Here is a 72,089-nt window from a genome sequence, read left to right on the forward strand (position 1 = left end):
AATAAAAACCCAAGTTATTTCAAATGTTTAACTTTTATAGAAAAAGAACGAAAACCTCATCGAAGCTTAGTACTTTGATGAAAATTCAAATTTATGCTGAACGACGATAGTGATACAGTAAACAAGAATTTTTTTTATTTATGCTTTTAAAATCATAGAAATAATGTTACGATCAAAGATGTAAAGGAAATACAGCTTGAATTTGTGAATATGAAACTGTGAATTTGTTGCATGCATTTATGTTATAAAAACGTAACCTCTCAAAAAAGTTTTGAATAATATTTAATTTTTGCTACAGTGTTTAAATATTATAGTAAAACATCACAGAAAAATACGCTAGAGATGAATTGCTGAAATATTTGTTATTGTATAATAAATATTCTATTGTATTAATTTGGAGTTGGGTAAATTTTACCTGACACTAAAGCTGCATTTACTCTGGGACAATCGCTAGTCATATTAGTAAATCCAATTCATGTCCGGAATCCTACATTATGGAGATTACTTACATTTGCAAAGAACTAAGGGACAATGAAGAGTGAAAATGTGATTTGGACGACGAAGTGCAACTGGCCCTTCTGTTTCCTTTTCAGCACATGCATGGGTTATTTATACAAAATTGTTGATATTTGTCACGTGATTGTGTTGTTGTATTTCGAGCAGCGATTAAATTTATATGAAAATACTTTTAGCTACAATTTATAAAAGTAAACCTGGAATCTATGCGATAGTAATTGATTACCGATTTCCTACAGACAACGAACTATTAACGTTTTGTTAAATCTTGAGTTCCAGTAAAGCAACATGAATATTAAAAATAAAGTAATTTACCTAAAATCATATGAAATAGCAAATTCCGCATAAAAAGAGAATCAATGATAAAGAATTTCTTCAGACACTATTGAGAAGAAAATCGATTAATATACAAAATTAGCCATTGTCGGTTTTTGTCTGAAGATCAAACCGTTATAAAAAAACACTACTTTTGTGAGAATTAGATAAATTCTCTTAGAAATCCAGCATATAAAATTCAGAGAGTAAAAAATAGAACACCTCCAAAAAATACAAAAAAAAATCTTTAAGTTGGTGAAAAGTTGATAGTACTAAAGAATCCCCCGGAGAAAAATTTGACTGAAAAAATCCCCAGAAGGACTTAAAAAACTAAATAAAACAATCCATTTCAAAAGAATGGCCATTTTGCAGAATCGAAACTTTTTTTGAAAAATCTGCTGGAATAAAAGTCTTTCTAACTCTATCGATTATGAGTTGATTTTTCTTTGTTATTGTTTTCAGAAAGGAAACACTCCAACTGTTTTTCTTTAGTTTTCTCATTCATTTATTTATTACCTTCCTTTCACTCGCTTCAAGAAATAGCGAGAACTAATTTCATTCATTTGCAATTATGTATTTTTTTTTGTATTGATGAATAAATGAGAATCGGCTGCTATGGACTTCCTGCTCATCGGATGAAAAACATTTCTTCTTCGAATTGAAGTTCACAGGTTTTACTTTGAATTGTCACCACTATTCATTAGAAGTTCTGTATAATGAGCTATCGGGTAGATAGATGAGGATAGATTATACTTTGTAATTAGTTGTAATTTGGTATTCTTTTTATCGTGAACGTGTATAGTCCAGGAAAAAAAACAATAGAAGCGAATTCCTCATTTGCTAAAAAACGTACAGTTTAAAAGGAATTAGCATACTGCAAAAGTTTTTATGTAGTCAACATATGGAACTAAGAACCAAAATTCACCAAAATTTTCAAAACGTCGACCTATTTCAAAATGACACCAAAAGTTATCTTTAGAAATTAAATTTCATCATTCTAAAAGGTGTCCCAAAATTAACGCAAGATTTCAGTTTGCAACCATTCATTCTATAAAATGGTGGCAACCGTATTATAAAAGCCATTTGACAGCTGACAGTTTAAGGTTAGTTAAAACGGAGCGTTACATGATAGTACAACGAGATTTCATCGTTGAGCAATATTTCGAAAATAATGAAAGTCAGGTGGCCACTGTTCAGAAATTTGAGAGTTGGCCCCCTAGATCGAGGGATTTAACACTATTGGATTCTTTATGGGGTTATTTGAAAGAAAAGGCCTATGACAACAAGTCTGCTTACTTGGAAGGAGGAAATTCAATGTTGCATCAACGAAATTAAGCCACATTTAAGCAAAGTAGTCATGGAAATTTCGGCAAATAAATGCGTATGTGATAATAAAGCAGTGGGAGCCATTTGCCCTATATGTTATAGTATATTATTTTATGCTTTGATTAGCAACCAAAATTAGTAATTGTGATTTGAGTGAAATTATGTATACGTTACGGTAAAATCAATCACATTTACCATAATATTTATATTGTTTGAATGAAAGAAATATATGTGTTTTAAGCCTAAAGTATGCATGGACTATAATGTTCTCAGTAGCGGAGCTGTTACATATGAATAAGGAATAACATTGTCTATGAACATTAAAATGTAAATAAAATCAGAAGAAATTAACATATATATATATTTTACAATGAATGTAAAAAAAAAACATTTTATATTTCACAATGCATTTTGAAATACAAAATTTCTGAAAATAGTTTTCATTTTGAAAGATTTGATTTCATTTTCATTTGATACAGTTTAAAAAAAATCTAAATATAAATTTGTTTGAAAGTTCCATGCTTCGAGTGAAGAAACATTTAATTGTTTCATTAAGATACAATTCATAAATAAACCCAAATAGAAGTGCACGAAAAATTTTAAAATTTACAATCGGCAACCAGATATCATCGAAAAGATTCAAGATTAAATAAAATTTGATGCAAGAGACGCAATTAAACTGATATAAAAATTTGTATACAAATCCCATAATTCTAAGAGGAATAAATCTGATTTAATTATTTTCGACTTTAAATAAAATTTATATTTTCTTATTAATGTAGCTAAGTATCTGTATTGTTTATTCGCATAACAATGAATTAACTTACTATCGACATTTAAAAATTAAAGCTTTCTCAAACCCTTTACCGAAATGTTTTTGTTAGAAATAATAGCTATTGTTAATGCAGGATATAAATAATGGTAAGAAAAAATATCATTATTTATCTATTATTATTTATAGGAATTAAAGAACATAATCTCTTGAATCTGAAGTTAATAGATAATATTTCAGCACCGTGAAATTCAATGCCATACTTTTTAAATAAATATTTATAAATTGTCATCTAATGCAACCAGTATTATAAACTCCATTCTTACTGTAGCTTAATGTTATTTGCTAAATGTCTTTCAATCTTTTTATTAAAGTGCTTAAATTCTTTAAAACAAGAAATTCGATTCTTAAAGCAGCCCAAATTCATCAGTTATGGAATATATTTTCAATTCAAAGTAAGTTTAAAAGTTTAAAGTTTCCCTTTCAGAATTTATAAATTCTAAAGTTCTCTTGTCAAATAAAATGCAATTGTTTCGAAATCTAGTTCCGATTTGTAATTTGATGCATGAAGTAAGAAAACTAGAAAAATGATTATGTTTAGAACTAATAGGTTGCCACATAATCGGCCTGTTATTAGACACTCTATTAGAGTTGAAAAATAGCTTACCCATTGTTTTTGCATCACTTAAATGTTCTGATGCAAAGAATTTACATTACTATTCATGAAACAAGTCAAAGTTAACTCTCTATTATCTAATGCATTATTATAATCATTATTTAATGCATTATTATCAAAATTATCATCATTTAATGTATTTTTATCATAATTATTGTTATTTAATACATTATTATCATAAGAAAGATAATTCATGTTTGCTAATACAAGATTCCATATTAAGAGAAAATAATCTTTTGGCAAATCATTAAATTATTTAAAAAAAGTATCTTATTTGTTTCAATTATGCTGATTTTAAATCTGTCTTTTGTCATCATTATTTTAATGCTTTGCAGTAATTGTGTGTTTCCATTCTTTTATAAATCAAAATGAGTAGATTCACAATGAATGAATTCACGATCCGATGACACACATTTAAAGCATTTTGCCAACGGAATTTGCAAGCCATTGTGCATCTTTTATTTGTTGTATGCATCATAAAACAACTTAATATAACTTTAAAGGGTTTATATATTTACTTTTGTCACGTGACCTTAGTGTCATGTGATTTGACTCCATTCTGATTGTTTCTGAGATTTCATTTTTGTAAATCTCGCTGATATTTTTTGTTGAAAAAACTAGTGAAAAATGCAAGTTTTCTTTTATGAAAAACAAAATTTTTCTTTATTTATAAGGCGTCTGTGTTCCTAGATTTCATTATAAGATTTTTTTTTCCATTATCCCAAACATAGCCCGAAGATTAAGTTTTAACATTATTCCAGAAATTAATTTTTTTTTCTGTCTGAAATATAAAATTGCAAGTACTGGGTGACAAATTTTCAGTATCCTGAATCTAAACTGCTTAGTGATTCATGTTTGAATCAATTATTTTTTGCCTTTTAAAATTTAGTTTTATATATATTAATTAAAAAAATATTTTCTATTATTTATTATTAGATGTAGAGAAATTAGATGCAGCAAAGAAACTTTAACAATTTACTTTATAATTTGTTAATTTTAATTAAAATGTTAAGTTTGAAATAATTTTTAAATAATTTTCTTGTGTTGTTTATATTTTCCTTTATAAATTATACTTACTATTGCTAAAATTTAGGTATCCTGAAATATGTTAAGCCAGAAATAAGTTCCACTTTTTTGTTTGATTATTACAGTTTTTCATTTAATTCATTCGCCATGTATTAGTATTTTATTTACGATACCATTTACAATATTTTGCACCCCTAATCAGAGTACAAGGCGCAGTATTTACAAAAAAAAAATTAAAGATGTTTTGTATAAAATGCTTTTAAAGCAGAATAGTCTTTTGTAGTGCAAAGATGTTAAAAGAAACTGTTGTACTCTCACCTTTTCGGTGCAATAACTTTTTCAACATTCATTACTAGTGATTGCATTACTTACAGAGAAATTAATTAGGAAATATTTTGATTTTAGATTATTCAATTACGCAAATATTTTTCTTTTTTCTTTTTAATTTGCAGCATTCAGTGTCAGTTGTATGAAGAGTATGAGAGTTTTCCGTGTCAAACAATGTTTGCAACATATGGCACAATTTTTTTTCTGGATTGCTGAAAGTTACGAGATTTATATAAATGAAATTCCGAGGAAATTTAAGGGAGTGTTAAAATGTTTTTGAAAGTATAATATTATCTCAAGTAAATTTTACATCTTAGAAGGAAAATCACTTTCAGTAGAATCATGTTTAGTAAAGTTATACCTTTCATTTAGAAAAAGAATGCCACAATATGAAATTTCCCGAATTTTTTTCTAGCCAGATTTATCAAGCTGTTTGTATTTATCTAGAAGTTACTTTTATTTCTTTCACATTTAATGTTGAAATTTTTATTTCAGGGTTACCGATGGAGCCAGTAGTGGAGTTTAAAATATGCATAGCACCCTTTAATCCTAAAGCAAAAGGCTAAGTAAACAATTTTAAATTATTTTCTTATGAAATTCTAATTTTTGTATTATGGTAGGTTTCTCCCATGCAAACATAAAACAATTGCAATGACACCGAAAAAAATTTCGATTTCTGGACTTTTCTAAGATATGTTTTAAATGTTTCATAATAATTATTTTCTAATGAATATATAGTAATGTGTCTTAAAGATGCTTTAATAAAATGAATTGGGAAAGCTCATACGTTTGTTCTTTAATTTACAAGAAGACAAATTATATTAGATGCAATGAATAAAATATTACTGAAGGATGATTATTGTTTCTCTACCATAGAAAAACAGAAGATCGGAAAATACGAACCCTTCCATTCTTCTCTAGATAATATTCCAAAATTGTCTTTTGTTTGTGTGATTTGAGGGCTCTTGAGTCTGATTTCTTTCTTTCTTACACTACACAATAGCTTTCCCGAGGCAAGAAATGTGATCCGTTCTGTAAATATTTTCCCACAGATGAGAAAGGCTGGCAAATAACAATTACGATTATTATTATTTTTACCTTCGATCGTTTCCCCATTTCCCAATTATTTTCATTTCCATAACGATATGTAAGAGTCCCATTAGATAGGATATTAATTCTGTGCTTTTGATTTGTTCTGCTTTCAACTTTGGTTAACCAGTCATAAATTTGTAGTAAGAAGTATTTGGAAAAAGATACATTTTAACCCTGCATGAAAACTGAATAGTCAAAACAAGCAGTTGTAAACTTTTGATTAAAAAAAATCGCATTTAATGTTATTACTTTCACACATTTGACTTTATGATCTTTTATATTAGATATTAGTAATTCATTTTTCACTATCGATTTTTTTGTTTACTCTATTAATATATACTTAACTATAACTGAATTTAAGAATAGTATATAAGATTAATTGTTAGGAGACTAATTTATCGCTCTATAAAATCATCAGATCAGAAAATATCATATCTACATACATTCCATATATACACAGGGTGGTTATAATTAAACTTCCCTTAAACAACATTATACAAAGCAAACGGATTGCAGCGAAATTTGGTATATAGATTATATACACGAGATGCACTCACGAAATTTGGAAATTTTTTTTTAAGTTCCAAAATGTCCACCAGAGGGCACCTTTCCGGTAAAACATTAAATCTAACACAATAAACACCCAAAACGGAATGCAGAAACAATATTAACAATCCAGAATAAGAATTATGAGTAATGAAATGTAAAACTGGGAAAAGCCACCAATTCTAGGAAAAAAATGACAAGATTTGCATGCTTACGAAGAAGAGGAAACTTTATGCAAAACAGGTTAAGGTAAGAAAAGTTTATAGTCGCTGTCATGTCTTATGTCGATGTTTCGGCTGCAATGACGACGGTATCTTGTTGCGACTTTGAATGGTTTAAAGAACTCCATCGCGCTTCATGTGCGAAACAATATTACTGATTATTTACGATCTGCTGTTGAACACACTGTCCGTCGACTTGAAATTTTGCAGGAGAATGAGGGTGGTCACATGGAACACCTTTTCCTACATCATCCTGGACATGATTAACAACTGCTTCTCTTGTTCCATTTCCTCTTAATCTGCTCTCATTTCTGCAAACTGAACTGTTTTTCTCAAACAGCGTACTCTTATTTTTCCCCCTTACCTTTACTTAATATGCTTCGATATTAGTCAATAAATGTTAATATTGCTTTAGTATTCCGTTTTGGTCATTTATTATGTTAAAATGAATGCTTACTCGGAAAAGGGCTTCTCTGATGAACATTTTAGATCTAAATTTTTTTTTTCGAAATTCCGTGAGTGCATCCCATGTATAGCCTATATACCAAATTTCGCTGCCATCCGATCACCCGTTTGCGTTGTGTGATGCTGTTTATAGGGAAAGTTCAATTATAACCACCCTGTATGTCCGCCTGTCTATGACGTCCTTCACTGGAATCCAAACTTCTCCAAAACATTGTAGCATGATAATATTTTGAGATTGAATCTTTTGTCGTGTCTTAGTTAACAACAGTCAAAGCACGTGTAGTGTTTTTTTTATCCATTCATGAAAATAAAAACTTTAAGGAAACGGACAAAATAATTATTATTTTAAAAATACTTTTTTTGACTTTTTGCTTACTAAAATCCTTTTTGTATTCTATCAGGAAAAGTGAAGTTTTTTTTTCCTTCTGAAAACCATTCTAATGAATGACTAATGATGCCGCAAATAAATATGTCGGTAAGTTCCGTGTTTATTAGCATCGATTTGTTAAGATAATTAGTAAGAAAGATTAATAGCATATGAAACAGATATAGCAAGTGAAGTGTAAGATAAGTCACGTACAAACAATACAGAAAAAAAATATTTCTCGATGTTACACGATTAAAATTCAATTCTACAAATAATATCACAATTTCGGCGTTACTGGAATATTCTGGAAGCTGATGTTGTAAAATCCAAGGAAAATAACACAACTCTGTTTTAAAATTTCATTTTAATATTTACAACATATTTACCGATTCGTGGAAAAGCACTTACAGTTTGTAAGAGTGCGATTCAACTCTTCAAATTGAGGCTGCAAAATATATAAAAATTCATTAAAAACATAAGTTGTGTATTACAATGAATGCGATACTTAAAACATGTTTGAAGACATCAAACGATATTCTCGCGTCTGTTTCTGGCACGAGATTAATTAATTAAAAGTAAGACACCAAACGATAAATGAGTAGCACCATCTGAGGATGACGTTAATTTACAGAATTGCCGAACACAGTCCGTAGTTAATAATAACCCATTTGAGTGAATAACTTTTGTAGTACAATTTTCATGTTTTCAGATATGTACACAATTATTTCTGAATCGTTACAGCTATTAGTTTCGATTACTAATGTATTTAATTAACCAAAATGAATTTATTTAATTAAACAATGAAGGGTTGAATTAACCTATTCATTCATTAATGGCATTTAATTAAGTTCCACAAGCCCATATAATCACATAAGTTCCTTCCCATTACGCATAAAGATTTGCATGTTGTTAGAACTGATAGTTTTTGCAAAATGTATCGTCATTTCCTATATTTTTGTTGTTAAAAGATTAATATTGTTAAAGTATGACATATTTAAATTATTTTCTAGAAGGCGGAATCTTGAAGCATGAAATATAATTAAAATTTTATTTTGAACCATCTTTACTGGAACAGCTTGGAATACCTTAACTAATTTCTTAGAAAATTCTTTAAAAAAAATAATGCTGGGATCTGAATACGTACAGCTTTGCAGAATGTAAAATGTTTTGCGTTGAGATTTAAAAGTAGTGACTGCATTAAAGGCAGAAATGTGGAAAACTCTATTATTCACTCTGAAAATACTGCTTTGAATTCTTTTCTCTGAGCGAATGAAGAAAAAGAAAGAAAAACGCCATATAAATTTTATGTGGTTGAAAAGGAAAGCAAACGATTTTCCCCCCACTAAATTTTTCTAAATTTCTACTAAAACTTTCAACCCCTCCACGCAACAGTTACCATGGAGACGTTAACCGGATCTTTTCGCGTAACTTCCTTTTACTTTCCACTCAAATGTCTGTAGGCAGTTTTTCTAATCTTCGAAGTCAAGGAAAAATTTGTAAATTAAGTATTAAAATTTAGTTCTCGACATAAAATAAAACTTAGATTTTTTGTGGATTGCGTCTAAGGGTTGTTTGTGTTCCAAAATAAGTTTTCAAGTTTTTCTCTTAAGGCCTTCTGAAGAAGAAAAATATCGATGCTGATCATAAACAGAATCTAGCTAAAAATATAAAGTCTTAGTGTCTACTGCTTTTCTTCTTGGAGCAAATGATAAATACACTTAATTAAAAATTAATAAAATATGACAAAGCAAAATGAGTACATAAATTAAATTAAATAGTGTCTGAGTAGTTGATAGAGCTGTAGAAAACATTTTCTTTTGATCTCCAATTAACTAGTTTTCAGAATTTTTTTTATTTTTGTGCATTTATAATTACATTTTACTTATTTAGTGTCTACTGTGTCATGAAGATAATTTTTATAACGTTATTAAGAGACCCAGTCAGCCAAGAATGGAAATGTATTTATTTACTTATAATATACATTAGAATTTGATATTGTATTTATTTAAGTATTTCCAATTTTTGAATTGTGTGTGCTTGCTTCATTGTGTTTTCCCACTTCAAACGTTAGTTAGAAATTATTTTTTCAAATCAACCTTAGAATTATTTATGCTTTCTTCAGAAGAGTCATTGGCGAGCCATATAATTTATTTTTCAATTTTGATTTAAAAAAAGACCTCCTAAAAAGTCACATGGAGCTAAATCCGGATTACACGGTGGATATTGCACAGATTAAATATTTTACCTGGCCAATTATCGTGCAACAAATGTATAAACATGAAGTCGTCTATCAGCCTGATGGATGCAGCTGAAAGCGTATTTTAGGATATTGCTCATTAAATTTTTTTTATCATTTTAACTTCATAATGATCAGTAGTAAGTTGCCTTTGAAACTATTTCTTTATGATAAATGATATAATGTTAGCAGAAGAATGATAATGTTACAAATTTTCCAGCTGATCGAATAACTTTGACCTTTTTTGGATCCCACTTACGGGCACCTCAAAATTGAGGAGGAGAAGCTTCCGGTTTGGTGGTTGGTTCTCCCAGCCCTTGTGGTTACAGAAAGAGATGGGGGTTGGCTATCTCATATCGATGACTGAATGTACTTCCCTAGGGAGGGGTTGTGCCGTGGATGGTGATGACCCTTAGGACTCAACCACAATTCCTACTAGTGTTGCTGTTGCGATGGTTCGGTCATTCAATTTTATCCGTGTGTATACGGGCGAGTCGGAGTATTCAGTTACTGAGTTTGACCTTCATTGGTATCGGAGAAACTATGATCCTCAAATTGATGCCACTTACTGCTTTATGCAGTGCAGAGGTGGTGGCAATTCAAAGATAATGATATATTTAGTTAAAATTGATCATGCTCTGTAGTATTACTTTGAAATTCGTAAGCATTTCTATGCGAATTTTTTATTTCTCAGGAAATAGAAAGTTTTACACTCATTATATATAGACGCATCTCATTTTTAAAGCATTTGAAAGACAGTGAAGCCTCTACTTGTTAAAAGATTTTTAATGATAATGCTTTATAATTTTTTTTGTGCATATAAATTTTATTTTTAAAAATTTACTCTTTATTATAGCAACAATAACATTCACACAAAAAAAATGTTCTAAATATTATCTGAACGCTTATATGCATAAATCAAGTAATGAAAACGAAGAAAAGTGCCGTTATAAAATATACGGAGAGAGTTTCTATGTATTTAGTGCAATTTCGTTGCCATTTAATTAATATTTGAAATGCAAAGACTATTTTTTAAAATTTTCTATCTGATTGCTTTTCCTAAATAATAAATTTGCATTGTGATTGCCATAATAGATTGACTTTTCGTAAAACTTCCAGAAATACTGATTTTCCTTAGTCTTCTACTATTTATTCTTCTTTCTGGAATCCATATATCGTGAAGGGTTTGCGCTGAGAGAGAACTCTTTTCAACCAAATAAAAGTACAATAGTCCATAGATGATCAGAGGAATATGCAGCAATATGTAGAAAAGGTATATATGAAGTATCTGTGTCATTCTTCTTCTTCTTCTTTTTTTTCAAAGAATGCAATGATAATTTTTGAAGCTTGACTTGCAACATTGTTTTGATGAAATTTCACTCTGTAAGACTCAATCACATAAAGGAATGGAATTTCTTCTTTAAATATCGGACTTAAAACTTTCTCTTGATAATGCTTTGAGTTGAGTTTAATATACTTTTCTCTTTCGCTTTCTTTTTAATTTCCCTAGTGTAGGAGAACTTTGTGGTATTCGTAAACCCCTTACTGAAACTTTCTTTGCAACGAAAAAAAAAAAAAATTATAAATTTCTCCTTTTTATTTTTCGATTGTAAATATACCTGTTTTTATTGCATTCCTTTATGTAGCATCCTGTTTCGTCAACAGTCACTATGTACTTCCATTGATCCCCTGTTACATAGTTTTGATATACAATTCTATACACTGTTCTGTGTCGAGCCATATGCCTCGACAAATGCTAGCGAATATTTATACATTGTAAATCTTGATTTATTATTTCATTGCATTTAATTCCTGAGTCAGTACACTTTCTCTGGCTATAAGCGATTGAACTTTAACAATATTTGATGGAGTAGTACTTTTTTCGGACATTCCTTTGGGGTTTTCTTTTCATGTGGAAGTAATATCGATATTTTTTCACTTTCATATTAATAAAGTTACCTATTTTTTTACTTAGAAATTATAATACCATGGATTTCATAACATATATTCTTCAATCCTTAATTTATTTATAAGTGACATTTTGAAGAAAGAATAAATTTTTAAATAGCAAGCAATATTTCTCATTTTAAATAATAAGCTTTCGCCAGAAGATTTATTTCAAAACATCTGTTTTTTAAAAAAATTCTTTATCAAAATAGTTCCAGAAATGTGTAAACTATACCAGTCGACGATCTTGGGCTTCATAGATTAATGGAGCAAAATTTAAACTTGAAATTTTCATAAACATATACTGTTTCAGAAGCCTTACACTATTCTGTTTATCATTATGCATTTCTCATATGCCGATTTTACTTATTTCCATATATGATCTAGGTTTCAATATAAAACACGATTTTAATAAACGTTTTTAAATCTGATTGTAATGGCCATTAAGGTTCAATTTATTACTAACCTTAACTTCAGAATCAAGAAATGGTCATTTTTTAAGAGCATCTGTTTTCAAATATTGTTGAATTTTTTTAATGATATAATTGGATATATAAATATCCAATCGTCAGTTAATGAAAGTAACCAAATTAAAGAAATTTTTTTCAAAGATCATCAAGAAAATATTTAGTATGAAACCCAGAGCGATGGGAATGAATTGTAATACCACTACGCCCTGCTATATAAGCTGAATTATAATAAAAAACATTAATATAATTAATTTAATGAATAAAAGATTTTTACAGTGCTTTTTTATGTTACTGACATTCAATGCTTTCTAACTTAATCATTCTAAACTTAACAGAAAATGAAATATTTTAAGTGACAGATTTCATTTTGAAGTTATTACACATTGCAAGACTTCCATTCATTTATAAATCGCTTGTCATGTTGGATTGATCTTAACTTTGAACTAAATTACTCCTGACTCGGTTTTATTCCTCAGAAAGTTTTTCATTCATACATTCTTTAATATAATGTTCCGTTTCTTTCGCTTTTTTTGTTTTAAAAAGTAAAGTATAGAATGAAAATTCTCAAATTTAATTAATGTCTCCCTTTTAACTCCCGACAATTGTTATTTCATCGTTACAATACTTAAAATTGATATTTTATATTTTTTTATGCAGTTGAAAGATTTTCAAGGAAGCAAAAGGTTTTCAAGTAATTTTACTTTATTCTTTGGGTGGAATATCTTTAAATTACATTTCAATTTTAAGTTGGAAAAGAGCTTCAGCTTTTAAATTAAAAATAGATAATTTTAGATTAAATATATTTTGTTCTAAAAATATTTAATAATATCCCTCTATTCGTCTGTTTCTCAGTGTTCAATTTGAAGAAAATAAATATATTTGGTAGTTACTCATTTAAACTCAGAATAGTCTGAGAAATGATAAGGCAAATTTGGGCAATAAGTTTTGAAATTTAACTGAAGAATAACATTTCAAGTTACTGCAATTATTTTCAAGGAAAATGGTGAAGATTGAAGTAGTTAAACTATTAGAATTTATTTTTGACCGTAGAGTACATACTTTGTATAATATATGTGGGTTTTAATGCATCAGTCCACTTGTATTAACTTAATCGTTTTATTTCTTGATTAACAAAGGATGGTTAAGATGCCTTTTACAAGTGGGAATTCAATGATGAAGAAGGAATTTATGGAAGATGGAAGGAATTATGGTTGATGTTGTTCAAAATGATCCTTCCCACCTACGAGTGGTACACTAGGCTTTTGTAGATGAATTCTTCTATGCAAGAATTTCAGTTTCGGCCTTTTCAGCGGTTCATGTCCTTTCGAGTTCCTGTCCAACCCTTCTAGGCTGACGTCTCTCTCCCTTCTGGCTGCTGGCTATCATCAGAAGAATGCAGAGCTCCCTCACGTGGAGTTAATTTACCACATATATTTACAAAATTTTGCATTTTTTAGTAATTTATCCTTCTATTAGTTTTAAGCACAGAATGGCCTGAATAAATAAACCTTCTTTATGTTTAACCTGTTTTAATTTTTTTTCATTAATAATGATCATAAGTAATCGCAGATATTATTCAATCAAAATGAGTTTACTTAAGAAGATAAAAACATAATGGAATTGGAATATTTACTGATTAATGTTGCTTTATGCAACAGTAGGCGCTGTATGAAAATGGTACAATGGCTTAATAATCCTCGTTTAGAAAAAATCGGGTGAGTTGAATGACCGGGTCACCACGATAGTAAGACGATCACCGTTTTTAGTAACAAATTGGAAGCAATCTGCCCGCAGTAACCTTCAGATGAAAGTACAGCCCGTCGTAGAAGATATCGCTGCTTGAAATGAACAGTGGCATATCTGCAAAAATCGATTTTTTTTATTACATCAAAAAATTCATTTTTTTTAACTCTTTCTTGTGGTAATGTCGGCATATCTCTAGTTTCAAAATATCACGCAGCAATCGCTAGTGTCGTTGTGCATAGTTGGTATTTTGGCGCGCTTCTCCTAGTAAACAACGACACAGCCGCCATTGCGTCAGTTCTGAAGAAGTGCTTGGAGGAGGAACATCTATGTCTCTGTAAGTTGATTAGGCTAAAGTACCCTTAATACCATTTTACTTCTATGTTTCACTATGTATTATGAAAATAAAATCGGCATTTCGGCTGATGTGCCGGTGTTACATCGAGTGGGAGACTAACTACTGATCTCTCACTCAAAGTAAAACTGTCACTTGAGCTGATATGCCGGTGTTTCTTCAATGTAAGAATCCGCTAACTGTAGTTTTTTAAAAAAAATACTGGAGTATTGGTTGATGTTCTGGTGTTTCCCTCATTTTGGAGAAAACCAGATCAAAATACTTCAAAATAAGTGTGTTGTTTTCTGCATTATTTTAAAGACTTTACTGATTTCAAAGCTTTTTTGCTTCATCCAATTGACTATTGTCCAGACTTCTGCATGCAGTTGTTTAATTTTATTGTTATTTGTTTGTTGTAGTTCTTCATGAATCATGAAACGGCGGACAGCGTTAATTCTTCAGATGGCGAGAAAGCGCCAAATGATAGAAAAAGGCGTTACTGAAGCACCAGGCCCATCACACAGGGATGAATGGCGAATTGTGTCACCAGATCCATCACCAAGGGATGAATGGCGAATTGTGCCACCAGTGTCACCAACAGCGATAGGTTCTACATCAACGGTTTTAGGTACACAAGAATGGGTAAACAACCTGCCGGACCCCGATTATTTTTAACTAAAACCAGTACAACCAATACAGTACAGATGCAATGATAGCAATGAGATGCAAGACTTTTGTGAAGATGCCGGAATAATTAATACTGATGGCACTTTAAATTATATTAAGACTGTAAATAATGGAGTTAACGAAATGAATGAGACTGATGGAGTTTCTAAAAAGACTGAGACTGGAATTCCTGAAACCAGTGAGACTGGAGTTACCAAAGTTAATAAGACTGGTACTAGTATTACCAAGATAAATGGGAATAAAATTTCCGAAGAAAATGAGTCTAGTGTTACCAAAATAAATGAAAATGAAGTTACCGAAGAAAATGAGACTGCTGTTACCAAAATGAATGAGAATGGAGTTAATGAATTGGATAAGACTGGTAGAGATTCTGATGGGGCACCAGACCCCTTTGCAGCGTCTGACGGCGAAGATAATGATCCGTCATACAACTCTGACAATGAAATGAGCAATAATAATATTTTATCCCTACCAGATGCCAAAAAACCGAAGCTTTTGACCAAGAAACCCAAGAAAGAGAATCAGAGGAAAACAAGAAAACATTTGAGACAATTGGGTAAAGAATACATCGGTCGCACTGACAAGCTTGTTGCCGCTAAAAAGCTGTTACCGCCATGTCAAAATTGTAAGTTAAACTGCAAGGAGAAAATTGACGAGAGCCAAAGACAAGAAATGTTTACAACCTTTTGGGCCAGCGTCAACGTCAATACGTCAAAGATTGTATGCAAACAGTAGCGCCAAAAGTAGAAAAGGTCACTTTGAATGCGACACGTATTAGAGGTAAAAACCAAGGATATTATGTGATCCATAAAGGTGAAAGATTCAGAGTCTGTAAGTATTTCTTCAAAAACACATTCAACATAACAGACAGGTTCATCAGAACAGTCATTGAAAAAATAGACAACGAAACAAATATTCTAAAAACAGATCAAAGGGGGAAACACCAGAAGGATAACAAAATAGAAGTTACTTTGGTGGAAAGTGTTCATAAACACATCAATTCCATCCCAAAAATCCCTAGCCACTACTGCCGACAAAACACTTCACGAGTTTACATCGAAGGGGGAAAGTCTATCGCAGATAGAGACTACAAGAAGGAACGAGAAATAGAAGGAAAAAAATGTGCTACTTACGACCAATATTTCCAAATATTTAAGACGTATAATATTAGCTTTTTTCAACCAAAAAAAGACCAATGTTCACTTTGCCGACAATACGAAAACTCTCCAAAATCGGATGCATTAACTGAGAAGTATGAGCAGCATATCATAGAGAAAGATCTTTCTCGAATGGAGAAGCAGGCAGACAAAGAAAACTCGGACGCTGAAACTGCTGTTGCTGTGTATGATTTACAAGCTGTTCTTTCGGTTCCGAACTGTTTGGTGTCAGACTTTCATTACCTGTCTAAGGTGGCTTCATACAACTTTACTATATTTAACATTAAAAAAGATGAAGTGTTCTCTTACTTCTGGAACGAAACACAGGGACACCGTGGCCCAGTAGAAATCGGAACGTCCGTCTGGAAGTATCTCTCTTACCTTGATGCACAGGGGTCAGTGAAAAATGTCATCTTTTACAGCGACAACTGTTCTGGACAACAAAAAAACCAATACTTAATGTCTATGTATCTCCAAGCAATTAATAAAATGAACTTCGATTCAATCACACACAAATATCTTGTCACAGGGCATACTCAAAATGAAGGTGATAACGTACATAGCCAAATTGAAAAATCGGTCAATCACTTTTTGCGTGGACAACCCGGCATATTTTCACCAGTTCAATACTCAACAATAATCAGTATGACAAAAAAAAGGAAAGCCATACAAACTTGTTGAGATGATGTACTCCGATTTCCTAAATATTAGGGATACGGGCATCCCTATCCCAGCAATTTCAGAAATGAGCGTCATTATGTTTAAAAAGAGTGAGCCCTTGAAGATTTATGGAAAAAGGTCTTACGGGGATGCGCAGTTCCAAATCGTAGTAGATTTAGAAATGAAGAAAACTCGAAAGTCTGGGAGTCCAACATTTCCTGATTATGAGCAGGCATACCCAACTCCATTCAAGGTGGCAAAAAAACCCAAGGAGAAGCTACTGGGTGTGTTAAAAAATGGCCTTATTCCTCGACAGTTTTCCGATTTTTATAACAGTTTGTAACTAGTTTGTACCTACTTTATTTCCATATTAAAACGTTTCAAATGAATTATTTTTATTTTATTTCCAATTAATTAAATAATAACTTACCTTATTGTTGCCTAGAATTATCTTCAGTATTTAATAATAATACTTACGTAACAACGGCATATCTTCATTTCTTTCTTAAATAGTAATATTTTAGGCATTTTTTCTTTGCCTGTATAAGTAGTTCGGTAAAAAACAATTATTTTACCACCAAAATATTTCGCTGTGGCTAATAATATATTCGGGAATAATTTATTCGATTGTGCAAAAACTTTGAAACGCTCTCCTGAAAAGTAGTGTTTTGCAAATATGCCACTGTTCATTTCAAGCAGCGATATGGGAAAAAAGCAGCATTCCCTCTACTTTACCTATGAAGCAGTGAGATTATATTTACTTGTTCAGGCACTTTTCTTCCTCAATCTTATAGTGTAATTATAATCAACCCACCCGCCCCCACCCTAAGAGGCTGAACATTTATGCAAGAAACACCTTGCTAACATGAAATATAAGTGTGAAAATCGATACTAATATTTAAAATTAAACTGGCCGTCAGAATTATAACAATTTTGTGCTAAGAAGTGAAGAAATGGAAGTGTAAAAAATAATGAAAATAAAATGGCACCGAATGAATAGTAGCAGAGACCCCTCCTAAATTTGCACAGTTGAAAAAAAGTAATTTCAATTCCGCATATTCTTATATTGTGTATTTCAACACATATTACTATCATTTTTTTAATCCTCCTAATTGGTGAAGAAATTTTCAAATATATTTAATTAATCTATTGCGAGAATGTCTTACAGATTCTTTTTCTTCGGTTCTTTTGTTGAAGTCCTTTGTTTCTGACAAATAGTTTATTTGAGTAAAATTTCTATAAATTTGATTTTTTTTTCTTTTTCCTCTTCTTTTCATAGCTCGATGAATGACATCTCCTTTGGATGATTGTATTAGATTTTAATATCCAAAAGATAAAAAATAGTGATTTTTCAAAATGTTTTTTAAACATTTAAATACTTGATATCAGTAAAAATTTTTGAAAATTAAGAGTTCGAAGTTTGACAATAGCTGAATAAAATTCTTCCTATATTGAATTCTGTCTTTATGTATGTGACATTTTTAGATATTCTACAGACATTTTTCTTTTCCTTTTTTCATAATCACTAAAATATTTCAGAAATCTATCTCAGAATTTTTTCAGTCGAATAATCATATTTTTAACAAGTTTAAAGCCTTATAAGTTTTCAGAGTTTAAAATGTAAAGTATATCAATGAAATGAATGAAATCTTAACCTTATCTTTATGTCAACCTTACTTATCTTAGATATAATTCCCGTTTTCGACTTTAAAATTTTTTCTTTCAATAATATTTTGCATTCTTATTTTTATTGTAAGATTAAAAAGAAAATGTTTCCTTTCTTGACCGTGTAAAATTTAAATCATCTTCCTTGCGAAAAATAACACCTTCTTTGTACGACTGTCTGTGCCACTTTTGCTAAAATACAACTAACATCCTTCTTCTGTTACACTTCTGAATTCTCATTCAATCCAATATTTTTATAAAATAAAAGACATATCTTTTAGAAAAATCATGAAAATGGATAGCTTTCTGCAAGATGTTTTCAATACTAAAACTTCTTAAATGTACGCAGCACGCTCTGTTATGTAACAATCAGATACCCTTCTGCAGCAAATACCCTTGTTTCTTGACTGAGAAATATGCAAATCAATTTGCAGAACCCTCTCTTCTCAATGGGAAACCTATTTCATCTCCTTTCACCCTCGAAGGCTTTATTTCATTGCCTTCATTTTCCCAAAAGCACGATCTTTTGTTCGAAGAAGAAGCCAAAGTTAAACAGTGGCACGGCGAGTTTAAGAGGCTTATGAGTTTAAGAGAGATTCTCGAGCGTGCTATTTTTAAATGTGGATATTGGGCTCATTTGCAGTGGAAGCGGCTTCTAACAAGTTCTATAGATTTCTGCGATCATTTAAGCTTTAAGATCTCAGATAAAACTTGGTGCTTGACTCTTATATCCCACAATATTTTAGCTTTAGGCAACACTGGTTGTCTTATCAGTTGGATGCTTAAACTTCAATAAAGTCCGAACAATTGTTTACAGGAATGGAACTTTAAATACCCCTACAAGAAGTAATCTTTTATATATTTAATGACTAAACTCAACTTTTGTAGAATAAAAGAAGCAAATTTAGCTCTAAAACTTGAAATTGAGCTCAAGTAAGAGAAAATTCGGCTAATCCCAGATACTTCGTTTTAAGAAGAATTTAATAGTCGTTTTGACACATATGAAATTAAAATTATTTGCTACATTCAATTTGAGATATTTTCTGAAGTTTGCATTTCATGTATAATTAGAAAAGAAAGTTTCATCCAATTTTCGACCTTCTCAAGTTATTGAAAATATTACGAATTTCTCTTTTGAAATGAAAAGAGAAAGTATTCGATGGCTCTTTATATTTTAGATCTCCCTCAATCCAAATTTTTTTAGATGGTCTGTTAGTAAATAAAGCACAAGAAAAATAAGTAGAAGTTTGAAATTTGGTATTTGGATTTTTCACTGAAAATGCTTATTAGTCTAATAAAGTAATTTTTTCTGCTTGTACTTCTGTGTGCAATACTCATCACATTTTTTCTCTGAAATTCTGTTCGGACCTCTTTACAAAAAATTTGCCATTCGGTAACAGTCATTCACTTAATACTTTCTATACTTTTTTATTTTCTCGTATACGATTATAGAAAAAGTGCTGAAACCGCCAAAAAATCTGAAATCATTTTAACGAATCTGCACATTTTAAACCTCATTGAGGAAAAACAACAACAACACATTTTTGGAAAATGTCTGTCTATTCTGCTGTGACAAAGATAACTCAAATATGCTTTGAGTTAGAGGAATGAAATTCGGTATACGATCTTCATACTAAATTTGTAAATTTCTGACAAATTTTAAGCAACATCCATTCGCTCGAAATTTGTCTGTCTGTTTATGTTAGACATTTAAAGAAAAACCATGCGAAAGTTATTTTCGGATCCGAATTTTATGGTCCTTGTGTTGTTTTTCCAATTCCGTTCCATGATCGCAATAAAAGTAAACAAACCGATGATTCGAACCCGACCTTTTTTGCGAGTTTTGTGGTTGGCAACAATCGCAATGCAAATCGCGCGACTATTTTAATTTCGGCTCGTGTCGTAGTTTTTTAAGAGAAGAGAAGAGGGATATGGAATATGAGAAATGTGTTTAGCTATGCAACTGTATGTTGCTTCAACATTTTAACTATGCCGATTAGTTATTTTAGACGGTTCGAATCTGAGGTCTGGTAATGTTGATTTAAGTTTTTATTATTCAACTTATTATTTTGATTGCTCCAGTGACGAGCACATTCACTTTATTCTTGATTTTTAATAAAAGTCATTTTTTAAGAAACTGCTTTCATCTTTATGTCATTCTTGACACAAAAATTTCACTGCTTGCTTTACTAAAGTTTGGGTTAGTTTACCCTAAAGTATAACGGAGTTGATTATGAGACTGAAGGATAACAGTTGGTTATAGGCCCAGAAGTTTAACAGTTTATTCGAATATACAATTACGCGAAACTAACTCAAATCAAAGACGATGATAATGACAATGCATTAACCGCCAAAATATGAAAAAAGATGTAAAATTGAAGTCTGAATATTTTTAACAAGTAATACAGAGGTCCAAACAATTTGTTTTTGAATAGAACGATCTAAACAGAGAAATGTACATTACCATCTGGGGAATGGAAAATCCCCCTCAGCTTATAAATAAGACGAAAAAGTTAAGGCGAATTAATAAATAAATGATACAGTTTCTTAGGTCGAATCATCCCCCCCCCCTTGTCAAGTCACATTCTTGACAAACTTGGATTTTAACTAATTTCACAATTCATTGTGTAAATAACCATATAGCGTTTTTTTCACAATTGTCATTCGTACAACACCGTCCTTTGCTGGTAACACAATTTTGCCCTGCCCCCAAGGGGGCACCTCGAAATGAGGATGAGATGCTTCCGGTATGGTGGTTAGATCTCGCCACCTTTGTGGGTACATAAATAGGGTTGGGGATCTGACTCCTCCCATCGATGACGGGACGTTCTTCCTCCGGGAAGGGTTGTACCGTGGCCGGTGATGGCCCTTAGGACTCAACCACAGTTCCCGCCAATGTTGCTGTTGCGGCGGTCCGGTCATTCAGTATTCTTTATCCGTGTGCTTTAGGGTGGGTCAGAGAGTCAGTGATATGACTAACCCCCTGGAGGCACATTGCCTTCCCGGTTTAGATCCAGGTCTCCAACTCTCAAGTTGATCACCGGTTCTTCGGCGTAAGCTGAAGGTTGTAAACTCGTTAGACAGATCTGGTTTCAGGATTTCCAAGATCCACATCTTTTGGCCTAGGATAGTTTCCATCTGAATGAAAGAGGCATGTAGACAGAAACAATGCCATTTGGTGTACTGATCAGCGCATTACCAATGACGAAGTGGAATGCAGTAAGAACCTGAGGATCCCCATCGCAGCGTTCACTATCTGTGGCCGAGAGAGTATATAGTAAAATTTCAAAATATTTGTTAATTGCCAGCTTCTCTAAGTGTTGAAATGTATTATTTAACTCTTTGTGCAGTTTCGGAGCCAAGCTGAAAAAAGTTTCAATTGGTTTAAAAGCTTATGTATTAATCTAATTTTACAAGGTGCCGCCTCATTACCTAGGTTTCCATCATCTGCTTTCACTTAGGATAAACAGATGATGTGACCTGCGAAAGAAATAACTTTTTTAATATTTAGAAGGAAATTTGATATAGAATTAGGTTATTTACAGCTTGAAGGGATCAAAACCTATGCATAAAAATGTCCACTTTATACTTTTCTTCAAAATACACCCACTAAAGTAGATTGACAAGAGTTCAGCCTGAGAAGTAGTATTATAAGAGCTAAGATTAAAGCAATCAATCGGTTGTTAAATGTTTTTTTAAATGCACACGAACTTCAAAATCAGGATTCCCCATTTTTTTTGTGTCATTAGATTATTTTTTAATCTGCTGCAATTCTCCGTAAGAAGACAATTAAAATTAAACAATTTGAATCAAAATATAAATAAAAATAGAGCCAAACTATCCAGAACGTTTATCCCAAGTGTTAGTTTTTTTTATAAAAATGTCAATACAGCTAAAGTTGCGTCAAATGTATATTGGGCAAATGCTTTTGATATCAAAATTGTGGATGTACATCAGAGTTCAAATCTATTCCATCAAAACGCACTCTAAATTATGCACTCAATTCGATCATTATATAAAGAAGTTAAATAATAAACGCGCATTGTTTAAGAAATGCACGAGAAAATCGAGAACAAAATACTCCGATTTGTTTCCCATATAAAACAGAATGCGTTTATAAAAAACATACATGCAGTTTATTATGCAAATTATAAGTTGGAAATTTTTTCTAATTTGAGCTAAGTTGTGAAAGACCAATACGGGAAACATACTTTGAAATTATTTTTTTGGTATTACTTTACTTTTTTTCCCCTTCTTTATTTTTTGCACTCAGACGTCTTCTCTTAGGTACCAATCAAGAAAATGTAGGTTCATTTTAGGGGAAATTAAACTTAAAACCATTATATATAGTTATTTTCTGAAACAATAAATAAGACCCTGTATTAATGATGAATGCAAGGCACCATGGTTTCACATGACATGAATAACTTTGCACAGAATTACTTTTCCGAGTGCAAAGGGTTAAAAATTTTACCAAGGCAATAATACTATAATGGTGCTTCGTTTTTATAATTTTGGCGATAATATGATTTTGTCGTTCCGATATTATAAATGTATCAAATCTAAAGAATGTATTATAATTACTTTTCATCATTTAAATAAAAATAATAACGTTTCTGTGGTCTTATTAAATTTTTAATATTTATGCTTCATTTTAAAGCGATGATATTATTTTATCGATCAGAGTAACGGAATCGCCCATGGCGTGATTCCTATAAATGGAAGTAAAATCTAATGCAAATGAATCCCATGCATTTGATAATCTAACTATGAGCAGACATTTAGGGATTGTCCCGTAAGCTGATTATCTGTTTCAAACCGAGGGAATCAATATTTCAGGAATTACGTGATTGCTCAGAATTTATCACCCTCATATCCAATGAGCCGAAAGCAATGAATTCGCGTCAAATCATAAATATTAATCAAGTTTAAATAAGAATCTCAAACGCATTAAATAGAATATGCAATTTAAAATTCCATATATTTTTTTGACGAATTATTTTTGATTATTCTGTAGATTGAATCTTACAGATTAGGGCACACTTTTTACAATAAACTTTGAAAATCATCTTTTGAACACTGTTTTATGGAGTTATATCTGAAAGTCCGAGCTTCGGCTCGGCAGATTTTTTTTTCATTTTTTTTAGGTGAAAATATTTAGATACGAATCACATACTCATGGCATATGAATATTTTTCAATCATACCTACATATGTACTGGTCATTTAAATAAAAAAAATTATGAACGCACTTACTTTAACATGTTATTCGAGACAATCTGCTATATTAAAGTATTCAATTTACAGTTTGTCATAACTTATATATTTGAGGTTGCACTCAGTTTTTCGCATGGTGAAATTGGGTCTTAGATGGCGCTATATGACGTTGTCAGTATGAGAGGCGATAGAAAAAGTGTCTATTAGTTAGTTATAAAATTTTTTTTGTGTGTAAAATCACGTTTTTTTCAGGAAAGTCACCTAAATAGATAAACTTAAAAAGCAAGAATATTATATATAAATACATACGCAAAAAAAAAGCAACAGGCGCGACTCGAACCGTTGTCCCACAACAGACGCGTCACGCAAGTTGTTCTGACCGTTATACAGCACTGCCCGTGCTTCCAGCTGAGAGTTGAATATACTCATTCTAATAGTTAGTCATAAAAAAAAAAATTGTTTTTGTGAAATCGTCTTTTCTGGGTCTGTATAGATAATCTATATAGATAAATATATAAAGCCCAGCTTTATATAAATATTAAATTTGATCCGAATCTTTTGAGCCATTTCCGAGTTGCGCAAAATAAATTTACATATATGTACAAGAATAGCTCCTTTCAAGTTATAATATTAAAAATAAAAATACCCATATATTCTATTTAATTTAACTGATTTGTTTTTTTTAAACATAATAACGTTAAAGTAAGGTATATTATGTAAAAAGTGAGATATCCATGATGACATAAACGATTAAAATGCCATGTAGAGATAAATAGTTAGACTTCGAGCAACAAACTTTTACACATAGTTTTTCTTCACAAACTTCAGGGCATATTATTGCACAAAACTCTGTTATACAACAACGAAATTCACAAAATAGGCTTTCAAATATATAAGTTTCTTTTGTTCGATTTTTCTTTCATTTTAATTCATTCTTTCACAATATTTTTAAATGTATTTTACAATTATTTAATATATGCTTTGCTTTTACGCGGCTCTCAGGGATCAAATAATTTAACTTCAGGAATTGGCAACCTCTGTAGTAATTAGTAGATCAAATAATTTTATTTTTCTAAAGTAAGCAGCAAATAATGTATAATTTAAATCTTTTTTACGAAAAAGAAACGAATTAAAAAATGATTTCGACATGCAATTGAAGCAATCAAAGATAATTCTATAAGGCATTCTAAAAAAAGGAGAAACGAATTTTCTCAGAGTGTTCACATTGCTTGCATCATTAAAGTAAAGCTACAATATCAGCCAAATGAGGGATCAGCAAAAATATAGTATAGTCCTACCATTAAACTCATGGGATTAGCGAACAGTCACTAATTAACTAGTTTTTCCATACCTTTCCGTACATAAGTGCTCGACAATCACCAATTACGTAATTATTCTAAACCTTTTTGTACATAAGTGCTCGACAGTAATTTTATTTTTTTTCATAATCAAGATAATTCTTTTTATTACAGGGCTTTCTTCCCGTAGTTATCATTGAAGATACAGTCTCACAGAGCCTTCCATTTGAAAAAGTGTCTTGTACCCAGATACGAATAAAATATTTGAAGTTCCATCTCCGGAAGGTTTTATCTGTGCTATCAGATTTCAAAGTACATTTTTTTTCTTAAGGCATGATATGCCATTTGATAATATTTCCACAAACGCGCATCCACATCAGCTTCGAGGCAAGAAAACGTCAAATCAACTTATGAGCTATCAACGTCATCTTTTTTGACGAAATGAACTGAAATTGTATAGAATGGTAAATATGGTGCTTAAAACCGATTTAAAATGAATTTATTTCGGAATTCTGGAAGCAAGGAAATGATTCATAACTGAGCTGTTACATGACACTTGCTATGAAACGTTAACAATCACAAATTTGTGAGCAATTTTGTTCCAATTGTTTGATTCGATGCATGTACAGATCCTAAAAGATAAACATGCTCTTATCAATAAGGCGCTACTGAAGGAAGTCAAAATTAAACATAAAAATCAGTTTTAATAAATCATTGAATAGCAATGAAAATTTTAGGAAAACATTCGAATTTTACGTGAATGTTTTACCAAATAATAAAACAATGTTAAACTCTAATCTAATTATTTTCTAATAATATAAAATCGGTTCGTTTAATAATCATCTTTTTTATATTTGTATTGATATTAACTTTTTCATTTTAATACATCAATCTTGAATTCTAAAAAAACTCTTCTTATCAACGTGTATCAAAAGAATTCAGCATTTGAAGAAAAACAATTCAAATAATTTGAAAAATTCTCGAAGAAAACTTTTTCCGTGCTGCTAACAGAAAATTCCAACTTAATCTTCTAATCTCGAAAACTGCGCACTTTTTTTTTTCAAAACAGGAAGCAATGAAAACAAAATAAAATGAAAAAAAAAATACACAAGCGATTTGGGATTAGAGCGAACTGCTTACAAAAAAAATAACAAATTGTCCTCGCTTTAATTGCTTCTGAAACGCTCATTTTCTTCACTAGTAACTGCAAGAAAGAAAACAGGTAATCGCCCACACAAGAAATGCTTTAGAAAGCAAGAAAACTTGCCTTTTCTTTAGGTGTTTTCCAAACGTTCATGTTGAAGTTTAGGGGTGCTTGTCTTAGGGATCAGGACTTCCTTTGGGACGAATTAAAGGATCAGTTAGTGATTAAATTCAAGAAACATTTCTCCGATTTGCTCGAAATAACTATTTCGATGTGTTTCAATGTTAAGAGAAAGAAAATGTATCCTTATAATGCCAGAAGTATGAAACTCATAATTACTTTACAAAACTCTTTCACAGATTGATAATAAGAGTAGAAACAGACGATTGTAATAAGTATGAAACATTTTATATTTATTACAATTGATTAAGTTTTAGATCACATTTTTCGAGTAAGCACAGAAAAAAAAAACTAATATAGGAGATGGTGCAAAAATACTTAAAAAGAAAAGAAATATTTTAGAAAATATTAGCCATTTTTAGTGACCAATTATCTAGCCAAGACTGGGAAGCATCTCGCCATCTTTATAAATGTTATATTAAATAAAAGCCTGTTAAAGTTTTTGCCTGTTTCTCGAACGGATATTTGTTTTAATATTTTTATAATCAAAATTTCAACCGACAATGAAATTAAATCATGTATTTGCTAAGTAACCAATAATGAATAGAAAAATGCACTAAGTTTAGATACATTTTTCTAACAATCGAAAGAAAGTGCACATTTTCTTTTAAATGGGACGTTAAGCAGTAGTGCCGAAGTTCAATTAAGAAAAACCGATTTTAATAAAAAAAAGTTGTTGTTTATGTTGTTTTGTTATTAAGTTGTTTAAGTTGCGAATCAATGCTGTTAGAATTCTAAGACATGATCTTATTTTATCAATTTTTTTTAACGTGATTATTCTACAAACTAGATATCTCAAATTGTATATTGAGATATGCACCATAGATGGTACAACATTAATGCTAGGCGATCTATAAAGTAGGACCATTATTCATGTAGTAGATACCATATTTACCATGTAGTTATTTCTTGTGTAATAGGAACAAGCTTTCTTCTAAAGAGTTTTTTAAGATTTTAATTAAAAATGAATCCGAATTCTAATTTTTACTCAACAACTTCGAAACGTATTAACGAAAAATAAACGTTTATATACGACTTTAAGGTTCAAATAATTAGTTTTTAGAGCTCCAATTTCATTTTTCACCAGTATTATTTTCACTCTAAATCTGTCAAATTCTTAAAATTTTGTAAACACAGAAAATGGTGATACATTCTTAGAAAAATTTTGATTAAAAAAAACTTTAAAAAATGTCTTAGAATAAGAACTTTTGTCAACGGCTTATCATTTGAAATAAGAACTATTGTCTGCTATTATTACCTTTCTTCTTTTTTCTTTCAAAACTTTTCATGTAAATAAGCTGTGGATTGAATGATACGCTTTTACCTTTTTCGAAGATAAATATTCCTTTCCATAATTCAAAAAGGTTGTAAAATACATAGTAATAAAATTTCTAATAATAAAATAATAAAAATAACAACCAATAAAAATAACAAAATAAACAGCATTATTAACCGAAAAGCGAAAAATCGCTAATCAATACTTCTACAAGGAAAGAAGATTCCAATGAAATGGTATGTACTTTTTCAGATATTTCTAAGGTGAAATCACGGAGAACTTGAAAAATCCATCGGTGTAGGAATTTATCGCAAAGTTTTTAAATTCATATGTAACAACAATAAAAAAATAATAATCCAAAATTTACAATTTAAAAAAAAGCTTGAAAATATAATGTTCGCTAGCTTTCGTCGAGGCATGTGGTTCAACGCAGAACAATTTGTAGAACTCTATATAAATACTATTTAAGAATAAAATAATAATAAGATAAATAAAAAATGGAATAAAAATGAGAATGCAATGGAATGGGAGATGCATGGAAATGCATTGTGACATAATGGAAGCATGATTTTATATAAATGACTGCAATAAAAACAGGTCCATTTACAATCGAAAAATGAAAAGAAGAAATTCTCAAACCTTTTTCCATCAATGCAAAGAAAGTTTCAGTAAGGGTTTTGTAAATGTCGCAGGGTGCTCCTACAATAGAAAATTAAAAATAAAAGATAACGGGGAAAAATGTTAAAAGAATTGAAAGTATAAGCAAAAGGGAGTTTTATGTCCGACAGTTTACAGAAGAGATATTACTTTTCTGCATCAATGCAAAGAAAGATTCATTAAGCGGTTTATGAATGTTGCAGGATGCTCCTACAATGGGAAATTAAAAATAGATGGAAAGTGGAAAAAAATGTTAAACTAAATTATTCAAAGTATTAGAGAAAGTTTTATGGATATTCTATTTCTTTATCTCAATGACTTTTAAAAATTAAAAATTCATCAAGACAAAGCTAAAAATCATAGTTCAAAATGACCGCTGCATTCCTCAAAATAAATAAATGAAGAGTGATACAAATATATTGCATATATCCCTTTTCAATATATTCCTGTGAAGTTTCATGATATTTCACCTGTGGGCTATTGTACATATGATATACTGAAGAGAGTTTTGTCTAATAACAAACCAATGATGATTTCTGGAATCTAAAAAATAGCAAAAGATGAAAAGATATTAATATCAGGAAATGTTACAAAAGGACCTTCTATCATGGAAAATACGACGCAGGATTATGATCTAGAAACACTGGCTATAAGTTTGAACATTAAAAAATAGACTTTACATTAATTCTCGAAATACGTATAAAAATGTGTAAACAACCTTTGTAAATAAGTAAATGGAAAGGGGAAATAATTTCCTAAAATTAAAAAAAAACTATTTATTTAAATATTTAAATAATGATATTCTTAATTCATTACTCAGCATTGAGATACTGACACAACGAAAAGAATAGCCGAAATAATTTTGAAACTTATTACAGAAATTTTTTTAAACAAAAAATTATATCTGATTTTAGTTTCAACAATGGAAAGCACATAAACATCAAAACTAAAAAAAAGTTTATAAAATATGTTTATTCTGCAGCCACTGATATGAATGCCCACCTCAGTCCTCATCTTCTCTATAGGTCTGTTTGCCCTTTGATGTATGGAGAGATTTCGGTGTGTCTGGAGCTGGATATGCAGATTAATAAGAGTCATATGAGCGAACAACAGGTTCATGCTGTTACTCTATTTACCATTGAAAACAGATATCTTATAGACACATGGTTACTTGCCTACACATAACATAACATAACGCCATCCTGTGCCTCCGGTGCCTATAACACTAAGTTATCTAACCAGTTGGATGAGCACAAGATGGAAGGAAAAAAGGAAAGGAAGAAAGAAATTGTTGGTTGAAAGAAAAAAACGTCAGACCATCCAGGGCTCTCCAGAGAGAATCCCATCGATGTCAAATCCTACACGACTGTATTTAATTTTTGGTGAAGTAATAACTGGATGGAGGGGACTAGAATACTTAAACAAATGGTCACTATGGGTTGAACTTACAGGGAGACGAGATTACCAACTGAAAAAATTGATAAATTACAGATGGATCAATGTTTAACGATGAAGACGGAGCGGGAGCCGGTGTGTGTTGTGATCTTTTTTCATGCTATGCACCAATAGGTGTTCATTCCACCCTTTACGATGACGAAATAGAGGCTATTTATTACGCATTGAAGCAAGTGGCTATCCGCCCTCGTCAATCTTCAGAGGGGTTATTTTGTCAGACTCCCTGTCTGCTCTTCAGTCTCTTGCATATAGACAATACACAGGTAATACCCGAATACTGAAATGCTGAAAGCTCTCGAAGGCAATCTCTGTTTCTTTCCAGTGGATCCTGGTTCACTGCGGGATTCCTGGAGACGAGGCTGCCGATGTTTGGTCAAAAGTAGTGCAAGAGTCCGGCAGAGACCTTTGAAAAGTCTCTCATTTCATTCAGTCAAACTCCTGATAAAAAGAAGATATGCCACCAGGATAAAACAGAGAGCACTGTGTGACTCTGCCGGTAAGCCATGGCCTTCACTGCTTGAGGATACACAGTTGGTCCCGGTTTTTCTTAGAAGTGCAGCTTTGGCACCTTTCCGCTTTATCACAGGCTTATGACTGTTTGACCGCATATTTGTACTGGCCCGGGCTTTGTGACTCTTCATTATGCCCACCGTGCAGACAACTTAAAATTTTTGATGCTACTCATCTTGACTCATGCTCTGCACTTGTGTTTTTAAACTTTAAAGTTCAGAAATATTGGAAGAATAGAGATCCAATGGCGTCATAGCCAACCTTCTGGGCATTTGTAATAAATAAAAGCCTGACTTTATGAAACTTCGGTTTTGATGTACATCGATATAGAATTAAATATATTTATAATTATGAAAATGTCAGTCATTTGTAATAAATAAATAAATAAACGTCTGATTTTATGAAACATCGGATATGATGTATAGCTATATAGAATTAACATATTTGTAATTATAAAAATTTCAGGATTTGGTATAAAATAATTATTTATTGTAATAAAGCCTCTCGTAATGATTTTGTTACCATAAAGCCTCATAACATGGCATATCATATTAAACCAGGATAACGAAATGATAAAGATGTAAAAACGAATAAAAAAACTTAATTCTTCTCTCTAAAAATATTCTATGTTTTATAATACTTCCTGAAAAAGAAAAAAGAATAACTAGTTTTTTCTACCGTTCAATTTACCGAAATGGTTCACTATCAAATATAAAATTTAAAATATTTCCCCAACCATTTGGGCTGCTTGTGGTTTGCGATTTTCTTAAAGTGAACGAGAATGAAATAGAGTTTGCGCCGGTATGAAACGAAATTGCATCCAACAGATTATACACAAGGGAAGAGAAAAAAAAAGGATTGAGATTGTGATTCGCGTTTATTTAGATATGTAAAAAATAAGATCCAGGTTTATATTGAGATGGTATAGATATTAAATACACATACACATCTCGAGTGATAAATGATGGCACCATTTTAAAAAGAAATGTTACTTTCTTTTCCGCTTAAACTCCCTTCCACCTATCTGTGCGGAAAGTACATGGAATGGAAGGTGGCATTCAAGAGCTTATAAAATAAGAAAAGAAATGAAATTTTGATTAACTTAAAGAAGTTCTGAATGAGAAATTAATTATGATAAGCAATTAAAAATGTTAGTTCGTATAAATGTTGGTAATGGAGAAACGAAAGCAGATTTTGGAAGGATTTCGTTATCTTTCAAGTTCATAAATGTAAGCTCTTAAGCTTGAAAATATCATAAAGAATTTAGTTTAAGAATGAATTAAAATTAGTTTATATTAATAATTTTAATATCATTTGAGGCAAAAAAACCTATTTATGATCTGCGTTTGGCATATTCAGATGTTCAGAGACAGGGTACATTTGTGGGTGGGATAGCTTTATTTAATTTTTTGGTGGAACATCACGCGTTTCAAGGCAATAATTGAAACCAGCCGAAATGATCTGCCCAGATATTTCTCGTATACTCTTTGATGGAAATGAACTTGAGATTTAGACCTGTTTTTTATCAATTTGACACAAAACTTAAATTGCAGTTAAAAAAATCACAAGTCAAATGTATGCATTTAAGTCATTGCGTTTCTGAAATTATCATGTTTTACTGCTTTTGAAAATACAGACCGACAGACGTTCAATCCCTTGATGAATTTAGTTCAAAATCTGACAGATATCTATAAAAAGGATGTTAAATCCGTCTGGCCCTCATCATTTTATAGTTATCGTGTATTCGAAGAACCAGAGAGGCAGATTTCCTCTAAATGGATTTTGCTTAAGATTTGATCCGTCTGGCTCAAAGCGTTTTTGAGTTTGGTTTGTTACGTAGAGATGGACGGACAGACAGAGATAGACATTTTTCGAACTGAGGAAGTTCTAAAACATGGTGATTTGTCAAAATTTTGTGTTCGAATTTTTTGATGATTACAGTACATTGTCTGTGCTTCATCTAAGCTAAAGTAAAAAGGCATCTTTGGTTTTGATTGCTGTGTTGACATCTGATTTTAAAGCTTCACAAGATTTGTTTTTTCAACATTTTAGAACGAGAATAAGTTTTTCTGACTGTAGCACATATATATGTACGAATGCATACGCACAAGAAAGCACGTATTCTCGCACCCACGCGGTAAATCTCCTATTTTTCTTAAAGATTTCATAACCCAAGAATCGACTCATGCAGTTTCTGGTTCTTATGTATGCCAAAGAAGCAAAGAAAACCGAGGTGAAATGGAAAACATTCTTCAAAAGTGTAATAGGGAAGTAAATTACAAAGGTTGTGCTTGCCAAATTGAAGTAAAAGTGTGAGAGAAACATTGGGGTAAATGCGAATTGTATAAAGTCTTATATTCAAAATTAAAACTGAAAAATAAAGCTCATTAAAGCTTTAAATAATTCTTATATTAAACATTGAAGCAGAAAGTTTTTATTCAAATTCAAATTTTAACCCTACAACGACGGATCGGTCAGTTTTGAGAGATTAGATGTATATCATTGAACGGCGAGAAAAGCAAGTCGGCTTTAAAGGAATGAATTTATATTTGTATACGAAGGAACAAAAAAAATTTGTGTCGATTATTTTATGAAGCATCACGTGTATTCTCTTCAAAGGGAAACTGTTTTTTGGTCGATGAAAACTGACCACTATAGAAGTGACCACGAAGTGGACCTGTTGTTTTCTTCATCACGCAGAAATCGTTTGTATCGATGCATCGGTCTTTGAACCGAATAACCAGTAATATTTACGCAGCTTCTGTTTCTCAAGGGCAAATATTTCTCCTCTCCAGTCGAAGAGTGAGCTGTTTAAGAGTAATGATGTAGCTATAGCGGTTAATAATAAGATGTTGCATAGAATATTACTTCATTCTTTAATTTATTTTATTTTTTCTAAAGGAATCTCAAGTAGATAAGAATCCGAACATTGTAGTTTAATTATGTTCTAGGCTTAATTCCTTTATGCCTTTATTTTATTTAAAATTTTTTGAAAATTTAACTTTAATTATAGCAGAGATAATGTAAACACAAAATGATACATCTAATTAATAATAATGTGCGCGTATAAAAATGGTAACTAAAATAATGAAATAATTGCCGTAATTACCTAAGTATATAGAAACAAGTTTATTAAATTTGTAGAAAATTTTGGCGAAGAAATCAAATTAATATTATTAAAGAGCTAAATGTTTTGATTTTCAAAGTTTTTGTTTGATAATGTTATTAAAGGAAAAAAATTAAAATTTCCCATTAATTCTTATTTAATTAAAGGTTTAAAAATCCAACATTAGTGCCTATCTAAGAAGTAAATTCGTGGCAAATTTGGTAGATCTAGGTTCATTGGTCTGCACTATAGCAATTTTTGGAGGAATTTCGCTTATGATATTACATAATTTGTAAGGTAATATACAGTCTATAAACTTCATCATACTAATAATGATGAAGCATGTTCTTCGTAATGCAAGTTACTTATGCTTGAAGAAATTTTTAAATCTAAATTCAGTAATTCTTTCACATGCTCTGTAAATTAAATTTCTTCTGAAGATAGATATATTTTCCATGTTTTCTCTTCGAATTGAAATATAGATATTTCAAAGTCGCATTTTTTCAATGTCATATTTCTCCACTAATAATAAAGACGAATATATATGCTTTGACCCATTACAGCTCAAGCCATTTGATTTATTGCTATCTAACTTGGTAATACATAGTTTCCGAGGATAAAAATGTGCACTTTGGAAAAGTTATTTTGAAATTTACTTAAAATTTTAATAACTTAAAAACTAATTAAAATTTTGCGGCTTTCCCGAAAATATTAATATAAAAATACCAAAATATTTCTATATCAACTTAAAATTAAAAAAAAAAAGCTTTCCTTAAATACCATTTTTTGTAGTCTAAGTTTTTTTAGATATTTTTATCCAGCTTTAAATGATATTTTAACTGTATTTTATTGCATTATATTTCATGGTTGAAGTGAAAGCGAAATCATTTTTATTGTTGCTGCCGATATTTCCTTTTCTTCAACAAGTACAAGTCTTCAAGTACAAGATATAAAGATTCAACTTATTTGGGTTGAGTAAACTACAGTATAAGGCAAATTTTTCAGAATTTTTTAAAAATTTATTTGCATTTACAACTGAGATTCAATTTCAGAGCCTAGGAATGTTGATAAATTTGGCTAGTGTGTCATTTATAAACATTGCTGCGTTTTTCTCAAACGTAATTGGATGTATAACGATATACACAGGAAAATAGGTAAACACATAGGACAATGAGCCGAGGAGTGTAAGGGTTTTAAAGTTTATTTCAGTTATATTAACATTCCGTTTTCTAAAGCAATAATAGGGCTATTATGGGATGGACCTAGTAATTTGGAATCGCTGTCAAATGATGAGGACGACACCTGAACTGGCACCCCCCTTTCCACCACAGCAGCGGGAGGGCGTTTGGTCCGGAATGATTTAACGTGCACCAGACTCGCTTATACGATGGTTCTTTGGTGGAATCGGGTCTCGAACCTGAACCCTTCAGTGCCGAAGTCGTCATCTGAAGTAGTAGTCGAAGTAGTCTTCGTCATCTGACTGTGGTTCAAAATTACGAGTTCCATTCCTAAATAGCCCTAGTGTTGCTTTAAAAACAACCGGGTCGTTAATATAACTAACTTCGCATGAGCGCCTAGCGATCGGTACTTGCAATCGGTGGGGTTTGAACAGATAGATTGCTTGCACCAGACGCACATATGCATCCATTAACGTCATCAGTGATTTTTACTGGCCCTATTTATGCGCCGATATCAGTCAAGGGGTTAAATGAATATTCCTAGGATTTACTTGTTCGCCAAGAATTTTGTTGATTTTTTCCTGTGTTTTGGTGATCAAGAGTTGAAAAAAAGGATTTTCCTATATAGAAGAATATGCTTATGAATTTTGTTGACTTACGCTTAAGATAAAAATTTGGAGACAATTCAGTTTTGAGTTTTTCAATGTAAATTTAAAGCAGAAGTATATTTATCTTGCATTATATTCAATAAGAAACTCTCATACTAGAAAAACTTAAAATCAATTTCTTTAGTTTTTTTTAGAGATGCAGAATATTAAATTAAAAATAATTATTAATTTTTAAAAATAATTAATTATTAAATAAAAAAAGATGGAAGATTTTTTTCCTCATAATTTAAGGAGCATTTCAATTATTGCAAAAAATATCTTTTGTGTATTTGATACTACATATATAAGTGAAGCATTTATATTTAATGCACCAATATTCAAAAATAAATCTATGAATTTTGAGGAACATCCGATGATTCAAAATATTTTGAAAATATTTGTACAGATTTAATTTTCTTTAAATTTTTATGCCTGAGTATGGTTTCAAAAAATTCTTTACCGAGAATTTATATTTTTCTAAATGCCAACCAAACATTAATGAGACTGTTTGTAATTTTTAATGATAAAATGAAGGACAAAAAAAAAATAATAATCTTTATTTTTATTCTATAGTTTTTTAAATTTTTTTCGCGGTTTCAGTGTATGGAAGATCAATTTAATATTTATGTCAATCAACCTAGTGAAATTTTTTATAATCACATCTTTTGTAATTATAAGTTCCATTTTTTAAATCTTATTGAATATTTTTAATTTGAAATAACTTTATATATAATTTATTAGAAATAGTTCTTGCAATTTACTTTTAATATCAACTTGAAACTACTATTACAATTAAAACTATTTTAGTAGGAGGTAGAAACAGATTTCATAAATATATAATTCAGTAATCAATAATTTATTAAATTCCTTATTTGTTGCAAGTTATTTTTTATGTTTTTGTTAACATTAATAACTGTTCAATACTCAATTTTATTCCTTTTGACGTTCTTGCCAGGAGTTTGAGAAATAGAACGTTATTTCAAAAGGCGTTTTTAAATTAAATTTAGCTACAGAAATAATTTTCCGCTATAGAACTGTATTTATTTTTAATTAATATTCTGAATATCATGGTGCGTTGAGAATGTCCATTAACGTTTTTTATTAAATGCTTTAAATTAATAAGTGACTATTGTACTCTTTTTTTTACATTTATATTATTTTGTTATAGTTGAATATTATTTGTGTATTTGTTTTAGTTAGTCATTATCATTGTCTTTTATTTTGTGAGTTTTCTCTCTTGAATTTCTGTATAAGATATCTTTGCAATGCACAGTGACAAATAAATAAAAGTATAAAAGTTTAGGGAATATCAAAACGAAAGCGTCAGAGACTTAAACAGACGTCAAACATTGTGATCATTTGAAAATCATTTTGAAAAATAATCATCTTGATTGCTTCTATTCTGATATCGCGATGCAATATTTATTTTCTCCAATGGCATCTTCCAAGTTACTCGAAAACTAAATTATTTTTCATAAATCTGGAATGTCGAAATATTTCAGAAAATACATACTTCAACGCGCTTCTTTGTTACGCAAACTAAATACGACACTCTGTCAAAGCAGTATCAAAGGCATAACAATGTCATTTGGGCAAGTTAAATATGGAAAAAAAATGAACGCGACATGATGATAGGTTCATTAAGTTTCAAAATGCTAAAAAAACATAGTATTATTACCTCTGTCTACATAATGGTGAAATTTCCTTTTCCTGTCTCAAAATAATTCTTGTTTACATTTAAAGCTGAATTAAATTGTAGAGTTTTGCTGTTTTTCTTTTAAATTTATCAGAAGCTAAATATTACGTTTAAGCTAAATTAGAAACATTGAAAATTTAATAGAAAAAGTTTAATTAAAAAACACTGAAAATTATTGTTAATTAATTTATTTTTTAAATTTTTTATTAAGTTTTACAAATTCTTAATTTTCCTCTCGAATATATCTAATATATTAGGCACTTGCATTTATTTTAATAAGCAACATCTATTGATAAACATGCGAATTATCTATATAAATGTCAACGGTTTTGGGGTTTACAAATTTATTATTACTTTATTGTTATCATTTTGAAAGTTTTCCATTTAGTATTATTGAATTATTCGGAGTAAAAAGACCCCAATCACGGAACGCTCCAAACTGCATTTTCGACATTCCTTGCTTTTGTCCCGGAAAATCAAAAAAAAAAAAAAAAAAAAAAAAAAAAAAAAATGGGAAACAGTCAGTTGCAAGACTTATTGAATGAAAATGGGAAAAAGTTGTGGAAAATTATGGACAAATATTTTAATAGATTTACATATTGTACCTATTTTTCTCTATAAATGCTTTTTTAAAGTGAAAAAATGATGAAAATGCATGCAAGCACATATATTATAAAATATTTTTAAGACGAAATACGTATATATTGTTTACACAACTTTCAGTTTCTTTATGTGAATGCATATTTTTTCTTATTACTGGTTTGAAAATTCAATTTGTTTCTGAAACCAGAAAAAAAATTATGCCATAATGTACTTATTAAATTAAAAAAATTATTAAATAAATACATCCATAAATAAAATTTTTGGAAAAATATCAAATTTCAAAATAAAAAAAATATCTGTAAAAAATAACAAAAAGTGTTTTGTTATTTGGTATTTTTTTATTACATAAATATATTTATTGCATTATTATATCTTAGCCACACCATAATTTTACTAAATAGCTTGGAATGAATTATGGACATTGTCTCCCTTGCAAAGATTTACATTACTTTTTGCTCTTTCTCGTAGACAAACCATAGAGAAAGTAATGCAACCGTCAAAAAATTCGAACTTGAGATTTTATGAATCTCCACAGCTTAGACCTCTCTCAGTTGGGAAAGCGCATTTTTGGAAAATGTCTGTCTATCTGTCAGTGACAAAGGTAATTTGAAAATTTTTTAAGAAACGGATGAAATTCGGATACGGATTTTGCACAATAATATATTAAAAAAAATATTTTAAAAATGGTACAGAAAAGAATATTTTATTAAAGAAACAAATTATACGTATTAAAAATATTACTAATTAAACTTCAAAGAGCATTCTCCAGAAAGAACATATTCTAACAATATATTTTTCTTATTTAGAAAAAATAATATATTTGGAATTTGCCTTAAAAATTATTATCCAAAATTTCCCCATACTAGAACTTTTAAGAAACAGTTCTTCAAAACTGTTGTATCATTTAGACTCTTAAAAAAGCGCCAATTTTTTTATTTATAATTTTTGTTTTGTGATCGCCTGTTATTAATTCAATAAATTCATAAAAAATGGCTTCTTTATCTATTACATATAAAAGATATTAAATTTTTTTTTATCTCATAATGTTTTACAACCAATGCGCCTTTATTGAATCATTCTGAAAGATTCGGCTGGTATTTAAGATAAAATGAAAATAACATTTTTGATCTATGGATGAAGTCTATTCAGTGATATATGCATCATTTTATTTTATAACGATGAACCTTCGTTTACATTATTCTACTTCCATATAACACCCCTGGATTATCGCTAGAACTGCTCAAACTGTATTTGCAGTCATTTGGGTTATTGAAATTTTTCTGCGTTAGCAAATTTTATAATGAAAGGAATAAATAGTGATTCGATGGTGCCAAATCAGGACAGTGTGGTGAAAAAGACTTTTCCACTCTGACTCAAAAGTCTCCTTCACTTCTGAGATACACATTTTCTAGTGTTTATTTTGCTTAAAAACGATCCAATTACAGATGGCCAATTCTTACTTCAAATAGTTCAAGTCAGCTGGTATATTTAATTAAATAAATTTTTTTAGCTAAGTAGAAGTAGCTCGTACCCTTTGAATACCCCTCTCATTGACAGGACATAATTTTCTAAGACTAATTGCTTGATTGATGGCGAATTTTAAATATTCCCAACCATAAATTTTCAGGATAATCTATACGGAGAAATTATTTTATACTTTGTTTAGTACGTTTTAAAAATATGGCATATTAATATTTTTATTTAAATGATTAATCTGTTCTTTATTGTGAAATAATAATCGATTTTAAACTAACTTCCAGAGGAGCTAACGTCTTAGCATGGCTCCCATCTGCCGGTAATGAAAATTTTTTATTGATTGCAAAATTTATATCCAAGAGACAAATAAACAAACAGACAACAAAGTAAGTTAATCTAGCATTATTATCCAGTTCTGAGCAATGTTTAAAGTTTCCTGTCTCTTTCTCATTGGGAAGTAAGTTTAAAATCGATTGCAATTGACATCGAATAGACAAACAAACGAGCAGAAAGCGAGTTAATAGAAACGCACTAAAATAGACATTTTTATTCGTAAGATCATAATCAAATTTTGGAAACTTGTTGAAGCGGAAGTAAAAATTCACAAACTAATCATTGTTCAACCAAATCATTTCGTTTTCAAAGAAATTTTTCTTTTCCAAGATGTTTTTTGCTTAGAAATTCATCTTGAAGAATTCTTTTGAAATTCTTTGAGACGAAGTTATAAATAGCTTTAATTTAAAAGAAGGTAATTCATTATATCTCCACCAAAATGGCAACAACTTTTTACACCGCCACTTTCTTTTGTAAGATGGATGATTGCCTTAAGGTTACTTCGACAAATCTAATTTGGAAAGCACAAAAAATGTTTCAAGGACTAATTGCATTTTCTTAATTTTTCTATTCTTAAGCATGGGTAAAAATAACCCATTAGGAGCATTATCACATAATCTATATTTATTTGGTGTTTTAAAGAAAATTACTTTCGAGAAAAACAGGAAATTTTTAAAACCTTAATGCATCACAGATTAAATCTAAACTACATATATCAATTTGATACTTTGTAGAATTTAAGACTAAATAAAAGATTCTTAATGTTAAAAATAGATTGACACTAAATCTTCTTGTAAAAAAAATCAACATGTGAATAATTCCAGCCATATCGTACAGGCAGATTTAAAACACTATATTCATAAATTACAACATGTGACGAAAATGCATCTTCAAGAAATTCTAGGAAAAAATTTCAAAATTAAATTTTTTGGCTACAAAAATTTTATTCAAAAGAATAGTTTTACTATTTTGCAGCAAAATAGTTTTCGATTTTTTGTGAAATGTATACATTTTGTTACCATATGGTGAATAATAGAGGACATATTTACTAATACAAATCTTTAAATGAAATAGGGATCGAAGGTAATTTTTAACAATTTTTTTCTTTTAATGCGATGCAATGTTCGGTACCAATTATATAAATTAAATAACATACTTAGAAACCGAATGATAAATCAGAAGGAATGTGAGCAAAAAATTTTCAAAAATGATTAAGCTATCTATTTTTAAGTATTTGGATATTTATCTTAATCAGAGACTCAGTGCAAGAGCATATGCTTCATACTTTTTCTGCTCTTCATAATTCAGTTAGAAGCACTATTATAAACCAATTAAGAGACAACAATATATTTTTGGAGTATATTTTCCCTTTTTAGATTCTTCTGAGCTATATCGCTATGCATATTTTGTTGACATGCATGTGGAGCTTTCAAGAAGCTCATTCAGAGCGGTATTGAAGATTATTTTTACCAATTTGAAAATATAATTCTCTTATAAAGGAAAATGGAAGAAAACGACTAAAGTACAATTCATTTACAGCGCTGTAAAATGATATTCCTTTATAGTTTGGATGCCTGGTAAAATTATTAAAAGCGTTATTTCCACCTCATTCATTACTTAGAGCGCAGAGAATATTCTAGGCATTCAAGGATTCGAGTAGAACTTCCAAGCAATTAAATGCAACAGTGGAGGGAATTAAACTTTTAATCAAAATAGTTGTTCGAGTTTATTTTATTTAAAGCAAGGGGAATATTTCAGTTGAATGCATTTCTGCTTCAAGAATACACAAAATTTCTTATTTATTGTTATTTTATATTAGGTGATGCTATCAAGAAAAGACTACTTATAAGCTTACTAGCATTTATGAGTTATTTTGAAATCCAAAACTGTAGTGAAAGTATGAAAAGCACGTTTGAGTTAAATAAAAATTTCTTATAGTTCTGTCAAAAATTCGAATGAAAGGAAATCTATGCGGTTATATTTCATTGACGAGGAGTAAAATTTTCATGGATTAAATACATAAATTATGGATGTGTGACGTATCAAAATATTATTTTAAAAAAGGAATACTTGGAAGGAAAGTGATTGTCTTTAGTTCTATTCAACAGGCGTGTAGGCAAAACTCTTATTGTTTTCCTTCATTTACAATAACACTTAACATTAGTCACTTAACATTAACATTAGTCATTAGTCTGGACAGACCGTTTGACTACGGCTTGCAAATTTGGCATACATATATCATTGAGGTTAGAAATTATGAGACATTTGAGGCGAAGAAATATTTTTTGAATAGAAAATTGATATAAATTGATGAAATTTCCATTGTTATTTCTCAAACAAAAACAGAAGTTTCACAACAAAAGCACACACACACACACAAATCCAAACCAACTTAAAATTAAAGTTTAAAGTGCCGTCAAGCAATTGGGTTTCGGTATTTCTTGTGAAATTACTTAACATCTCCATCTTCCATGATGAAAAAAAATGCAACTAGAAGAAAATCAGGAAACTACGATATTCTAACTGCGTTGAAACACTCACAATTAGTGTTATATGATTTTGAGTTGTGGAATATTTTAGGATGTGAAAATACTTGCATGATTAATGGGAAAATAAATCTGCACCTGGTATGCATCGATCCAAACTGAAGTCTTCAACATGATATTATCTCAAAAGTAATAACAAATTTATAACCAAGCAGTGCAAGAAACACATAATATTGCACAGATAATGTCAGAACATCCAATAAAAAGTATTTAAAATTAATATTGTTCTAAAATTTAAAAATTCAACAAATGAAACTTTGAGACCCCATGCAGCTCTGAAATAAGATACAATTGAAAGAAATATGCAACTTAATTTTGGTATTTTAACAGCTAATGTGTTAAAACAAAGTTCGTTTCTTACCTTGGGAGCTAATTCTTGAATCTTAATAAATATTATTATAAAGTTTACCCAATTGATAACTATTTAACACAGTAAGAATTTTGTATTTCTCTGTTTTATAGCATGCTTTTTTCTCTTTAAAAATTATTCTAATTAAACTCCTTTTATAGATTTTGATGGTTTAGATTATTGAATAAATTAGCCTTCAAGCGATATTTGGTAATTTCATATCAACACTTCAGTAAAGTGCAATTTTATTAGATATCGTCTCAGAATGTTTTTATACGGAAATATTTTGAAAAATTGGGCCATTGACCCTTTCTTTCCAGAGCCGCTCTCCGTACACTTTCAGCGGAACAGGCCACAAAGTGTATTTTGATTTTTGAAAAACCAAATACTAATTGACACAACCTTCATTTATGATATCGGGATAGTCAAAAAAAGTTTTTTTCCAAAGACAATACTTTAATCCAAAATTTATAACTTAAAAAACAAAAACAAAAACAATATGGCTTGATTGGATATTTTAGAATTTTCAAATATAACTTAATTCCTTATTTGATTTTTTAATTTACAAAGCAATTGTTTAATCGATTTGACAGTAAGTCTTAGATCGTAATACAATAATATTATCAGTTTCACCTAATAAATTTAATGAACTAAAGATTTATTTATTAATATATTTAAGATTTGTTTATTAGTAGAATCGTTCAAATGCGAGAATTAACAGCTTTCTTTACTTAGTGATGCTACGTACCTTAAGATACTTTAGGCTCGGAAAAACACGCGTGGATATCGTTTACATACATCAAATGCATGCTTATTTTGAAAATGTTGTGCTTGTTCTTGTGTCTTGCGATGATAAAAAACCTGTATTACTTGTATATTCAACCTGTATATTACCAGCAATCATGCATTATCTGTATTATTGAATCTCAAACTGTGCATCATTAAAATGATATATACTTATATATTATTACGTCATGTACAGCGAAAGCGCACTGAAGCGCGCATCTGTAAAAAAAGTTTGTAAAAATGAGTCAGTCAAGAGTTATACCCTGATATAAGCAGGTGCACGATATGACGAATAAAAAAGCTTAACGTTGCAAAAGATTTGTTTTTCACATAATACGACGACGACGACACACACACACACACACACACACACACACCTGAAAAGAATAAAAGAATAATTTAAGATTCCTTATATTAGGTAATATATTGATAAATAATTGAAAATATGTTCTGATGACTATTTCATGATGACTAACAGTGAGTTAAATAAATATTTTTATTTTTTGTGAAGTATAAAAAAGAAAGACTGCAATCATCTAAATAATTGAACTGATATTTATGAATATGTATGTTTTAGATGCCTCAGTTCTCTTAGAAAACTGAAAATAATTCATCTAAATTTTCTCATTTCTCATTAGCATTTTATGAAAACTAAATTAACTATTACAAATCTTTACATTCATAATAATACCGGATTAAATATTTAAATTTTAAAAGCATCATCTTAAAATATTTATTCAAACTTTGATTAGTTTCGCAGTTATTAATTCCAAAATTTAGTGAACATTTATCAACTTGTAATGAGTCAATATTTAAACTTTCGGTCTCGGTCAATTAACATCACATCTTACTAATGGAATACCGAACTTAACTTCCTTCATCGTTTCGTGCTTTACTATTTAATTCTAATTGCTTTAAATGATCTCTGCTAATTGGTTAAACAATTGTGAAAAGTTCGTAAAATTGCAGAAATTGAATAACTCTTAGTCATTCACTTGTTTCATTAGTAAAGTTTTGAGAAAAATGATTTGTTGCATACATTGTAAAATTACTATTGCATTTGAAACAGAATTTAAATATTGAAATAAACGAAAAATACTGACTTTGTACAAATTTTTTAAAAATCATATTTAATCAAACACGAATATAAGGTATTAAGAAGTTGCTAGACTATTGAATGCAATCATTTGCCATCCTTGGTTCTATTTATGTATAAAATATAACTTAATAACCGATTACTTTGAATGGATAATGCATTATTGTTAAGCTCATATTTTTACTTTTTCTTAAACATTTCTTTTATTAATTCCTTCCTTTCCAAAATCACAAATTTCTAATATCATTTTAGATTGTAGGAAAATTGTCTAATACAGTGAAACTTCCCGGAGTAGTAATATTCTACATGCTTATCAATAAAGGTCTGAAAAAGTAATGCAAAATATTTTTAAAGTAATCATTGCCTTTATTATAGCCAAACTATTCTATTCAATGCCAGCTATTAAAAGTTTTGCATTCTTACAGCATTTAATGATCAGGATTCTATATTTGCTTATTGCTTACACAGGTGTTTCGTAGAGACGGACTTGTTTCTGCTTTAAAAACACGTCAGACTCGAACAAGAAGCCCAAGAGTGATAAATCAAAAGTAATCTTACATGTAGTGGGAGGTCGCATGAACGAAGCATGCAAAGATTCATTGGTGACCAGAGTGTAGATTGTATGATGATGTGATGTGTATTTTAAAAAAGAGTTACAACCTGACAATTTTTAAAGTCCAGGACCTTAAATGAAATGAATTTTCTGCAGCATATAATATGTACGCGAGGATTTCTGCTTCAAACCACACTGCCACCACACTTTGCAGTATCTGCTGCATCTATGGATCATGTTAAATTCGCAAATGCTGGTTATTTTAATACATTAACACTCATGCGGGGACCACAATATGTTCGCATGCTGCATTTAAAAAATGTAGCCATGTGAGGTCTTCTGATCTCTATGAATCTATGTGCAGAATTTATTCATGACCTTTTAATTAGCCTGAATCCTTATAAAATTATGGAACGAAATAGGCGAATTCATCTCACCTTCTTCATGCAATTTCTACCTTATTTACCACTTAATACACTATTTAATCTTCAAGCACGTATATGGTTCTAGAATGAAGGAGTTTCACTACATTTCCTCAATTGTATGCTAAAATAACTGAATATTTGCTTCTCGAGCAGATAGATTGACTATCATGGGCCCAACACTTAATTTTCAAGAAGTTCCGATTTGCCATGCCTGGATATTTTCACGCAGAAGTAGCTAAAATCATTGTTTATCAGACGCTTCTCCAGTCACCAGATAAACTTGTCACTCTAGATAGCTTCATAGTTGCTGACGCTCTTGGAATACCAGGAATCCTTCAACGTGTGCACGGTTTTCTGAATCAGCAATGCGACATCACTTTTAATCCAACCTTGTATTTTTAATGTTAATAATGTTAGCGAGTTCTGAAATCGTTGAAAGTTCTGATATTAGTTTAGTTACACCCTGCATATAGAATAAGGTCTTGGAATGAAATAAAGTGATATAATGATTGCAGACGAAACTGTGAGCTTTCTGGAAATAAAAATTAATCAAAAATCAGTTTCTACATTTGAAAAAATAAACAAACAAACAATCCATATGAACATTTCTCATAAATCCATGGTCCAGTTTAAATCCAATCCAAGTTTTGTACATCCCATTCCAATTTTTTTTACCTTCCTATGCCTGTTAATCTATAATACAGGGCACTGATTCGAATGTCAAATCTGTAGGTGGAATTGGAAACAAAATATTATATGAATAAAGAATCGTGCATGATGTAACAAAATACATTATTAGATACAAAAATTCGAAACAAACTTAAAATGCAAAGCAGGTATATAAGTGCAAATTATCAAATAACAATATCGAATAAAAAAGAAAGGATTTTTAGAAAACTGATATAAAAGAAGACAAATAACAGATAACTTAATTTATAAATATTTAAAATGTACATTTAAAATTTCGAAAATTTCAAAAAGGAATCAAAATACCAAAACATTTAAAACAAAACAAAACATGTAGACATTTTTTCGATAAAGTTTCTTTAATCAACATGCTCTCTGCAGACGTAACTGAAAATGCGAAAGATTCCTTTGGGTTTCAAAAGAATAATTTTGTATTAATTAAAACTTTAAATTCTGTAATTTTTTTTTCCTTTAATAAAAGTATTTGAATGAAATTGAATAATAAAAAATTATTATCTGAAACACAATTGTCTATAAAATTTTGCAAATTATATTTGTAACATGATGAGTTGACTAATTTTAAACAATATCGTTTTTGTTTAAATATACTGTCAAAAATTACAAAAGCCACAAATTCTGATAATTTTGATGTAATATCAGGCATTGCAATGGTATGCACCATTTTATTTCAGCATAAAGTAATCATTTGCCAAATTCGCAAATTTGAGATAAGTGGCTAAAATATACAAATATTTCAGTTCAAAATGTTTTGGAAAATTTAACGTAAGTCATTTGGTTCGACAGTGTCAAAATAATTTTATCAATATAACATTTATTTAAAGATAATGGCAATTGTCCCTGATAAAAGCAGGTAATCGTTTGAGAAATGCTCTCACCAAGTAGCTAATGATAAATAGTTATGTTGAAATGTGCTGAACACTTTTTGTATTACAAATTATTTGATAAAGCATTTCAAGTTATTCAATGACATCCAATAACAAGTTTTATTACCACTTGTTCCTCATTTTGAGTAATCCTCGCTATCCAAAATGAAATCGGCATATATAATGAACGGTTAAAGAAATGTGATCATTTATTTGAATAAAACTAGAAAGTGGAAGAAATCGAAAGCGTAAGTAGTAATGAGATTAATATATATCGGAACTCTTTTTGTAGTAAAGAAAGTATATTTCTCAGAAATTTAATGATATTGAAAAGATAAAAAGGGCAAAAAAGTCGTATTTTGAGAAATTATACTTTAATTTTTTTTTCTAAATTTACTTTCATGCATAATGTTCAAATCTTATTCAGTTTATTTTCAATATAGTTTTGATATGAATTAAGAATTATTGAAAATATTTATTGAACTAATATTTATTGAAAAAAAACGTAGTAATTTTTTGTATTTAAAAACGTATTTTAATAACTATTAAAAGAGGTAATTTTTTAATGTTTAATTTTTATAACAGGTAAAAAGATAAGTAGGAATTTCTTTAAGCTACTTTTACCAAAGATAAGCATAATTTTTTTTATTATCAAAAATGTCGAAAAGAATACTTTAAAATAATTTTCACAAAAAAAACAACAAAAAACACCCGGTTTTAATATATAAAAATTATGGTGAAAATTTAAAAAAAATTATATTCTACAACTGTCCCAATGCGATTTCTGCAGTCTCAAAAATTCTAGACAATCACGGAAAAAAAAAAGACGTTTACAAAATAAATATCATCTTTTTTAAGAAAGAAAAAATTCTTCTCGTACTTGAAAAGCTTTTAAAGCTGTTTCAAAGCAAGACTTAACTTATTTGGCTCTGTTAATAGTTCATACAAAATGTAAAAAAGGTCAAATCTCTTTCTGAAACGCGAAAACATCATTTAAAACAGTCATGAATATTCAATGGTAAACATCGGACTTTAACGGAAAAGCTCAAATAGTGGGTAACCAATGGACTTCTGTCATATTTTAGGTTGAGAAAAAATTTAATTTAGACAGTTTAAATGATAACAAAGTACTACTAGTATCGTTTAACGAATGATGAATTGTATTGAACTCGGTAAATGGCAGTTGGGAATTTGATGTCTTATTAAAAATACGGTTATGGCGAGAAAGTTATACTTTAGTCGTTTTAGTAGTTAGCGGAAGAATAAACACTATGTTAGAGGCGGAATTTGATTTATAGATTAAATCATTCAACATCCTTTACTGGGATATCATAACACAAAAATCCAGTTGGCCAGAACGATTCATTTTATACATTGTTACACATCTATAAGATTGCTTCCTTGCGCAGTTTGTCTTAGAGTGAGGAAGAAAATTTTACAAATACCTCAAAAGATTACTGAAGGAATACCGAGATTCATTCTGAATGAATATCGAAGATCTGAATCGAAGAATGAATATCGAGAATGATGCCCGATTTCGGCGACAAATCTTCTGGCCATTTTGTCTGGCGACAATAATTTTCTCAAAAAGGCAGGAATTTTGGCGATATTTTGTTTAGTTTCCAGCTGTGGAATCTTTTTAGAATTTTCAATGCCTTTTTTCAGGAGGTATAAAAGTAGAAGTGCATACACAAGAATAGATAGACGAGTGAAGTCTCTTTATGGAATATTGATCTCCAGTGAGTAGTTCTCCCTGAGCAATTTTTGATACTGCTGTTATTTAATAACAATTTTTTGTTCGCATGTTATTAATTTTTACTAATGTTGTTTTTGTGTAGACTTCGGTTATATTTTTCTACCTATGCATTTTTTTTTGTGATAAAGGATCTTTATCCGTTACTGAATTGTTGAATTTTTCTAAGTTGTACCGTGGCCTTTAGAACTCAATCAAAGCTATTGCCAAAACTATCACTGTATTCCGGGCTTTCAGATTTATCCGAAATATTATTATTCCCCAAAATATTATATATAATAAATATATTATTCAGATTATTTTTTTTTCTTTTTATTTATAATTCTGTATTATCATTATTTTATTAATTATTCCGACTCTTATTAAATTTCTTAATCTTTTCTTAAAGAGTATTAATAAAATGACGAAGTTCAAAATAATACATTTAAACAAAATTTTTGAAAAAATGCATTCTTAGAATTTTCTTTTTTTTGTGCAAATAAATAATAGAATTTAAAAAGGAAAATATTTAACAACACTAAAATAGACAAATTAGAACATGTAATTTGCGTTTAATGAAAAAGCAGATTTTAAGTTTTTTTTAAAATGTGACATTTTAATAAAGAGAAATTTTACTCTATCATGGACCAGATACAAAACTTTTATTGCATAAAATATACTGGTCAAGGGTTTTTGTAATGCAAATAAATTAAGGTAAAAACCTTTAACACTAATTTCGATATATCCATAAAAATATATATAAATTTTTTTAGTATATTTAAAAGACATTTATCTTTTATCCTAAACGCTGCAATTTTTTCCTTAATTTTTAATTGCAGTTGACTTTATTGCAATTTTTAAGAAGTTTAGCAAAATCTATTACTTGGAAAATTTTTCATCAAGTAATGCATATATCATCAACACTAGACGTCAAATAGTTTTGCAGCACTGAAAAAAAATTCTCAGCCTTTTATAAATGAAAATAATAAGAAAGTTTAATAAGAAATGACATATTTTTTGTTTTTGACTGTTAAAAGAAATTTATTTTTCTTGAATGATTTTTCTTCATCGTTTGAAATCAGTGGATGTGATTTTTCTCGGGAAACTTTTTTAAAGAAACTGAGGACTGTCTCAGTCCTTTTTAAGTGATCTATATATGGAAAACTGAATATCTCTTTTTATTGATTTCATCTTTCTGTGAAACAAATGCTTTACGCTTGAATTCTATAAATCGATCCAAAAGTTTCTCGAGACATTTACTTAAAAAAATTTTCTGCAAACCTTTTTAATTTCTTGAAACATACAAAGATTTCCGATAGTGGAAAAGTTCAGAGAATTCGTTAAAAAATACTTTTTAGGAGCTTCTGATATCTTGAAGCTTCGAACATTTTTCATACTGGAGTGGTTGGATTGTTTGGAAATTCATCGTATTCTAATAAAAATAACTGCAGTTGATCTTAGAAATTATGTTGACGGAAATAAGAAAAATATTCTCATATGAATCTATAATGCCAAACAATGATCTAGTGTGCAGGTTTTATTGGAGCGTGAGCCATTTCTCTCTGTGTTGTGCCAAAAATAAGGATTTTATAAATGAAAACACGTGGTATCTGAAAGGCTGCTATATTCTAAACATTGATCCGAGATCTATAAAAAAGATGGAAATTTTAAAATGAAAGTTATAATCCAACCAGGCCGTAGTCGCTTAAATTAGTGGTATTCAAAGCTTCATAACTCGATTGATTTCGAAGAATTTTTTGCTTAAAGGTTACTTTTTCAAAAATATCTTATTTCATATGATTAAAAAAGACTGGGAGATTGGATAAAACTTATACCATCATAATTTTTTCATAAGTACATTTATTGACTGAAACAAGACGAATTTTTTTTTTTACTCATTTGAATCATTTTTAATGTTGAAACTATATGTATACCTCTGATGGCTTAGAATAGAGCCATTGGACTGTGATTAGGGTTAACAGCATATAAAAGATTATTAAAAAAAGAGGGCATTTAAAATATGTATTTTTAATTGACTGACAATAGATTAATATACTTACGATACATCATTAAGTAGTAGAGAAAAGCCCAAAGTTTTGTTTTAGAATAATTATAACGGCAACTATTTTTTTGTTTATCAATAATGGGAATGTTTCAGAAAAAATTTATTTCGTTTCTGCAATATTCAAAGAGTGAGTTAGTTATTTGAGTGTATCCTGCACTTCGTTGCAAGTAAAACAATGAACCGCCTCATACCCAAGTTTATAATAGATACTTCCTAGAAGATGTTTGCATATACGAAGGATAAGCAACGTTCTTTCTTTCAAGGCAGATAAAAACGTTAAGGCCTGAAATTGTTTTAAAATGGGACATTGCTGTCTATGGGGTAGGTAAAAGTCAACGCATTTATGACACTTATGTCTGTCTGCTACTCTTCAAGACCCGTACTATTGAAGTTTTTTCAGAAATGAGTTCAATAATCGGTGATTATTTCTGTCATGCGTGTAAAAAATAGATATTCTCGTAGACGTTCGTCGTATAATAAATGGAGCTCATGATGAAAGCATAGAATAAAGTTTTAGACTCATCTCTATCCAGGAATGCATCGAATGCGTCTCTATTTATTGTATTTCATCAGAAATAAATATTTTAAATCAGTTTCTTTTTGAATAATCTTTGCATTAACTTATTCCAAACTGTTAGAGGAAAACAGTTTCAGTAGAATAAATGCTGGAAATGTAGCAAAGAATTCCATTTTGTTTCAGCCAATAAACGCGCTTCTGAAAAAATTGGGAAATCTAAATTTTTATTCAGTCCCCTTCCCTGATCTATTTAGCGAAATGTTTTTATGAAACTAGCCCTTTAAAAATGATTCTCTTTTCTATGATCAAATAAATAAGTAAATAAATAAAATAAAATAATTATAATAAAAAAATAAAATTAAAAAATTGAAATTTACTACCGCAAATTTCAAATTATGATGTGAAAATTTTTTTTTTAAAAAAAGTCATGTGGTATGAATCTGACAGATAAACAGCATTATGTTTTCACATGACTCATATTTCGCAAACACCAATATTTAGAAAAGCGATGGTTTTTGACCATTTCAAAGTCAATCGAGTTCTAATTTTTTTTCAAGGCCATAATTTTTTTTCGTAAAAAACCAGTTTAAGCCGGTTTTAAATAATTATATGACTATCAGATTACGCATGCGTCCATGTTTGGAAAACGATGTTTTTTTCATCTCAAGATCAGTCGAGCTCCATATAACTTTCGAAACCTCTCCTCACTGTTTCGAGTTGATTCCTAATTTCTTCCTAGTGCTTTTTTCGCGCGATAACTTCTTTTAAGGCTTTGAAAATTCCAAACCAAAACAATATCACGTGCTCACATGATAACAAAAAGCTGATTGAGTTTTAAACCTTTTAATATGACTAATTTAGACAGCATTTTGAAGGCTCCAGAAAGACCATTTAATCAACTAAGTCCATTTCTAGAGATAGCTGTTAATTGGCTTACTATAATAAAATTCAATTATCATCACTCGATATTTTGATTACAGAGGAGTTTTTTTTCTCTTTAAAATGTTATTGTTTTAAAAATAGTTTCCTAAATAGGACAAATAGAACTGATTAAATTTTTGCAAATTTATATTCCATAATATTAACTGAAACAATAAAATAAAATTCTGAACTTAATCGAAATAGAACCGTATATAACTAGAGGTTTTTGACTGGAACTATATGTCAATACTAACAGTTTAAAAAGCAGCAATTGCCATTCAATTAAAATGGACATTATGTAAGGGATACCAGTTGTATAAGTGAAAATGCTGTAAAGGAGAATTAGTTGTAATTAGTTAGTGATAATTAGTTGGATTTTTTGGTAGTTTTGAATATATTTGCTGTTCCTTAATTATAATTGCTTTTTCTATAGAAATAGTAATTATAAATTCTGTTAAGCTGTAGATTAAATATTCTTCCATTTATTCAACATTCAAAATTTTATTGATTTTACCATCACAAATATTTTTTCAGAAGTTTACGGCTGTAGCAACTTGCCCCGGATATAGACCAAGCTATAATAGACATGGGACAAGGAATGACAATAAAACACTGATATTTAAAATTATCTCCTTTTTATCATACTTTTATTAATAAAGTAATAAGGTATTTAGTAATTGTTATTACTTGATAAATGATGTCAAGTAGTTTACAGAAAAATAAATATAAAAGTATATAACCAATTAACAAAAAAAATTCGTTTTACGTCAAAACTTCAGTTACCTCAAGCAAATGAAAGATTGTTTCCTATAGCATACAGTTTGTAATAACATTTTGCAAATTCCCATTGAACTGATAAAATTATTTTGATTTCAAATGTATGCTATTTTTTATTTTACGATATTTGCTAATATTTCTCGGCTATACGGGTAATTTTATTTATTATACTCTTAACAGATTTTGAACGCCGTTAACGGAATTGTTTTTTCTTTCTAAAACGAAGTTAAAATAGAATACATCAAGAATAGTTACAAAGGCGATCTTAATCAAGATAAAGTTTCTAATCTTTTAACTGAAGAATCATTCCGAAGTAAACTAATTAACGCAAATCAAGAGGGAGTCAAGATAAAGGTAGTTTGTGATCTTTATCTTGATTGAAGTTAATGAGTTCGCTTAAAATTGATTCTTTGTTTAAGTAGTAAGTAATCTCATTTCACTAAAAATAGGTAATCTCATTTGTATGTGGGTTAACTTGTGACGTAAAATCAATAAAAAAACATAAGCTATGTCTTTGATATTTGTCAAGTTTATATTAAAAATCTAAGTAATCATATACTCTATTTTTATAATGTAACAAATATATAGATAACTATCTAGTTTTATTTAGTAATATTATTTCATAATTTAATGGAAAAAAGATTTTAAGAAAATATTAAAGAAGATTAAAAAAAAGCACGCTTCTTTATAGCAAATAATCGTATTTATAATTTAATACATTGTCAGCTGCAAAATTAAAAAAAGAATTTGGTCATCTCATGGTCGCTTCCTATTTTTTTATTATTTATCAAAAATAATATAAAAAATTCATTATATAAATTGCTTTAAATAATTCGTGTTTAGGTTTAATTATGTGTATACAAATTAAACATTTGTAAGGAGTGTCCGTTATTTTGACAAATTGAGTAATTTTATTTTAGTAATAAAATTGCTGCATATTGCAAAAAAAAAAAAACAACAACAACATTTTTCTTACGGACATGACTTAGTTAATGGTATTATGTATTAGTAATTTGGTTTTATTTTCAGATATTTTTTTTATGTCAGCATATTATTTTTTCAATCAGTTTTCTGTTTCTAAAAAGACAGTTATGATTTAATATATTTATAATACTACCTATTTTTGTTGTCAACATATTCTGTTTTGTATTTTTGTTGTCTCTTTTTCTTTCAACTGATTCTATGCAATGAAAACGGTATCAGTGAATTAAACTGTTTTTCTAAGTACTGATACATAGTTTAATGCATTTACGTTAAAACATATTTTTTTATTTAAAATTTAAGTGAAAAATATAGAGACAAAATAACAAAATTTATTTAATACGAGTAAATTTTACACGACTTTTCTACTAAACATATACTAAAATATTATTTAGAGCTATTACTGTTGTTTTATACCGTTTTGATAAAACCCAGCATTCCAGCAGCTGCAGTTTTATTTAAGAATCTCATTCGTTAAGATAGTTTCCCCTTTTTTGCTCTACGTCCTGGATAGTCATGAGGTATTTATGATTTGAATTTTTAATAAATTAATTAAATCAGTTGATGAATTTTAATTAGATGATTAGTCATATCTCATAGGATTTGACTATGCATTTGATTTATAATTGTATACCTCATAGCTATTATAAATTAAAAAGTAAAGCATAAGGAATAAAATTATATAAATATATTATGAATTTAAAATAGCATCATATCATATGTTGCCAAATCACTATTAACTGTCTACAGAACAAGTCACGAGAAAAATTAATAACTGAAATTTTTCGTTTTTGGAATAGAATGTAAAGCATGCATAACTTTCCTTATTCTTTATTAATAAAAAATACCTTTCATAAAAATAATAACCCTTGAGTATCGTTGCTTGTTACTTACATTTTACATTGTCTATAAGGCCTTTGAAAACGTTTATCTTTCAAGAAGTGGACTAAAGAACGAATCGCCATTAGTATCTTTCCACTTGAAAGTAGTCGCAATGTGTAATTGAAAGAACAGACATTCCTCAACAAAAAATAAAGTAAATAGCAGTATGAAATTGATATGGAGGAGCTTTCACTCAGCGTGTATACCAAGTTATCTTTTCATTGAATGGAAGAAAGAAAAAGCACTTAACAGTTTGTAATTCGAGCTGAAATGCCAAAATTCATTTATGGAAAGAAAAGAATCCGTTTGATTCTTTTTCCGAATTCATCGTTACTTAGACCAGAAAGTTGTTTAAAGTTGTATGGAGAATGCATTTTCTTGATGTTGGTTTATTACTTAAATCCGGCTAATGTCAAAATTTTTTAAGAAAGATTTTACGATGAAAATTTTGATTTTTTTTGTTTAATTTATTAAATTATAGTCACTGTTTTTATTTATTTATTTCTATATATACGCGCAATTTAGGTTTAGACAGATGGACGGATAACAGGAAAAATGCAGTTAGTGAGAAGTAAACGACAGACATAGAAATATTAAAAAAAAGATAAACGGATGTGGTTAAATCTATTTATTATTTAATTAAAATAAAATCGTTCAAAAGCGCATAAAAATATTTCACGTATAGTTCTTTAATGTATGCTGTATTTTTATATTAATAGAAAATTTTACCTAATAGTTTAACACATAAGTGGAATCGTAAGTAATAAATAAATTACAAATTTATGGTTAAAAAGAGATATAGTATCAATTAGGACTTTTTTAATTACAGCCAATCACCCCATTACCACAGAACTGAAACGATAAATAGGAATTATTGTGATTGGTTGTTATGCTACTTAACTATCCGAATTTTTACATAAGAAGGTCAAAGAAAGCTCAAAGAATCTTCAAACTGTTAGTAAAAGACTGGAAATTTTTTCTATCATTTCCAGGCTATTTATTGCGTTAAAATTACTATTCATAATGAGTCTTCCTCTAATTTCTTCGAGACATTCTGTCAAGTATTGCTGGGCAAAGCCTATTCTCAAAATATACATGTGTTGTCTTTCATTCTTCCGAATATGAAGAAGTATTCAGGAAATCTTCCATGTTCCGATATAACTTGCACTATCAACGAATGAAATGTTCTTTTTATAATTTTTTTCCCGGTTTTAATTTCCATATGTTATGCGTCCTTTGCCCGATATGAACCATTTAAATCTGCCAATGCATAGTCATCTCTCTTCTGATTTGCATCTTGAATATTTGAAACGATTTTGGGCTACAAAATCTATATCTTTCTGTGCAGCCTTTTTTTTTTTTTTTCAAATTTATTTGCTCTCTCGTTTCCGCATATTCCGATGTGAGCCTTAATCCAGTTTAATCTGATCCATTTCTTCTCTTTAACTTTCTTAAGTTTTCTTTAATTTTCCAGATTTCTTTATTTTTGGTGTTTTTGGATGGTATTGCCTGAGGGCCTGACATAGAGACTGAGAATATATAGCCTCTATACCAGTCTTCCAGACCCTAACAATAGTCAGCTGCCATTTTTGTTGCTAATTATCAGTTAGGATTATTAAGAAAGAATCGAAATAGACTTATAATTTATGTGGTTGAATAATTATTCTCCTGGGGGTTAATAAAAGAATACCTTTCTCCCTAAGTTAATTTATTAATAATCAATTGTTACTGCAAAGTTCCTAATATAATTACCCCAGTATATTACCAATTACTACAAGGATTATAATGTAATTGTGAACTCGTGTTTTGGATTATGATCAAGTACAAAATTGATTTGAAAAAATATTTGTACTTGAAATGAAAAGAAAAAAATTCCTATTGCCTTAAATTTTATTTAGTTTCCCGTTCTCCATTATCCAAGTTTATGCTTTTTTAATGCTTTTAATAAAAATATATTCTATTTATTGTAACATTATATATAAACTATCATAAATATTTAGTACTTTCAACGTTTAAGAATTCTATATCCAATTTTGTCAGTAAATAAATCTCTAAAAAACAAAAATGACTGAATATTATGAAACTCAAGGAAGAAGTATCTAATTCTAAGAAGTATCTGAGACTTTACGATAAAACAGGTTAATTTTTTAAAATTCAATTTAGTAGTTGTAAGTAGAGCTTCCTTTTGAAATAGATGTTTCAGTCTGGCGCAAATTCTTTTTTTATGACCAGTGTGCTATTTGAAAAAATTGAATTCAGTGAAGGGATTTGGTTGTATTGTTTCTATCTGGCTTTCAAAAATACAAATTCATATTAACTATCCAAAACAAATTTTGACATAGTCAAACTGATGTTCTTCCACTCTGTGATAGTCGGTTGACCACTGACAACTCCATTAATGTCTTGGGCATATAAAGAGTGGGTAATCATTTCTATAACCTATTACATCATGTCATAATATTTGGAGAAAAAAAATTAGCGTGCAATAATGCTTTACAATCACAAAGAAAAATGAAAGCCTCTTGTTATATCGATCAATATTGGGTTGAATATTTTACATTATAGTTCCGATATTGCATAGGACAGCTTCCTGTTATTAAACATATCAGTTCCTTATGCTCTAAATTTTATTAAAATTAGTTATGCCTATTACAAAATGCAAAAATATATTAGATATATAAAAGAAATATTTCGAAAACGACATAGTTTCGGAATCGCAACTAAAAATTATTTCTTATTCAAACTAAAACCAAAAAAGGAACAGGAAAAACATCATAGTATTTAGAGAGCACAACTGCAGCTACTTCTAAAACACAGATGAATTGAGACAAAAGTAATAAAAGTCAAGTTAACAGAAAAACAAATTAAACCAAATAAAAAAAGAATACGGCCTGAAGACTTTTTCAAAGATCACCCTCAGGCAGGGATTAAAAAAAAGAGATTTTTTTCTGTGAAGATATGCATACTAAACAGTCAAATAATGATTCCTCGTGACCCGAAAATCCCCTGAAATTAGGCATAAGAGATATACCATTTTAACAGAAAGGAAAATACAAAACAATAAATCAATAAATTAGAAGAATACATCCATTAATAAGCAAAAAATATATTAAAATATATTATTTTGTATATATTTATGTATGTATTTTATATGTTATTTATTTATTTATGTATATATATATATATATATATATATATATATATATATATATATATATATATATATATATATATATATATATATATATATATATATATATATATATATATATATATATATATATATATATATATACAGGGTGTCTCAAAAACCTTGACCGCGGCTTTTATTCCTGAAATATTGATCATAGACATATGCAGTAAATTACAAAGTTTCGTAAAAAAAGATGTAAAACGTTATGAAATCGATTAAAATTTTCAGGGGATAAAACTTCAAACAATACAAAATTTAAATTTTTATACAGACCCCTTACAAAAAAATTCCCAGTGAGTAATGCCTCATCCTCTAATAAGGTCTATACAAAATTTCAAAAAATTATCACAAAAAGTCTTAAAGATATGAGACTATATAAATGCTGACTTAAACCACTTTTCGATGCCTGGATATAAGTTCGCAAAGATGAAAAATCATGTCGGATGTTCGTGTTTTAGAGGTCGCACACAAATTAACAAAGAAAGTAATGATTGAATAGATAATTAATAATTTTGCTATTTATTGGTTCAAAAGTATTAAAAATTTGTAGAAATAAAAACTTAAAGGAAAGATTACATAACTTTTTTTACAAGTTCATTCACTGTGCTATTTTTAAGTTGTATTCTGTAATCCATAATATAAAATTTTGAAGTATTTTTCAGGAAGCACAAATTTTAAAATTTGTATTTAAAACTAAAGATATGAAGCATATTTCATTTCCTTATGATGCATTCCTGCGTCGCGTCGTCTGCACTGAAGCTGTAAACATTTGTATTTTAATTTGTGATTAACCCTTCACCAACATTGTTTTAACATATCTTTGTGAGTTTTCATGATAAAATTCTGAAATTTTGTACATGACCTTATTAAAGGATGGGACACACTTTGCTCATTGGGAATTTTTTGTACGGGGTCCGTATAAAAATTTAAATTTTGTAATTTTTAAAGTTTAATGGCCTGAAAATTTTAATCGATTTCATAACGTTTGACATCTTTTTTACGCAACATTGTAATTTACAGTATATGTCTACGATCAATATTTCAGGAATAAAAGCCACGGTCAAGGTTTTTTAGACACGCTGTATGTATGTACACACACACACACACACACACACACACACACACACACACATATATATATATATATATATATATGTGTGTGTGTGTGTGTGTGTGTAATGATATTTTAAACTCTGATTTCAATTCTAATTAATTTGCGAAATTTTATCTTAATTTACCCCATAGTAAGTTCATTCTCTTATTTCTTGATCCAATTGCCCTATCTCTAATTAATTAATTCAAGGGAAGATATATATAAGAGAAGATATATATAGAAGTGCAAGAAGATATATATATATATATATATATCTTTTATATCACTTTTTTATTATATATTAAATTAATTTTTTTATTATCTAGCATTCATTTATTTCAATTGAAATAAATAAATGGCGAAATAAAATATTTTATCAAAAATCGACTGTTTATTAAATCAGGAAAGTAAATTAAAATGTGTAATAAACTATTACTTTGTGTAACAGAACAGTATGTGTTAGCTGTCGTCATTAGTTAATATATAATTCCATGTCATTGATAAAATTTCTTTGATTTCATCTCCATTTCACCGTTCAACTTGAGTGATAAATTTTTTTCCAAAGATCAGAACCACTTAAATAAGATCCTTTCAAAGCATCTCTTAGAAAGGCTCCATTCCTTGAATGTCATTTGCTCTCTGAGTTAACTAAATAACTAAATAAGGCAAAATGATCAATTATATTTCAAAAACATGAGAAAATAAGGAGATTGGTTCGATTCATTGACTATGGATCCTGTTCTGAAGCTTGACATAAGAATTTCGTTTAAAAATTTAATAAATGTGGAAATGTACTTTTGAGTGTTGCTAATCACTCAGCTTTAAGGTTGTTCCCTGGTATTATCAGGATATGTTAATATTATATAGAATACAACCCTTCAAATTTGAGGTTTCATCAACCAATACGCTCCACTCTTTTGTTTCAATCCACAGCAAAAAAGTGTTTTTAATAACCAACCTAGAAATCCAATTTTTTTTCTTTGTTTTAGAGCCAGTGCCTCAACTCCTAAATTAAACTCGATGCTTGTCAGGCACGGGCGAAACAAAAATCCGATGTTAAACATTCTTTTAATTAAATCTCTGAAAGCCTTAATTAGATCAAAGGGGAAAGACCGAAACCTCAGATTATATTTCTACTCTTTGTTCTGGGAAATCCTATTAAAAGTCCGAAACTTTAGAGAAGAACCCCGAGGGGCGTAAATGCGTCGTCTGCTTTTTTTTCTTTCCGTTTTGAGCTTCCATTTTCTCTTTTGAAGGCAAAAGTAAATGGAACATTGTGCAGAGGAAATGTCCTGAATGAAGTTCGTACAAAGGCAAGAGAAATCATGTACACTTTTAAAAATGTCGATATCTTTATGGATCAGAATGACTTGAAAGAGAATGAATGGTTAGATATTATGAATAATTATAGATTTTGTTTATAGAACTAGAGATTCCGATTTTGTTTGTATTCTGTGGCGAAAAGAAAAAATATATTAGCAACAACTGAATTGGTTTGGTTATATTAACGTCCCGTTTGAAGCAACACTAGGATTATTTTGGGACGGACCTCGTCATTTTGAACCACGGTCAGATGTCGAGGACGACACCTGAGTTCGCACAACCCTCTCCACACCACACCACACCACACCAGCGAGAGGACGTTTGGTCATGACGGAATTAAAGTGCAGCAGACATCCTTACACGACGGTTTTTCGGTGGAATCAGGTCCCGAACCTGAAACCCTCCGGTCCAAAGCCGGGACCTTACCACCAGGCCACCGCGGCCCTAGCAATAACTGAAAGTTTTATATAAGTCTAGTATGATCACATAATTCATCAACTATCATAAGAAGTTGAAGCAGCAAAAATGTGTCTGGATATTCTTTATTAGCCACTTTACTGTATTTTATAACACTGTCATTACTTCTCTGTAACATTCCTACGCATATATCTCTTACACACATTATAATTTTAATTATTTTGATCCTCTATGTCAGCTTTATTTGCCTATTCGTTTGATGTGAAGTTTCTCACAATGTAAATAATTTTTTGTACCATCTCAAAAGTATTATTTAAGTTTGCAACTTTAATGAAAAATACTAAACCTCACATCAAATAATGAAGCCTTAAAACCCAAGCAATAGGGATTATGATTTTAATAAATTATTTTCAAATTTTATCATTTATAGTGTTTCAAATTTCACTATCTGGGTATTATTATGTCTTTGTACCGATCCGCTAATACTTTTATCTGTGGAATCTCTTATAATATATTTAATATTCACTAAGAACATGTTGCTAATACATTTAAGATTGTGTTCTTTCTGTTTTAGTTTTTAATCCAAACTAAAGATATATTATGGATTATGGTGCTCGTTTGTTATTTATTATGTCAGGAGACTCTATATGATAATTAATTTATCCAAAATATGCCATTAAGTTAGTCAAATTTTTATTCATTTATTTTCACGCAATATAAGCCTTACATGATTTTGATTAGGTTGACATTTTTTAAATTTTTTAGTAAAAGATTCTGTCTTTAAACATCAAAACAAATTCTTGTAAAGAACCTTTCTATTTAATGTTCATGGTGATGGAAAGTATTGTTATAAAAAATTTTGAGGACTATTTGCATTCTTCTCGTGTTAAGAACAAAGTAATCGCCAAAATCTTCTATAATTAAGAAATGTTTTATAAAATTTTCTGTAGCATCTTACATTGTGTTTCATGTTAATTGAAAATTGGTAATGTTTGAAATTCCCAAGAAATTTAAAGTCGACTTTTTTTACAAACAAAGTACTAAAATCATATTTTTTCGAAAGAAGTATGGAAATCTTTTCAATATAAAAAACAGCAGAAAATTAGAAATGGTTTTAATATCAAAACTTTAGTTTACAGTTTCTAAATTCTCAAAGAAAAATCTTTAATTGTATTTAGAAAACATACGCATGTTTAAAATTTATTACAGAAAATTTGTAAAGGCTTAAATGATTCGGATAAAAAAAATCAAAAAGTTTAATTTATTGATGACCAAAACTTTTCAAATGTTTTTTTCAAAGGTACCTCTATAAAAGAAAATCATGTTTATGATTTTTAAAACTTTTATGCCAGTTTCTTTTTTTAAACATTATATTAAATGATTTAAAACTATAAGGGCCTCTGCGATGTTGCTTCAGGGGTGGTATTTGATAAAGATTACAATAATGATTTGCTATAGAAATCGATGCTCACTTGATAAAATATAAAGTCAGGAGTTCGATAAAATTACATTGAAAAAATATCAAAATTTTGATTGGGATATACTTAGCTCCTTGGTGGACATCCTTTGGACATCCTTTTTTTTCCAGTATCAAAGAAATTATGTTCATAAGTTGTTGAAGATGTCCGCGTTGTGTGTGATGTTACCTACTAACAAGTATTGGAATTAAAGCTGTAACCTGGAGACAGGTCAAACGGTAAAGGCGTAACCTTAAACTGGCATCTCCGACTCGCCCGAAAGCACACGGAAAAAATCTGAATGACCGGAACGCCACAGCAGCAAAATTGGTTGGAACTGTGGTCGAGTTTTAAGGGGCCATCACTGGCCACGGTACAACTCTTACATTGGGAAGTATGTCTCGTCATCGATGGGAGGCATCCAACCTTCACCTTTTTTTTGTACCCATCTGTGTGACGAGAACCAACCACTATACCGGAAGCTTTTCATGCTCAGTTACGAGGTGCCCCCCATGGGAATATGATAAAGGTGTATAATGCCTTTCGTCTTCGATAACATAAACAATAATTTAAAAAAATTTAAAACTTTAATTATAGCCAGACAATAATTCGCTGTTTGAGCAGCATCTTTAGAGGAGGGGTGCAAAGGTTGTTCACAGTTTAAATAATTTAATAACCATATTCTTTTTACAAATACAGATTTTCTTAAAAAGAATTCTTTCTATAAAGATGGACATATTGTTAAAATGTGATTTAGGTTTAAAGAATGAATTGGGTTTCCTATATTATGACATCAACGAAAATAGCGAAAATGCTATGAGTATGAGTACATGGAATAAAACTTCAAAGAAGACCCCATTGGGTAATCCGATACAATTTATTTATTTCGTTTGAAAAAATAAATTCTTTACATTCTAATAAAAATATAAATATAAATTTTTAATGAAAAAGCTCGACATGAAAATTCATGTCAAGAAAACTTAACCGTAGTAAAAATCTGAGCATCGTAGATTGATGAAAAAATTTTTCAGCAATATTTTCTGTTTTGAAACTGAACAAAAATGCAGAAAATTATAATTCAAAAATTTTACTATACATTTTTTATTAATAATATCCTGTACACATTTTTTATTATCCTAAATATTCTTTGAGACGTTTTAACACATTATAATGCTTTTATTTCAAAATCAATAAACAATAGCAATGGGATAATTGCCAAAATGTTTTCCGATACTTAGAATGTGTGTGGACAAGCATGCCTGCACACCAACCCACACCATAACTATTTTCTTTTTTTTAGGCGTTTTGATTTAACGAAAATGGTAAATAATTTTCAGTTTTCGCAAAATTTATCACTCTAAAATTCTGACAGTTAGTTATTTGTAAGTGATATATATATTTTTAAATTTTGCTTTAAAATTCTTTTTAAAAATTTAGTTTCTTTCACCAGCTGTTTTGTTTATAATTTCAACGCATTATATTTTTCTGCCAGCAAATTCATACAGTGGCATAGACCTGAAATGAAAGCAGGAGGTACAAGTCGCCAATGGGAAATGGTATATATTTGATATATTATATTTCTATTATATTCCCACTACGCTTTAAAGAATACCGCTGTGCGAGTAAACTACCCTCAATGGATTAGAAGAACAACTGCATTATGTGAATAACACACATTTTATTATACAAACTTAACCTAATAAATAGCTTAAAACTTCAAAGATTTGATTGCTAATATTGTGGTGCCTGGTATCTCACTTCCAGCCATTGCGCAGCGCCTCTGGCGGAGGAAACGGGCATTGCTGTCAGTCGACGCCAAGATGTGGCGATGTAAAGGCGAACTATTACGACATGTTATTTAAAAAGACGAATGTGAAGACGAACTATTATGACATGTTGTGTAAAAGACGAACTTTTGTTAGCTCGGAATCTGATTATCGTAGTCTCATCCTCCATTTGTTCATCATAATTTGTGCATCATCATTAACGAAACTATATTGTCACTCATTAAATTCTCAAGTATCATCAACCAACTTGAACTTGTTATTGCTTGTCCATCACCCTCATAATATGATGCGAGTAAATATACCTGAAACGAAAGACACTGCTAGTAAGTGTTACGACATCATTGAGAGAGCGATCCTCCTGTTGTTTTTACATTTTAGGTTACCTTTCTTATACCTAAGTGCAAAAATATATAGCTAACCCCCTTACCACAGATCTTTCATGAACTTGCTTTTTTTTCTGCTATTTAATTGGTTACTAGTAGATATTTAACACAAAACTCTTCGTTTTAAAATACTTTTTGTTTCGAAAGCAGACAAGAAAAGGATGATTCATCATTATATAAATTTCAATTTCGCTTTCTTTCCCATCTGAATTATTTTTAGGCTGATGAACTCTAATAAACGATATATTTTATGGAAAATAGCTAAGTCTCATTCTCAGAAATAAAAAGAATAAATTAAAACTACATATTTGTCCTTTTAAACAATACTTTTAGTTTTGTTTTAATTAAATCTCTTTCCATTGCAATGGCTGCATGATGACGATTGCTTACGCATTCGAATTCAATTTTATCCACAAACCTTCTAAAGAGGATTCTCTTTATTAAATTCTTGCATTAGCATTGTTATGCTAAAAGGAACTATCTTTAAAGTAGTATTTTTAGATAGAACTGTTTTTACAATACAGTGCAGAAAAAAAAATCTGGAATTAATGCATTCTAAGATAAGATTCTGAAATTAATGCATTTTACAATAAAATGCCATTGGTTCAAAATTATGAGCCTTTGGATAGAGTTCTTGGTCGCAAATCAAAAATCCATAAACAAGTAGTTGGTTCTTATTTGCAAAGCTACGTTCTTACAATCTAATTACCTTCTTTACTATAATGACGTTCCTTATCACACAGTTTCAATTCTGGCAACGAGATATTGCAGCGAGCCGTGATTCAGAGTTTGTCTTTGGGGAACTTATTGCTTGCTTCTTTCTTCAGCACAGTCTCATCACTTTAGACACGCCTAGTGCATCTGAATTAAAATGCAAGCAAACAGTGCAAATTAAGCTAATAAAATTATTATTTTTTTCTAGAAACAAAAAATATTTGGAAAATCCATGACACGTGCTGTTTATGCTTGCTTCTAAAATAGGAATAAACAATATCAGTCTGGTGTTTTGCAATTTACAAACGAATTGTTACTTTGGGAATAAGGTCACTGACCGATAAGGGGAAAATCGTCCTTGTGGTAACTTTAGTTTAGTTAATTTCTTCTTTTATTTTGATTTGTTTACACAAATTTCAATTCTTTTTTACTTTTTATGAATTTTAATCTCCTGCGGCGGAAATCTGCTTTTAAACTTTTAGAACATGAACAAAAATTCTTGTAATCATAAAGAAAAAAAATCCAGTTTAAGACTTTGATTGAGAAGTTGATTTTTTTTTTAAACAATGGCAGCCTATCTGGATTTTCTCCGCCTGTTTGTGAACATGCTAATTCAGAAACATAATGTGTTTACTTTTTTAAGCAATTTTTACTCAAAATTTGAAGATTTTCTTCAACTGTTAAGGAAAAATGTGTTTAAAGAAAACAAAACATGGCATGTTTATTTACAAGAAGACGCGGACAAGGGACGCCCGCTCACAGCAACAGATTAGGAAAGAAGTGGCGTAAAAAAGAGGGAGAAACAAATTATCCCTGTCTTTTATACTGTGATGTTTTAATAAGGATTCCCATGGCATGACAGTCAAAAAGCAAGGGAAACACAGGGATCTTTTAGAAGAATTTGTAGTCAGCGGTATTTTGTCCCTTCACACAGAGCGTGTGAAAGTGTCGGCATTTAACCAATTCAGCAATTTTATAAAGCTTCTCTTGAATTAATTAAGGAGAGAAAGTGGAATTGGATTAGGAAATAAGAGAATGAAATTACTGTGGGCTAAATTAAGATAAAGCTTTGGAAATTAATTTGGATTAAATTAGTATTTAATATATATATATATATATATATATATATATATATATATATATATATATATACATACATAAATATATACAAAATAATATATTTTAATATATTTTTCGCTTATAATATATTTTTTGCTTATAATATATTTTTTGCTTATTAATGGATGTATTCTTCTAATTTATTGATTTATTGTTTTGTATTTTCCTTTCTGTTAAAATGGTATATCTCTTATGCCTAATTTCAGGGGATTTTCGGGTCACGAGGAATCATTATTTGACTGTTTAGTCTGCATATCTTCACAGAAAAAATCTCTTTTTTTTAAATCCCTGCCTGAGGGTGATCTTTGAAAAAGTCTTCAGGCCGGATTCTTTTTTTATTTGGTTTAATTTGTTTTTCTGTTAACTTGATTTTTATTACTTTTGTCTCTTTTTGTTTCTTTATATATATATATATATATATATATATATATATATATATATATATATATATATATATATATATATAAAGAAACATTTATTCAAAATTATCAGATGAAAACTATATTTCATTGAGAGCTATTTAGTTGCTTCTCGTTTAGTGATGTCGATTATATGTTGTAGGCTCAAAGATTTCATGTATGCCTGTCACAGATACCGTGAAAGTTCGTTGTATCTTTACCTAGCTGAGTAATATTCATTCAGAATATCTCCAAAAATGAGTCCCTACTGAATGAATATAAACTGGACTATAAAAATGAGAAACGGAGTGACTAAATAGCCTTAAATTCTTCTTTTCGAAGCATTAAAAAAACTGATTCTTTAATTACATGTTTTATTCTGCTGATTTGAATCATTATTTGTTTTTTTCGGTATAAGACATATAAATTCAAAGAATTAAATGCTATTGAAATGAAATGCTGACCACGATATAGTTTTTTTGCATTACTGAATCATCAGTTAGACCTAGCAATGTAATTAAAAAATAGGATATTTTGATTTTCAGAAAACATTAGGTGACTAAAATTTTCAATAAATTAGCTTTTTTCCTATTATCTCTTTTATTTTTGTAGCCAACTTCACAAATCCCCTCCCCTTTGGATTCATTTTTTATTTATTCATTTTGAAATCTCGAATAAAAGTTTTCGCTCTTCTCTTTTAAAAGTTCCTGCATTAATGTCGCATTTACAGATTAAAAAAAAAGTCTGGTTCTTAATGAACTGAAAATTTCAATAAATTCCTATTTTCCAGCCACTGACAAAATGGCTTTCCTTTGTATGTAGATGTATGACTTAAGAATAATGAGTTTCTTAAGGTAGCATATAAGAAAAAATGCATTGAAGGGAAAAAAACTTGGTAAACATAAAAGTATACTTTCTATTAATTAAATTAAATCCGTCTTTACCATACGATATTCTCCAAGATTTTTTGTAGAGCGGAAAATATCGCACTTTTGTATGAGATGCATTTTTAAAAAAATTACAAATATGAATCGAATTAGATACTTTCCGAGTTTCTTCTTAGAGAAGTAGTTATTCATAAAGAAGCTAAATAATTTTGAAAGTAAGTTACAAAAATACCTGTATAATGGAATGCTAAAACAAAATCAAATTTTAAGTTTCGTTGTTTGATTGAATCTTTTCCAGAGTAAAGGAAACTAATTAATTGAGGGAAATAAATATGCATACTGGAAGATTTAATATTTTTGTATTACAAATAACTTTGAATATTTTGTATGTAGTTTTTAAGTTAAAAAAAACTTAAACTTAATATATATATATATATATATATATATATATATATATATATATATATATATATATATATATATATATATGTATGTATGTATGTATGTATGTGTGTGTGTGTGTATGTGTAAACATAATTTTTTAGGCAAAATCGTGGCGGAAGACAGAGAAGACACTTTGTATTTTTATTTTCGTTTTATTCCATCCCGGGTGGCATGGTTTATGTACAAGCAGAAGCGAAGAGCACATCAACACAAAACAACACAAGAGTGAAAAAGGAAAAGCTAATGAAATATTTATACCCGTGATTATATGCTGTGAAATTTTTGATAGGGATTTCTTATGTCGATTTAAGTAGGGGAAATCTAGGTATATTTTAAAAAGAGTTTTCTTAGCTAGGCAATTTTTTTATCCTTTCACTCAGAGCGTGGGAACTTGTCGACTTCAACAATTTTAGAAACTTGTGTTGTGCTAATTAAAGAAAAAAGGTGGAATGGGATCAGGAAATAAGAAAAAATTTTAGAATGAAGTTAATATGGACTAAATTAAGCTAAAAATTAGGAAATTAATTAAGTTAAAATTAGGTTTTAAAATATCATCACCCCCCCCCCCTCCCATGAAGTCCATGAAGGGCTGCAGGTGGTCTCCAAGAAGCTGAATATAACCATTTCCGATCAATGATGGGTTCAGTTGCGCAAGAGGACTCAGCCTATTCCATGTTAAAACAGTTAACACCATAATGGAACCACTACCAGCTTCCACAGTGCTTTGTTGACACATTAGGTTTATATCTTCGTGGATTCAGCTCAACACTTGAAACCTACCATCAGCTCTTACCAAGTGAAATCGGGACTCATCTGACGAAGCCATGATTTCAAAGTCATCTAGGGGCCTTCCGATATAGTCTTCAATCTAGGAGAGGCGCAGAAGGCGACTATATGCTGTTAATATAGACACTTGAGTCAGTTTTCTGTTGCCCTGGCACATGAAGGTCAGATTTTGTGGCACTGTCTAAACGGATATGTCCATCGCACATCTCACATTGATTCCAGTAGATTTTTTTCATACAGTTTTGTTTGTCTGTTAAAACTGACAATTCTGTGCACACTTCTTTGGTTTCGGCCATCAAGTGCAGGTGATCAACCACTGCGCTGTCCATGTGGGAAGATTAAGCCTGAAATTGAGTATTTTCGGCACACCCTTGACACTGTGAATCATCTCAGAATTTTGAATTCCTAACGATTTCAGTATTGGAATGTCCGATGCGTCTTACTTCAATTACTACTCCGCTTTCAAACTGTTTATACCCGTCTCAAAATCATAATCAAACCAGAAACCCTTTCATTGAGATCGCTTGAATACACGAAAGTTTTGCCAATGCTCTACCCATTTACACATTTTGTAAGCGATAATACTGCTATCTATATACTCGCATATTGCCATCCCATGACTTTCGACACTTCAGTGTGTACTCTATAGTTTGTAATAACTTATTTTTTTGTCTCATGATTAGCGATTCATACTCTTCATTTATTATCTCCAAAAGCTCATCATTTATTCAAAAATATTGCAAAAGAAAAATTACTCATTCCATTCAAAATAAATAAAACATCTCAATATTAAAGGGATTTATACTTTTTTTCTGGGGTAGCTCTTTTTTTAGATATTGGGTTTCATTCCCTTAAATGCAGATAAGAAATTGGTTCTTATTCTTGAACAAAGAGATAATTCAATTTTTTCTGTCTTGCTAACACGTTTCCTGCCGCTTTTGTTCCCTATAGCAGTAGTGGAAGTTCCCGATAGCTTTCATTCCCTTTGCAGGGAAAAATAGGCGATATTCTGTGCCAAATGAAGTTAAAGAAACACCTGAAATTGCTCAGCGACAGAAGAGGTTATTGAGAGCCGATACCTTGATCATTTCTTGCTGATTTTTAATTGGACATCAGGTATATGATAAAACCAATTAGGCATCAGGCACATGATAAAAATAACTGGAGATCAGGCACATGGTAAAGGAGTAGGAGATGAAGTACATGATAAGAATAATTGGAGATCAGGTATATAATAGAACCAATTAGGCCCATGACAAAAATAATTGGTAATCAAACACATGGTAAAGACAATAGAAACCAAATGCATGGCAAGAATCATTTGAGATCAGATATACGATAAAAATGAGGAATGCCATTGATAATTTAATCCAATGATTAGATTTGTCACGTCAGATTTAAAAATACAACAGAAGTAAATTATGAATTATTATTCATGTAAAAATAAAAGAATGAAAAAGCATTCATATCTGTGTTGATAATACTGTAACTTCCTTAGCAATAAAAATGAAAGCGAAATAAAGCTGACAGCATTCTTTAACAAATGCATCGGAAACAGGAATATTTGTTGTTTTTAAATGCCTTTTTCTCGCGGGAAATCTACAATATATGGGACTGACAAATGAAACGAAGCCTCTTATTTGTCCATTTGGGTCAGAAGGGAGATCTTCGTCTTAATCAATTCATCCGTGCAAAGATAGCTATGTCCTTTTATTGCTTGAAAATTGTTTTAACAGCACTTGATTTACATTCTTCAGTAAACCCCTGATTGATTTCAAAAAGTAACGAATTGCTTTTAAAAGTAATTCCTGCGTTGGAATATATTTCTTGCAGTTGATCTATTGCAAGCATTTCTAGGGACACTCGTTATTCTTATTTCTGTGATGTAAGCTCATAATTAAAGAAAATATACTATTTGGACTTCATTCGAAAGAAAAATGGAACACCTTGAAATAACATAATGTAAAATGTGAAGCAAAAATCAATATATAATTAGGACATATCGCAAAAATGAATAAAGGTTATTATTTCATAATATGGCTAATGAAAGGAATAAATTTTGGAATTTTAAAAGTCATTATAAATCCTGGAAACCCGGTTATAAGATAAATTATTTTTTAATAGACATGAACTGTACTCTTAAGAAAATTATAATTTAAAATGAAATATAATTTGAGAAATTATTAATAATCATATCAATTATTGACATAACTTTTCTCTTGAAAAATGTGATGAGAATATTTCTCAGGTATTTAAAACTGATACATTGATATCTTCGTGCATTCTTGTACTTGTTTTGTGGATTTGTAGCAGTCATAGAAATATAGTTAAAAATATCGTTTAAATCATGCTTAGATATCTACAAAGTTGCAGAAATATGTATAGGAGGTGGGAGCATAGATATAACCGAAATTAGGACATAAAACAAGCATACGAAATGTATACAAATACGACATTTATACATTTTTCGTATACCTTTATACATACGAAACATTTCTCTAAAAATAATAATTTTTTTACCAATAAACAAAGGCGAGAATTTCGTACATTCAGCCTTTGTCTTCTTTTTTTAATAGACAGTTTATATTTTTTTTGAGTTTTAAAATTAAATATTCAGTTTAGAAATAGCGCGAGTTTTAGTGAGTATTAGAAAGGTTACGTAATTTACATGTGTTTTTATAATTTGTTTTGTATACAGAAAAAAAATTGTGAGCATACAGAATAGCTATGCAATTTCAAAAAAAAAACAGCAACCCCTCTGTTTGAGGAAGAAAAGTCGATGCAGGCAAATGTTCTCATTGATTTAAAAACAAAATGAATCGTGCATTGGCGTTGTATGTTATGTTTATTAATAATTGCCTCTATTTTTTATTTACCACAATGCATATGGTAATGTAATTTTTAAAATTTTATATTAAATCTTAAATAAGTAACTTGTTTTAACGTAAAATGAATAATGCTTTGGTAGAAGTTAGTAAAATATCATGTCCACTGATATCATATTCATTGTTGCCGATTATGTATTAGAGTGTATTCCCGATTATCCGGCTCGCGTCTTTCTGGCTTCCGTACTATTCGGCCTAGTTTTCTTTTATCGTAATTAAATTAGGAAGGTAAGGCAAGGAAGGAAGGCAATCAGTCATCGGTTAACGACTTACAATTTTTCAAAACCTAAAAACTGTAAGTTTTGACTCTTATCTTCGGGTTACCTTTTCATATCTATGTAATCATTTATCAGTGAAAAATAAAAAATAAGCTCGGACAATTTTCTTAAGAATCAGGACTACGTTTTACGTTAATGTTTTGTTCATGTTTCCTCAATTTCAGTTAGGCATTAGAGAATTTATGTTAAAATGTGAACAGTTTATATCCTTTAACATATTTTTCCCTCTATGAAATTCTTGAAATGTGCAGTGCAATATATAAATATATATATAAATTACCTGTACAGAACCTTCTATCTTAACTCGGCACGTTCGTTACTGGTAACTGCTTCTATGATTCACCGGGCCGCAGCTGCGTTCATGTTGAGATAAATGGAGGGCTTAGCACTCAATAAGAAGA

This window comes from Argiope bruennichi, chromosome 6 (genome assembly GCF_947563725.1).
Source record: "Argiope bruennichi chromosome 6, qqArgBrue1.1, whole genome shotgun sequence".
In the NCBI taxonomy this organism is placed as follows: domain Eukaryota; kingdom Metazoa; phylum Arthropoda; class Arachnida; order Araneae; family Araneidae; genus Argiope; species Argiope bruennichi.